General features: G+C 49.0%; 1 protein-coding gene, 1 long non-coding RNA gene and 2 pseudogenes across 7 annotated transcripts; 2 read left to right on the top strand and 2 right to left on the bottom strand.

Annotated features, from left to right (window-relative positions):
• Positions 1–18354: 18354 nt before the first annotated feature.
• On the bottom strand, positions 18355–20156 carry LOC141955043 (uncharacterized). 2 transcript variants are annotated; one of them, XR_012632328.1, is made up of 3 exons: positions 19975–20156; positions 18556–18759; positions 18355–18454 (listed from the first exon to the last, which is right to left on the bottom strand). It is a non-coding gene; the product is annotated as an uncharacterized LOC141955043 (long non-coding RNA). The 2 variants fall into 2 exon arrangements; XR_012632327.1 differs by having other exon boundaries at positions 18359–18431.
• Positions 20157–21859: 1703 nt separating this feature from the next.
• Positions 21860–27118, top strand: LOC141955040 (transcription elongation factor SPT5-like). Of its 5 annotated transcripts, none has more exons than XM_074895102.1 (8): positions 21860–21916; positions 22473–22661; positions 23312–23381; positions 23560–23664; positions 24398–24672; positions 25555–25758; positions 25862–25954; positions 26145–27118. In XM_074895102.1, exons 5-8 carry the CDS (start codon positions 24493–24495, stop codon positions 26163–26165), a joined length of 498 nt encoding a protein of 165 aa, XP_074751203.1. In that variant the 5' UTR covers positions 21860–21916; positions 22473–22661; positions 23312–23381; positions 23560–23664; positions 24398–24492; the 3' UTR covers positions 26166–27118. The 5 variants fall into 5 exon arrangements, with proteins under 5 accessions (XP_074751203.1, XP_074751202.1, XP_074751201.1 ...); XM_074895101.1 differs by having other exon boundaries at positions 23312–23477; XM_074895100.1 differs by lacking the exon at positions 23560–23664 and having other exon boundaries at positions 23312–23477.
• A 300-nt stretch (positions 27119–27418) lies between these two features.
• Positions 27419–34164, bottom strand: LOC141955039 (ADP-ribosylhydrolase ARH1-like; annotated as a pseudogene).
• A 3389-nt stretch (positions 34165–37553) lies between these two features.
• On the top strand, positions 37554–66368 carry LOC141955038 (E3 ubiquitin-protein ligase RBBP6-like; annotated as a pseudogene).
• The last annotated feature ends 4273 nt before the right edge of the window (positions 66369–70641 follow it).

Genomic DNA, 70641 nt, shown 5'->3' with positions numbered 1-70641 from the left:
TCAAATTTAAAACATCTCTCATGGGGTTTGTCTTGTAAATTTATTGTTACTAGGATGGATTTATTTGTATGTTATTTTTCTGCTTTATTGGTTATGAAGTCATTTACGCAGCAGATTTCTCTTGCCCAGCTGTTCTTCCTACTTTGATGCTGCAGAAATAACTAAAACTAAAGAAATAGAATGTTACTTGATCTTCAAAATGACACTATACATTCACAAATAATACAACCCCTTGAATATTTCAAGTTCAACAGTTAACTTTAAGTAGACTCTTTAAAAATGTAGATCTAAAGGACTGTGGGTTAAAAGAAAGACCCCTTACTAGTGATCATAGGCACATGGTATCCATCATCTTACACTGAGAAGTTTGATACCCAGTAGTTTGTACTGTAGCTTTGAGCAAAACTATAAACCCTTTGGATTTCCACCAGGTATACACTACAGTTTTATTCTCTCTTCTGGTAAAGTAACAAGTTACAGTAAACACTTGCTGAATAAACCCCCAAGTAAACAGAGCCAGAATACGACCCACAGTTAGAGCACAAGCAAAATCACACATGCATCTCTGTATTTGCAAAGTATTGACAACTTCTCAAAAAAAACCCCAAAATCTGCAAGAAGTAAGGTGTTTTGCTGAACATCCAAGGAAATAAACAGAAAAGGAAAAACTTAGTGGATTAGGGTAATGTGCAGTGTGTTAACTATAAACCACAGCTTCCTCTTCTAGGTACAGTAATCTCTGCAACCACCCCAGGAGCATTTGGCTTACCTAACAGAGCCTTTAATCAAATCTACAAAATGTGCAAACCTGCAAATTTATTTGATCGGTCATAGTTTATAACTAGTACAAATGCTTCTCCAAAGCTTTTAATATATTAAGACATCTGATGGAGAGGATTCTTTTCTATAGCTGCTTCTTCAAAATTATAATTTTGTACATGTTAGTCATTAGACAGTGTTCCATAAAGAATCCCACAGTTTCAAAGATCACATTTTCATTTCAAGTGTAGTGTATTTGGCTTTTGTGGAGGTTTGAAAAACATATCCAAAGACATCAACTTTGTACAGAAAAAAAAGGTACATATTAATATAGATATGTTTTTCATTAACTTATTTCATGGATTTTTTCCAATCGGTAAGAAATTAAGAGACAGGTTACTAAAGCCATAGAATACTTTCTATTTAATAATATTTCAAGTATAATACCCCAGTTGTGTTACTTGCTCTGATGTTGCTTTGAAAGGAGTTAGGGGCACTGAAGCCTATATTTGAGACTATACTGGAAAAGAGCCTGAATGAAGTCACACACTGCAATATTCCAAGTAAATATTTATTTTTTCCTCTCGTCAACTTTGCTTTCACAGATGCATTGCTTTCACTTTCTTGATGTGGGAAGAACCCACCTCAAAGCAGAGGGGTATGTGGCACCTCCTGATGCTGCCCTGTCCAGCACCAGCAAAGCTTTCAGTAAGTAGGAAGAGCACGAGGTGTAGGGACTGATAACCAGTGAAGTAAGATAACTAACCAGTGTATCTGACTAAGCTATTCTGTATTTGTCCAGCTCCAAAGTCCATATTTAAATGTTGTGTTCCCTCCACATGCTAATATCTATGACAGGCTAAAACTCCAAGAACATTGTCGCTTTAGCTCATTTGAAGACTACAAGCAGAGATGGAGCTTTCACTTAAAATGAGTGGAGAGCTCTGATCAAAAAAATAGTGTTCTCTTTTCCTTTCTCATGGAATGCTGGGTTAGACTAAGTGATGCCAAGTCCTGGCAAATCTTATTTTCAATTAGTCTTGTATCTTTACAGTTGTTGTCATCATTGACAGTAAGTTATGGTATGCTTGGAGTTTTTGTGGAGAATATGTTTAGCGGTTTTGTGGTTTGAACTCGGCTGGTAGCCAATCATCACGTGGCCAGTCATTTACTCCTCCCCCCAGTGAAATAGGGGAGAGACAAAAAAAAAATTCATAGGTTGAATTAAAAAGAAAAATAATTTGGTAGTAGTAACAAAACAACAGTAAGCCCAAATGGGTAAAATACAGCAGTTACCCACCCACCAGCAATCAGTATGCAGCCCACCCCCAGCAGCAACCCCGACTCCACCAGAAATCCCACTGCCAACTGGGAAACTGAAACCAAAAATGAGAAAGCGTGCATCCCCTCATATACTAAGCATGACATCACATGATATGAAATACTCAAATGATTGATCCAGGCCTGGGCCTCTAGCTGTGCTCCCTCTCAGCCCAAGGAAAGTTAACTCTATCCTGGATGAAACCAGGGCAAGTGTCATTCATCACTGTGATTTATGGAGATCCCATAACAGCAATTAAAAGTGGTTATTTAGTCATATGCTGTCACCAGAAGAGGATATAGCCCATAAAGTGGAATGGTTCGGGAGCCTGCAAAGATTTTATTTGATAGTCACACCTAAAATACCAGCCAAACAAATGATTTTTTAGGGTCCTTTACACATTTCAAGAAATCCAAAAGTCTTGGCCAGTAAAGAATCTTCGGTTTAAATGCTTGTTTTGCCTCTAAAATCAAATGAAACACTTTATTAACTCATTCATAGCCAAAATTCAAAATTACAAAATAGATGACTGGTTTTCTTTGTAAATAACTCTGTGCTGCTACTGGTAAGCTTCATTTGGTGTCAAACAGAAGATCTGAGTATAAATGCCATTTGCACAACGCATATCTCGGTGCATAAACTGCAGTAAAATTTGCTGGAAGATTTAGACATAAAGGTGATGAAATAAAAAAGGAAGCATTTCTTTTGCTCCACAGCTTGAAGCTGTTCTTCACATCAGGGTTTCAGAGAGACATACAGAAACACAAAGCTTTGTATCCTGAAGATCCTGTGGTGATATATACAAAGGAGAATTTAAGTTTTGGCATTCCTAAAGTGAAAATAAACAAGGGGGTTAATATAAGACTACCATATCTCACGTAATAAATAATTAAAAATCACTAATAAGTACAAGATACTTTTCATCAATTCTATCCTGTTAGGGCACACTTCAGAGATTTATAAATATCTGCTCAGCAAGCTCTTTGGAGTGGTGAAATAAATTCCAGGGGATATTACTAATCAATAAAAGTACATGCAGAAGTGTCACACTGTGAGCTGTCTGCAGCACAGCAAACAACTGCTTCGCGCTGCAGTGCAACTGCATGGGCATCCACGCCAATATTCAGTGAAACAGCAAATCTACTTTAATAGACTCAACAAATCAAATAAAGGTGATCACTCCTAAGTGCAGCGGGAAGTGATGCATATCCTATAAAAAACATTATTTCACAGAAGCAAGTCTATTGTAAGTCTCCAAAACTATCAGTGAAATAGCTGGTGTGACCTTCAGTTTCTAATCTGCAAGAATTTTTAGCAATCTGTAACTGTCATAGTTGATGAAACTTTCTGCTACCATACCTAAAAGCTTTGTAAAGTTTTCTTCCTGAGTAATCGGTAATGATGTGCTGTTGTTCTAACACGTGCTTACGCGTGACTGCAATATTAAGAACATACGCTCTGATTTAAAGCAGAGGTAGCTTAACAGGAAGTAGCATATTGATTTTCAAATTTTCATAGCTGGTTTACTTTAATAGCATTTCAAAACTTCAAATAATTTCTTCCTTCTGCTGTAGAATATTTTAATAAACACTAAAATCATTACATTTATCTACTTTCCCAGCTAAAAGATTAATTTGTTTAATGAAAACTGTAAGATGGAAGAAAAATCATGATGAAGCTGTTATATGTATATCCTTGCAACACCAAGTTAGGAAATTTAATTGTTGTGAGTTCTTAAGTCAATCCAAAGTTAAATACAATCACATTTTTAAAAGACATTATTATAACCAAAGGAAAATCTAGAACTTTAGCTTAACTAAGTATATCTTACTTGCTAAGGTTACAGGAGATTTGGTGTTTATTCAGAACTGTTCCTCTCTGCATATTTTTCTGTGGCACTTAAAACTAATTTACAGGAATTATTAAACAGTTTCTTTGTGAACCAGGAAAATAACAGACAAATATACTTTGAAAAATTTTCTGGTTTAAGTGCAGATATCAAACATCAGGTCACACAGGTATTCTGCAGTTCACTTTAACTACTCCTCAGGGAATGTATCACAATAGAAAGCAGATAGAGAAACACCTCGTAGTACTCAGTATAAGTTATTAACAAATATTTGTGTTGGGTTCATATGGCAAGGTTATGACTGTGGAGTCACGCAAGGTGGCTTCTGTGAGAAGAGACCAGAAGCTGCTCTCCATGACAGACAGAGCCAGTTCCCACTGGCTTCACTGCTGCCCAAAGCTGAGCCCATCAACAACACTGGTGGGTGCCCCTGTGATAACATATTTAAGAAAAGGTAAAAAGTGCTGCATGTCAGTTGTGAGAGAGAGGAGTGAGAGAAATGTGAGAGAAACAGCCCTGCAGGCACCAGGGTCAGAGAAGGAGCACGAGGTGCCCCTGGTGCCGGAGCACATGGCCTGCAGCACACGGAGAGACCACGGTGAAGCAGGTTGTCCTGCTGCAACCCATGGAGAAGGCCACATCAGAGCAGATATCCACACTGCAGCCAGTGGAGGACACCACATCACAGCAGGTGGATGTGCCCTGAAGGAACCTGCAACATGCAGAGCACCCACACAGGAGGGGGATGCTGTCAGGAACTGCAGTCTGGGTAGAGTGGCACATGCAGGAACAGTCTGTTCCTGATGGACAGTACTCCATGGGAAGGGCCATGCTGGAGCATTTCATGAAGCACTGCATCCCATGAGAGGAATCCCACACTGGAGCAGGGGAACACAGTGAAGAGGAACGCAGCAGAGATGAAGTGTTATGAACCCCCATTCCCCATCCCCCTGTGCTGCTTGGTGGGGGAGGATATAGAAGCATCATGAGTGAATTTGAGCCTGAGAAGGGAGGGATGGGGGGAAAGTGGTTTTAGTTTTGTCTTTGTTTCTCACTATCCTACTCCATTTTTAATTGTCAATTAATCTTCCCCAGTCGTTTGTTTTGCCCATGAGGGTAATTAGAGAGTGGTCTCCCTTTATTTATCTTGACCCATGAGCTTCTTTTCATCTTCTGCCTCTGTCTTGCAGAGGAGGCGGATGGAGAGAACAGCTGGGTGGGGGTCTGGCAGTCAGCCAAGGTTAACCCACCACAATATTGAAAATCTAGGACAAAAATTATGTAGCTCTAAAAGACTCTGGAACAGCCTTCCAGAGTCATCTGAAACCAGAAGTTAATTGTTTTATGAAAAGGCTGATGTGGTATTATTTACTGCAGAGTGACACAGGACATCAACAGCCCCAACATCTTTTGTACTGAGACCTCCAAAAGTCATACCACTAAAAACTGCCAACCAACCCAAAACAAGCTATTGAACTGTTTTGATCTGCACTTAGCACAAGAAAGCCGGTGCTATGCATAAGACCTTTTAATCAGACCCTTAATGCATCTCTTCAGATAAATGCCTTTAGAAGTGTATTCAGTGATGACCATTATCAACATTTTGGAAAACAGCAGCAAGTGAATGTCAGTGACTGATTCCTGAGAGTATTCAAATCTAAATGAAATAAACCTTCATTTTATATTACCCTGACTACAATTTCAAACACTACTAGTGATTTTGGATTCCCGGTCTGAAATCACTTAGAGTGTGATTTCTAGAAGCCAGGTACTCAACATTGTCTGAAAATCCTTTAACCCAACAACATCTTTTAAAAAGACTCACTTTCAGAATTCCCATTCCAGTTTTACTTACAGATAATTCTCAGCACAAAGGCGTAGTTACTTTAGTTTAATGAAAGCAAACAGGAGAGAACAGAAAAAAAAAAAAAAAAAAAAAAGGCTCTGTGAAAGAGTACCAGCTACTGAATTTAACAGCTTTTTGTGCAGGAGCACAAAATGCCCTTACTGAGCTGTAATATAACATTTCTTGCTTATACAGCTAAATTGACAATATTAAAAATTATCCATCTTTAAGGAACTCGAGTATGGTCTGTGTTTCAAATGAATATTGGAGTAAGAAGACCTTCAAATTAAAAAAATATCACTATGAAGATAAATATAAGGTTTATCATGTCAACAGAGAATTTTAGATGTTTTTTTAAAAATACCCACATGAAAGCAGAATGTAAATAAGACCTGACAATATACACAAACATCCTGAGGAATATCAGTCTAAGGGAAGAACTCCGACTTCTACAATAGTTTTTTTCTCACAGTACTATGACATCCAGTGTCTTGCAGATAAAAAAGCAATAAAAAAGGCTATCCTGGTTGTAAGCTCTAAAGTAAAGGATTACTGTGTGTCCTGGTTCAGCTAGGATAGGGTTAAGCTTCCCAACAGAGAGAGAGGGGGAAGGGATCTCCAGCCGGGTTATTCATACCACGCTGGCGTCAGGTCCAGGGGCGGAACCTTTTTTCACCTTGCTCTTTGGCGGGCAGGGTGGCGGGAATCCTTTGTCCGTAAACCAGCTAGCGGTATTTCTCTGTATATCTTTTATCTTGCTCACTGCTATTGCTGTTTCTTGTTGTTATCATTGCTACTGCTGCTGTTCAGATTGTTCTATCACTCTGTTGTATTAAATTCCGTGTTATTTTAGCCCGGGTCTGTGCCTAACTTCCAGCCCGACCGGCCGCGGGTGAGGGAGGGGCAACGGCAACGCACTCTCAGATCCCGGCAGGAATTAAACCTGCACACTGTGATAAAGTCAAGCAGTTGTCTCTGTAGAGCATTTTACATTGTCTACAGCAAAACCAAGATGAGAGTTAGACGTAAGTTCAGGAAGAGACTCTATCTAGTAGCGTTTGACATTAACTAGTGAAAAGGCCCTCAAACTGTGAGGCTGGTGCTCCTTCTTCCTAGAGCTCTTACCATGTTCCTTCAGGCTGCAAGGTGTTGAAAGTTTGGGTTGGGTTGTTGGGGTTTTTTTGTGGCAAAGAGTACATGGTAGGTTCTCCTGATTTTACAGGAGAACTCAGACATCCACATACATAAAGTGCGGAAATCATAATCACAGTATTAAAAAAAAAATGTTGAACCCAACACTTACAATGTAAAAGTACAAAACTCTGGGGAAAAAGATATCACTGTAATTTCCCAGTGGCTTGGAAAGAATTGATTCCAGGTGCTGCAATTAATTCATTGGGAAAGAAATAAATGGATAACAGCAGAGAATACCAAATTCCCAAGGTTGATTTATTCACAATTATTTGTATGCCTGAGCAGGTGTCTTGATGGCAACATCAGCAGCAAATTTTACAATTCACAGGTGTAAGGCCCCTTTCAGAACTCCAGCAAAGACAGCTGCGTTTGAACAACTTCATCCTGCCAGCAAACAGTTTCTCATATTCCTACTTTTCCCAAGATGCTGTCCCTAAAACTGCTGCAAGCTTGTTCCACTCGTTCACTACAAAGAAACTAGTCTCTTTGTGCTTAGGCACAATCGTAAGGTTATTTGATGTATTCTTGTTTTGTGACTACATATATAGCAGGATCAGCAATTCACTAGTATACAGAAGCAAGGTTTGCAGTCTTCAAATTTTCCTCAGTTACAAGTCATGAAAAAGTCCAGTGAAAAGTTTGAAGTTTGCTCCAGAACTTAAAAATCCATTTTAGATATTCATGTCTCTTCCAAAGGCGGGGTAGGTGACTCACAACCAATAATGTATTTATCTTTATGCCATCTCTGTGGAAGATTATTACCTTGATTTACAGGGTGGGACATCTGAAACTAGAATCCTGAATCCACGTTACACAACTGTGACTCAAATGTCTAGTCATTAAACAGAGGAAAAGTCAGTAATTTCATTATAGGATTAAAAGGCACTTCAAGGCTTCATTGATAAAAAATTGTGTCATGGGTGCAAAACTAAAATATGCTTTGTGCTGTGGCTGCTTTATTTTGACATGCAGGAAGAAAAGATAGTTTTATTATTAATTCTCAGTATGGAGATATTAAAATTGCAGTTTACATGTGCTCTGTATATTCTCAGATACAACAGATATATTCTGATTCATTACTGGGGTTTTTTTTCGATGGTGTGAACACAGTTTAAAAAAATTATTTTAATGGGTATTTGAACACAGTAAAGGAAATCAACATGAGGAAAAAGTCTCTTCATAGTACATTTTGTTTATAAAGACTGAAAGCTGTGAGAAACCAAACTTAAGCTATTGGTGGCTATTAAAAGCCACCAAGGCTGAGGTACCAAAGAGCATTAATTCAGTAACGCAGCAGATTTATTGTTCCACCGATTTTCATGGCTTATCCTCCCAAGGTCTCTCTGGTCTACATATGAAAGCTAAATCTTTTTTCCTGTTGGATATGTGGTCTAGCTATCCCAAGGAGTGAAAGCACAAGGCTAGTAGAGAACAAAAGCGACTGCTGCACTGAAGGCAGTGCTTTTAAGAGTGACATTTCAGTTCTAATGAATCCCTTCCTGACATCTGAGATACCAGAAGTACAGCTTTTTTGTACCATTGTGATCTTGGTTCCCTGCTCCTCAGTCAGCAGGGGCTGAGACTGACAGCTCATTTAACTTCATAAGGGGAAGAGACTACCTCTTGCCTCATGTAACTTGAAAGTGAGCCTTCTGGCTGGATAAGAGAGACGGTCTCCAATGGGAGAGACATCTGTTCTTACTCCTACAAGGAAGGTGGTTCTGATGACAGGATTCAAGGACAGAATAATGAAAATAGAGCAGAGTGGAGGAGCCTTTTTACACTGAATGATACTTATGATCGCCTAGTGGATATCTCCTATGTTAAACTTCAAATTTTATTCATATCTACAACATCACGTGTCTTGTTCATTAAAATTGTTATAATCAGACAAAGCCAATTTTTATAAAAATATATAATTTTATTTGGGTTCAATCAATTTAGGGTGGGAAGCAATAGGCAAAGCAGCGCTGGGTGCATGGAGAGCCGCAGCTCTGCCACACGCACCCCGAGTTCCAAACAGCAGCGTTTTTTATACCCTTGTGCCATCGTCTTTAACCGATCTCCTCCCGTCAGATAGTTGTCCTGCTCTTTTCCATTGGTCATTTGGGTTGCTGGGGTGCGTGTCCTCCTCCTGTGGGGTCTTTCGAAAGTCTCGGAGCCTTGGTCTCCTGGCGCGCTTTTCTCCTATTGGATCTTTTAAAAGCCTCATGATCTCATCCTTTTGGCGGCTTTTCTTCCAACAGCGGTTACATGTCAGCTCTAGGTGGGGTTTCTGAGACACGGTTACATTGTTCCAATCCGAATGGCCACTTTACATTTAATTGTTTAACATTTACAGACCATTCAAGTGTACCTACCCGCCTTGCCCAGCCTAGCAAATTAGTTACCATAGTTTATTACAGCACCCGCCTTGCTTAACTTAGCAAATTAGTTACCATAGTTTATTACAAAATAATTCAATATCATTATAAAATGACATTTTACTGTAAAATATGCTCAGTAACTGCAATCAGGTTATAATTGCTTCACAAATATATTTGTAAAACCTAAACAGGCCCTTAGAAACTTACAGCCACCTTCTACCCCCGCCCCCCACCCCCCCAAAAAAAAACCCAAACAACCCACAACCCAACCCAGCTTCACCTTAATGGCATTTGTATGAACCACATATTTCAAAAATCTTCTGTATTATATAAGGTCTTCTACTTCATTATAATGTGTTTCTTTACATAAGAAAAGACTGCCTAACTCCCCAGTGGCTGAGAAGAGTTAAATATGCATTAGCAACTCTCATGTATCAATTAGTCATAGAAAAGAGGAACAAGTCAGAAGGAAAAAGCTACAGTTCCATAGAAATAATTTTTTATTTATATTTCTCATCAGTTGCATGTTGTTATTGCTAAGTTTACAAATAGTCCAAGGATACTTCTAAATAACTTCACTTTAGAAGTGATAACTTCTAAAATGCACGTATTTCATGGCCCCTTTTTTCAGCCAAGGCATACTTTAGTATTTAACCGCAGTACAGCTTCAGAGGCATTTCCGGTAAAGTCCTAAAAGGAAAATACCTGTTAATATTTTAGAGCTGGAGTAACTAGATAAAATTGAAGGGGCAAATAATTATCAAACTTCTGTGTGTGTATATGTGATGGTGTCCACTTAAGCACAACAGACTTGAATAACTCTAGGTTATTTGGGGATTTTGGGGGGGGGGGGGGGGAGAGTGGGGGGGGGGGGAGGTGGTTTTGTTTGGTTTGTTGGGGGGTTTTTTCCACAGCAGGTTCATTTAGCCTTGAATTTCCATTCATTGTTTCTGCAATAGAACATAAGTGCTAAGATATTGCAAATAAATATGGTAATTTCTGCTAATTGATTAATCTAATAAGCTCTTGTGGCATTTCCAGCTAAAGTCATGGAACAAAGAGATTTTGGCTATTCAGAAAGTTGTTATCCCTTGCATATGTTGCAATAAGAATGAAAGGCTATTATTATTTCATGTATTAAATTCTTTATTCTGATCAAGCAAAACAAATGTCAAAATAGTAGCTGAGCAGAATTTGACCCACTAATGATAGCAACCAAACAAATAATTAGTAATAGCTAAAAGAAGTTAGAAAGAAGAAAATTACTGGAATGCAATAGTTCTTAAATCAGTTGAGAGCTTAGTTATTTTGTGAAAAAGTGATCAACATAAACCTGGAGCAAGGAAGAAGCCTGGGAAATGAGATACCTGACGCGGTCTCTAAGATGCACCTTCCTCTTCACCTTCCTTTACTGAAAGAGCTCCGTTCCTTTTCCACACGGGGAAGACAGCTGGGACACAGCCCCCTGGTGCCTGGGTCAGCCCCAGCAGCCTTTGGCCCCCCTGGACCCCAGCGCTGGTGCATACAGAATCACCCTACATGTGCTTTGGCACCTGGAGCGCAGCGTCAGAGCACCACTCACGCAGCGCAGAGCTCAGAAATTCAGGCCCAGCCACGGCGGAAAGGAGCTGCTTGCGATAGCCCTGGTCTCAGGCAAGGCTGCACATGGTTCACATGCAGATGAAACGGGACCAGCAGGATCAGCCCCTCATATTGCTCCTATTCAAAAACCCCTACCCAACTCCACCAAAAACCAGCATTCCATTGTGAAAAGTAACTGGTGCTGACTTTACGCAGAATTGCAGGAATTTGAGAAGTGTGCACGTTTTCAGCGCTGGTAATACCGCCAAGCAACGACACGTTAGTCCTTCAGAAACTGCCAATCTCACGCCGCGCACAAAACCAAATCAATAGGAGGAGGCACACGTGTATTTTGAAGACATGTCGGTTTTACAGAAGGCAGTTCCTGTCATCATCAGTTACCTGCTCCTGTGCAATGTTCATTTCAATAAAGATTCCTTTCCACACCTTCAGCGGAAGGAACACAAACGTTTTCTCCGCCGCCTCCCAAGCTCTGCAGAGACAACTGTGCAGGGTCCCTGCAGGGATGACTGATCACGCGGGATGCTGGAGGCCCTTGTGGGTTGATCCAGGGCGTCATCCCCGTCCTTAGGACAGAACAGAAGTGCCTTGCTGGGTCACAGCCAGGGGACGGGACGTTGCCCTGTGCGGGCTGGGAACACCTTTCTGGAGGAACAGCGCGCTGTGGTTACCCATCTGGGTAAACCTTGCAATTTCAGCAACAGTTCCTCTGTGTGTCAGCAACGTTAATAACCTGATGCCGAAGCTACTGCCTGCCTCCCCCTCCAGAGGGGTTCCAATCAAAAGGGAAGAATAGCACTAAGACTAATCCCTGGGCAGACTGGCTCCTGGGCATAACCAAAATATCGTTACGCAGGACATGAATTCTCACTCCAATGCCGTGAGGGCAGACACCGCTGTTGCCCTTCCTATGTGAAGTGTCATACGTGTCCCACGGATACATCATACAATACACAACACAGCATCTGCCAACAGACGTTTCTCCAGGTTTGCTTCCATTGCTCTTTCCTCGGATTTATTCTAGTCACCACAATACACATTTTCTTCGCTTTCCTGACCATCTTTCCCATGCTTATAAACACACTGTAAAATAACACGCAATCTCTCAGGTTTTTAGAAACACAAATAATACAGCACTCTAACACCTAGGCTGATGCTTTACCCGTATGATACTGCAAGGCATGAGACACATCTGCCAGTCAGATCTTGCCGTGTCACATGCAAACATTTCATTAATGGATCTCGCAGGGGGGTTGTTTAACCTTTAATCCCCTGATTAGCTGACTGACTCCATGGGTAACGATTTGATTCCAGTCCCTCTGCCACAGCAACATGTTCTCCTTTGTCACTCTCCAAAACCACGAAACTTCTATCACAAGTTAAATCAGCTCAGGATATAGCAATAGAGAGAGTATTCTTGCTCTAACAGTAGGTTTAAGATGGAAGCCTTCCACAACACTCTTAGAGAAAAAAATCAGGAAAGTTACCCTAAAAGGGAGGGTCTTGCCTTCCTGAAGCAACACATTTTCTGCACTAGAAAGTCTTTACTGAAAACACTTCAATGTCATTACAATTTTATGTAAAGATACTTGAAGATGTTTGGGGTTTTTTTTTCCAGAAGAGTTTATGGCTCCCTCTGAGCCTTGTTCAGTTCAGCTCGATCCAAATACACCTGAGAATCAAAAAAACCAACTGCAGTGAAGCGAACGCTGAGCTCTGATTCTGCAGGCACGTTTGTCTGTGCTTTCTTTCACCCTGGAACCGATGCAGGGGACAGAGACACTGTGGGGTGGTAATGGGGTGGCAGCCCTCTCGCAGATGCAAGTATTGATTTAGTAAGAAATCTAGATTTATTGATAACTAACAGCAATTTATCAATACAAAATAATTCAGAAAGAAAAGCGACTTATTCACATATTCTAAAATGACAAGATTCACTGTAACTGACCTAACGGTACCTTAATTTATTCATATATATATATATATTTGCACATACACAAACCAGACATGTACATACAGAAACACCCGCCTGTGCTGGTGTAAACAGTGCTCAAGCACTGAAATGCTGCAGCCTGAGCAACAGGCCCCGGGCTGAAGCCTCTACCTTAGCATGTGGTCATTAATAAAGCAGGGAAACTCGCCAGGGAAAGAGGCAGCTTAGACACCAGATATAATCTGTACGGAATGTGTCAGGAGGCAAAGTATCCAACTTTCCTTTCGCATCCTTGTTCAAGGCTGAGGACCCACGTATTCCGGCTTGGTAGAAATTCCTTTGGTCTCAGCTGCCGAGCCCTGGCCAGGCTTTGGGTGGAATCCAACAGGAGAAAACTGGGAAAAAAAAAGTTATTTTGGTTTGTCAATCTCTGGTATACAAGGGCGTGCCCGCTCCCAGCGCCTCTGGAGGCCTCAGCTCCGGGCGGAGGCACCGCGTAGGATTTCCCCCTGCCCGGGCCAGGCTCTGCAAACCCTCGCTGGAACCGGGGCTGCCCGCGGGGCTGGGGGTCGTCATCCATCTGGAGAAGGATCTTTCGTAATCGCCGTTTTCTCTCTCAGGTAGTGATGATTTCATGCATTACACTGTGCTCTCCTGTTTGCTGCTTTAAGTGCACTCTTCTGCCTTTCCTTACTGCACGTTTTCTGTATTACGCTCTTACATTACTTAGTTATCACTAGTAAAATACGCCTGCTCTTTTCACTCTGGTGTCTGGGTTTAATTGGTATCAGAAGTGGGTTTTGGCGAAAAATGCCATTATTTAAGTTCAAAGGTATTTGGTGAAGTCTACCAGATATTCCTGGTTGGGAAAATCCTCCCTATAGTTCGCCGGCCCAGGAGTGGGCTCAGGTCGGAGGACCGTGTGAACAACGGGAGAGCTGGCTGGAAGAAGCCGAACCATTAGATGTTCTAAACTGTATGAAAAGGAAACCTACTGGAAAAGAGGTTACAAATCAAAGTAAACGAGGACGGATTTTGTTAACTGCATATAGAAAACACCACCAGAGTAAAGAGAGGCTGTTGCTGGAGCTCTCCCAGCTGGAGTGACAGATGAGTGATTTGCAGAGTCAAATAGTGATGCTGCAATGCCAAAATAATTTGCTTGCTGATAAGCTGGATACTGATCAGACAGTGGCGGAGAAAGCTGCGGGGTGAGCAGCACGATATAAGAAAAGGAAGGGGCGAGTGAATCGTAACAAGGTGCACGCAGTGATTGCGGGTGCCGGTGCACAGTGGGACTGAGACGTGGGATGGTGATATTTGGGAGTCCACAGATTCTGACGAGGTTGGTTCCACAGATGAATTTGTAGATGCAAAACCTGTGTTGAGGTGAAAGATCAAAGCCGATTCTCACGGGCAAGTTGTAAGGAAGGATACAATAGAGGATTATGCACAGCATGAAGTAAATGATATAATTGAAAGGTCTAAGCAGAGACCAGGGGAAGCCCTGCTTGCTTGGATGGTGCGTTTGCATGGTCAGGGAGCTGCAGGGATAATCCTAGATGCAGGGGGTTCTAAAAAGTTTGTGATTTTATGCTCAGATTCTTTTGTGCAAGATGCATTTCGAAACAATGTTCAGGATACTCATTTGTTAGCACTGGCTGCTCTGGGATGTATACCAAATATCCCACAGACAATAACTGGCCGGCATCTGACCGTCCCTGGTGTACTTTGCGAGACTGTATACAGCGGATGAAAGAGGAAGGGATGCAAGCAGCTATTTTTATAGGAGACGCTGACCTTATGCTGCAGCATCCTTTGTCAGTCACTATGAGAAACAGGGGGATTAAAACTGCTCCACCAGCATATAAGAATGTAATTATGACTCTTCTCCCTAATGAAACGGGGAATCGTCTCAGTGAAGTAATTGACAAAGTGCAACAGTTACGTGACCTTGGAGAGTGGGGCCGCCGGAGAAGTGCAGGGAACCGAGAGAATTCCGACAGATACGATAACAGGATTTCTCGAACAGAAATGTTTACTGCCTTATTAAGGGATGGTATGCCCCGTGATCAAATTGATGGCATTTCAACCCCAGAAATGTGGAAGATATATAAAAAGAGAAAGTTGCATAAACCCAACAAAAAGGTACAAAATTCCCAGGCCAATAAGGCAGGGACAACTCAGTCTACGGCACCACCTCTGGAGCCTTGACGGGACCATCCATCTACTCGCGGGGGGGCCACCGCGAGTGGATCGCCGGTTCCGGGGGGTGAGGAGGATTGGGCACCATTCTCTGACTTGTACCCTTTGCAGGAGGCAAGGGAGGTGAGTCAACATTATGCTCAGCACAAATGAATTAATGGCCAAGCTCCAGTGCAGGGGGTACGGAAGGACCGATGGCCTCACGTGGAGCTCAAAATATTTTGGAATAACCCGTCTCCACAGACTGTAAATGCCCTAATTGACACTGGAGCGGAGGCCTCTCTAATATTTGGAAAGCCAAAGAAGTATAGGGAACAACCTGTAGTTATTACTGGGTTTGGAGGAAAACAAATTGGGGCAGTACAAACACAAATAGAAATGAAAATAGGGAACCTCCCAAAGAAATTGTCCTCCGTAATGATTGTTCCTATTCCTGAATATATAATTGGCATAGACATTTTGAAAGGATTGACTTTAAATCTCCCTGACGGTCAGTATCAGTTTGGAGTCAGACCCTATATTGGTGCCAGACCTGTTACCGTCGGCAAAGTAAAAATGCCTCCTGTGCAGATCCCGGCTGCAGCTGAGTTAGTCACAAGGAAGCAGTATAGAATTCCGCGGGGACATGAAGAGATATCACAGGCAAATAGAGATTTATTAGATGTAGGAGCTTTAAAGCCGACCACGACAGCGTGGAACAACCCGATATGGCCTGTCAAGAAAAGTGATGGCTCCTGGAGAATGACGGTGGATTTCAGAGAAGTAAACAAACATCCTGCACCGCTTGCAGCGGCCGTGCCGGACACTGTCACTTTCATAGAGAGGGTTCAGAGACATCCCGGAACTGGGTACGCTGTCATAGATTTAGCTAGTGCATTTTTTACTGCCCCTATTGCAGAAGAGCATCAGGACCAATTTGCCTTCACATGGCAGGGCCAGCAATACACCTTTACTAGATTACCTCAGGGGTGGCTCACAGCCCCACCATCTGTCATAGAATTGTAGCTGAACACTTAGAGGGAGTACAGCTGCCTCCTCACACACAATTAAGTCAATATATAGATGGTATTTTGATCAAGGAAATAATCAGGGGGAGGTACAACAAGCTCTTGAATTAGTGATAGACCACATGAAACAGAAGGGTTGGGAAGTTAGCCCTGAAAAAATCCAAGGACCGTCTCAGACAGTAAAATTTCTAGGAATTCAGTGGCACTGTGGGCATTGAGAAATACTGCCTAAACCCGAGAAAAAAAAATTGCATTTTGCTGTACCACAAAATAAAAAAGAAGCTCAAAGATTCATTGGGCTATTCAGCTTCTGGAGGCGTCATATTCCCCATTTGGGACAGATTTTAACCCCTTTGCACAAGGTGACAAGGAAAGAATATGAATTTGAATGGGGAAGTGAACAACAAGTTGCTTTTGAGTTAGCTAAGGAAGCCATTCAAAAACTTTAGATTTATGGCCCCTACAGGAAGGGGAGGTAGAGTTAAATGTGTCAGTAAATAAATCATATGCTAACTGGAGCCTGTGGCAGAAACAAGGGAGGAAGAAGGTTCCGTTAGGATTTGGGGGCAGAAAGCTGCCAGAGGCAGGAAACAATTACACTCCTTCTGAGAAACGATTATTAGCATGTTATTGGGCATTAGTTGAAACTGAACAACTCATGACAGGACATGAAGTGGTTCTTTGCCCCGAGACTCCTGTCATGCAATGGGTAAAAAGTTCTCCAAAAACTCATCGCATTGGGCACGCTCAGGAATCAAGTATCATAAAATGGAAATGGTGTATACAAGATAGAGCTAAGGTAGGAGTAGGTGGGGTAGCCACTCTCCGTGAGCAAGTGGTAACTACCCCCACAAAGGATCGAGAAATAAACCCTGATGTTACACCTGAACTGGAATCCCCAGTACAATGGGAAAGGCTTTACATCAACTAGAACCCTCTGCAGAGGAACATGTCTGCTTCACTGAGGGATCAGCGAAGTACACAGGAGGGAAAAGGTTTTGGAAAGCAGTAGCTTATCACCCTCCTTCAGGAAAATTTTTAGAAAGCACAGGAGAAGGACAAAGCAGTCAGTATGCTCAATTGTATATGTTATCATTTTAATCAGATTGCAAATTGGGAAAACAGATTCTTATCCCTTGCAGAAACAATAGCAAACATATTCGATCTCCGCAACTGCTGGGTCTGCGGGAGCCCAGGCGGATTGGAGGATTGGCCTTGGACAGCCCAGCCGGTGTCACCTAAATGGGGGATCAGCACACGAAGTGATGTAAATGAGACAACGGGATTTTGGACTGACGACAGCGACCCTTGGCGATTGCACTTTCCTGGAAAGGGTCTTTACTGTCTCAATCGGACAAGAGAACACGGGGTTCAGATGGGGAAAAGTGTTCGTGAATGGACCTTGTCTCCAGGTTTTGATTGTTGGACTCCTAATTGTCCTCCCTATGATTGTTTCAAATATCGGGGCAGATGGAATCAAACACATGTTAAACTTACTAATGGTAGTTGGGCAAGGTGTTCCTACCACAATTACAAGCAAGCTTTTGAAGGTTGTAAAGCAGTAGGATGGGATGGCTATTTTGACCATCTATTTTTAAGCTGTCCCAGAGATAACTCTACAAGTAAGACTCATGTTGTCCATGATTATCAGTGCAAGTGGCAACATCAAAATGGCACTCGAGCTCACTTCAGCGAGTTCTGGTCCAAAGCTAACAAAACATCTTGGGGATGCGATTGTAAAGGGAAGTCCCATGTGGGAGCTTGGAGCTGCACCTGTTGTGATTCTTACGGTGAAGCAACTGTGGTCGGAGGACCACTAGGCCCGGGAAACACATTATATTTTGACCCACCAATTGATGACGAAACCTGGGAAGGCCCCTTTGCCAATGGAGCTTGGGCTTTAAAGGGACATTATTGGATTTGTGGCCAACCTGCTTATCGGAGGATACTCCCAAATTGGTCAGAATATGCTGTGTGGGATACATCAGACCCCTATTCTTTTTACTATCACAAGATTAGGGAAAGGGGCTTGGGGTCGAAGTATATGAAGATTTGGTTAGGGAAAAACGGTTCATTGACACTTCCCTAACTAAGGGGAGTGTGCAAAAATGGGGACAAGATGAATGGCCACCTGAAAGAATCATAGAATATTATGGACCAGCCTCTTGGGATCCCAACGAAATAGTGGCGGGTGCCGGAGAACCCATCTATAATTTGAATCAGATAATTCGGTTACAAGCTGTCTTAGAAATAATAACTAACCAAACAGATACAGCTCTTGACCTTCTGGCTGACCAATCCACTCAAATGAGGAGTGCAGTCTCTCAGCATCGTATGGTCTTAGATTACCTGTTGGCAGAAGAAGGTGGAGTCTGTGGGAAATTAAATGAATCCAAATGTTGTTTGCAAATTAAGGATAATGGAAAGGTAGTAAAACAAATAACTCTAGAGATGAGAAAATTAGCTCACGTACCGATCCAAAGATGGAAGGGCTGGGACCTGGATCCATTTTCATGGCTGCCGGGGGGCCCTTGGATCAAACGTGTCCTTTTCTTTTTCCTATGTGCTGTTGCTAGCTTAGTGTTTATTGCTTGCTTCATTCCTTGCGGTATACAGTTGATTAGGCACGCAGTAATGGAAATGCAATTTGTAGTTACACCTGATGGGAGATCCTCAACTGATGAACGAAAACTAATGTCACTGACCACAGAAATGGTCTGGGAGCCATGATTCACCTATAGGTCCAAGGGCTGAATGAAGTGCTAAGGCTGGGACAACAAGCCCAAGCCAGAGTTGACCTATAGATGAATCCTGTCTATTTTATAACTGATAACCATTGTGCTAACAGGTATTATACTGAGTTATAGCCACCCGCCTGTGCTGACGTAAAAAGTGCTCAAGTATTGAAATGCTGCAGCCTGAACAACAGGCCCCGAGCTGAAGCTGCTACCTTAGCACGTGGTCATTAATAAAGTACGTAAACTCGCTGGTGAGAGATGCAGCTTAGACAAAATATAATCAGTAGCGAGGAGAGAACGCATCCAACTTTCCTTTCTCAGCCTTGTTCAAGAACCCAGGTATTTGGCCTTGTTAGAAACTCCCTTGGTTTCCCCCACCCCGAGCCCTGGCCAGGCTTTGGGTGGAATCCAACAGGAGAATGAAACCAGAAATTTTCCGCTCAAAACGAAGGTGCCAGCTGTTCTGGCCTGTCAATCTCTGGTCTATAAGGCTGGGCCCGTTGCAGTGACTCTGGAGGCCTCAGCTCCGGGCGGAGGCACCGCGTAGGATTTCCCCCTGCCCGGGCCAGGCTCTGCAAACCCTCGCTGGAACCGGGGCTGCCCGCAGAGGGATGGGGGATGATAATATATGCAAGTGGGGATGTATTTTTCCTAATATCTATTCTCTCTCTCATGTAGTAATGATTCGATGCATTACCCTGTATTTTCCTGTTTGCTGCTTTAAGTGCACTATTCTGCCTTTTCTTACTGCACGTTTTCTGTATTACACTCTTACTTTACTTGGTTATCACCAGTAAAATACGCCTGCTCTTTTCACTCTGGTGTCTGAGTTTAACTGGTATCCTTAATCAGCAAAATAGGGGGGATCTCCTCAAGCATCGCCCATCCCTTCCTGCATCCCCAGGGGCCACGTCAGCATCCCCCTCAAACTCCCCTCGTAGCCCCCCTACAACCCCCAAACCCACCTTGTATCCCCCCTACACCCCCCAACACCACCTTGTCTCTCTCCCCAGGCCAGCCACAGCCCCAGCTCCATGATGCCTGGGGCCTCCTCCCCGGGGGATAACAGCCCCCACACCTCCGGCTCGGGGATCGAGCAGAGCTCCAGCGACTGGGTGACCACCGACATCGAGGTGAAGGTCCGTGACACCTACCCGGACAGTCAGGCGGTGGGACAGATCGGCGTCATCTGCAGCGTCACGGTGAGACCCCCCCGCCCCGGTTCGGGGGGTGTTTTTGGGGCAGGGAGGGGGTAACACACATGGTGAGGCTGATTTCCCCCCCCACCTTTTTCTGTTTTTGTAGGGCGGGATGTGCTCCGTCTGCCTGAAGGACAGCGAGAAGGTGGTGAGCATCTCCAGCGAGCACCTGGAGCCCGTCACCCCCACCACATACGACAAGGTAGGGCCCCCTCCCAGCCCCCCCCTTTACACTGGGCCCCCACCACTCCCCCCCCCGCCCCTGCTCCTTTAGGGACCTTCTAGATCCCCTCAGGTGCTACCCCCGACCCTCTGGCACCTCCCCACTGTGATAGGTGTTAAACCGTCTGTTCATCAAATTCAGCGAACTGTAATATGAACTATTGCATATTGTGTAATACTAACAGCAAATGCTTAATTGAACTAACATGATAGTGTAAAAAAAAAAAAAAAAAGTGACAGGAAAGGGTGGGGGGAACAACAAGAGAGGAAGCATCTGTACGTCAGAAGATGTGGAGAATTGCAGGCACATAATTGACTAAAACAGGAGGGTGTTCACGACCATGAATCTCATTATGCAAAGAGATTACTGGGCCTAGACTGAGAAGAACTCTGCAAACTCAGAGGATCATCACATTCCAAGCCAAAGGTGAAACGTACACTGTGAGGAGGACCTACGGCCTTCCTCCCAGAAGACCACCCCCCACGATTTGAAGACCCCTGACCGTAGTTTTAACAACTTCAGCGCAAGCGTAAAGGACTGATAAGCTAATTACCATACGAAGCGGGAGTAGGCGGGTTCAAGTAATGAATATGTATATGTGTATAATGACTATGTAATACTTTGTAGTATAATGATTGATAAGATTGACACAGAGTGCCCTGGGGGGGGCGGTCCGTTGTTGGAGTACGAGACTCCCCGGCCGCCCAGCGCTGTTTTGCTTGTTGCCGCTTGCTAAATAAAGAAATTGGGAACTCTGACTCAGCCAAATTTAAGAAGTCAGTTTATAACACCCACAACCGCTCTGGGACCCTCCCAGCAGCCCTGGGACCCCCACCAGCCCCCTCAAGGCCCACTCTCCCCCCCATCTGCCCCCCCCCTCAGGTCAAGGTGACCCTGGGGGAGGACCGTGAAGCCACCGGGACCCTGCTCCGCATTGACGGGGAGGACGGGATCGTCCACATGGATTTAGACGACAATATCACGATCTTCAGCCTCCGCCTCCGGCAAACTGATGGAAGATTGAGGGGAGCCCCCTGTGCCCCCCACCCCCTGCTGCCCCCCGCTCTCTTTGTGTCCCCCCGTTCTCTTTCTCCACACCCCTTTCCCCTGCTCAGTGTCGGCGGTTGGAACGAGGTTTAGTTGTCAATAAAGGCCTGTGGGTGCAGCCGGGGGGATGAACCAGGGCCCCGCGCCCCCCAGGGCTGGGGAAAGGGCGGTTAAATGCCCCCCCGGGGCCGAGAGAGGGTTGCAGCGGGACCCCCGGGGGTGGGGGGTGCTGAGCCGGGACCCCACTGCGGGGCGGGGGGAGAGTGAAGCGGCTTCAGCGCCGGCCGCGCTCATGCTCTGCCCTTACACCCCGCCTCCGCTTCCGCCGCCTCCTCCCATTGGCTCTGCCGCCGCCGGGCCCGCCTGCCCACCGTCACCATTGGCCAGTGGCCGCGCCGCCATTGGTGGTCGGCCCTCAGTCCACGCCCCTCCCGCCCCGCCGCCGCTCATTGGCTGGAAGCGGAGGGAGAAGATTGGCTGCGGCGGCCGCGCGTGCGCCCTGTGGCGCGCGGTGCGGGAAGATGGCGGCGGCCTGTGAGTTCCGCGGCGCCCTGGGAGCCCGCCGGGCCGGGCCGGGCCGCCGGCGGTACCGAGGCGGTGCTGCGGGAGCGGCTGCGGCGGCAGCAGGTGGGGCCGCGAGGGGGCTGAACCTGGGCCTGAGGGGACGGGCGGGCGGGAAGGGGGGGCACGGGGCTCCGCGGGTGTCCCCAGCGGTGCCCACCTGTCCCCCGGCTTCTCTGGGCGCCCCGCGCCTGGGCCTGTCTGTCCTCGGGGGTCCCCCGCCCTCCCCGGGAGGCGCCGGCGGTCTCTGACTGGCGCTGGGTGTTCCCAGAGCTCCCCGGCTGTCGCTGGCCATCCTCGGCCACCTCTAGGCCTCCGGGGCTGTTCCCGGGGCCCTCTGGCTGTCCCTGGCCACCCTCGGCCCCGCCAGCACTCCCTGCCTGTCCCCGAGTGTCTCTGGGGCTCTCTGAGCATCCTCAGACATCCCTGGGGGTCCCTAAAGGTCCCTGGGGCTCTCGGGGTGTCCCTGACCATGCCCAGAGCTCCCTGGGGGTCCCCAAGTGTCCCCAGCAATTCTGGACTGTCCCTGGACCATCCCCAAGTATCCCGAAGCGTCCCTGGGTGTCCTCACGCCCCTCCTCCCGGTGTGCGCCCCCCCTCTCTGTGTCCCCTTGCTACACAGGTGACAGAGTGACCCCTGGGACACACCGCGGGCCTGGAGGAGGATGAGGAGGAAGAGCACAGCCCCCTCCAAGTGGGGCAGCTGGAACACCGGCTCCTTGGCTTGAGGGGTGGCCAGCGCCGCCGCGCCGGCGAGGCCGAGCCCCACAGTGACTTTTGGCACTGCCGCCTCCACGGCTGGTAACCGCAGGTCGGTACCTGCCGGCGCTTCGGCGGCCCCGCCAGCGAGCTCTGTTTTCCCTGGTGGCTCCTCCATCGCCTGCGTTTTGGTGGCGGCCGCTTCCTTCACTGTTAAGCGGGACGGCGTTGCGCGTGGCCGTCGGGGCTCCGCCGCTGGCAGCACCGCGGTGGCTGCGGCGCTTGGTGCTGCTTTGGCGGCTCTTCGGCCGCTTGGGGAGCTTGGGAAGGGCAAAGTCCACGGCCGCCGCGCTGCCGGCTGCGGCGCTCACCGGGCCGGGGGCTGCTGGCAGCTCCTTGCAGGGCGTCAGGATGGGGGTGTTCTGGGTGAGGGTGGGGGAGATGGGACCTGGCACCCACTACACTCATCCGTCCATATAGGGACCCCCAAGCGCCCGGGTTCCCCGGTGCTGCATCCCCAGGGCCTCTCAAGCATCCCCCATCCCTGTCCTGCATCCACAGCCCCCCCCTCCCCCCATTCCTGCACCCACAGTCACCTACCAGCCTGGCCACCTTCCGCCGGTGCCGCCGAGGCCTTCGTGGACGTTGCGGTTCTGAGCTCCCTACCCCCCACTGTATTCTGCCACCCCCAAAGGTGTGTGGGGTCTTAGGCCAGTCCTGACTTGCTGGCCCCGGTGCCCCTGAACCCTTTTCCCTCGGCAGGTTTTGGCCGGCGATCGATAACTGGCTGCGGAAAGCCGTCTCTGGGCGCCGGGTCAAGGTGCGCTTGCTGGTGGGTTGTTGGTGACACAGCCGAGTCACCGCGTTTGCCTTCCTCAAACCCCTTGGCGCCATCGCCGATGCCCAGACCCGCTGCAACATGGCCGTAGTGAGTATCATGGCCTGAGCGTGGCGTGCCGGCAGGCGACGGGTCGGTGGGCGCTGGGTGACGGTCTCCTCGCTCCCCGCAGCTCCATCCAGGAGCAGGTGCCGGCGGTTTTGGAGCGGGATTGGAGCTCCCGCTGCAGCGCTGACGTCAGCGGTTCTGAGCGGGGGCAGAGCCTCTGCGGCTCCCGGTAGGCACCGGGGAACGGGCCACTGGTGAGCCACAGGTTCCAGCTGCACCGAATCCAGCCTCCCCGCTCGCGTTTGGGGAGAAAAGTGCGAGTTTTTGTGGAGTTTGCGGGGCTGTTCTCGAGGCAGGGGGCCCTCTGCGCCGCGGCGATGGAGAGCGCCGGGCCTTTGCTGAATGCCGTGCCGGCAGCGGGAGGGAAGCCGGGCGCCCCTCGAGTCCCGGCGGTGCCAAACCCACCCCGGCAAAGAGTCAGAGGAAACGCTTGGCTGTCGGCAAACCATTTACTGGGGGATCACTGCGAAAACCGGTGCCGAGAGCGTGTGGCACAGCACATCCTGGGGCATCCCTGGCTCCGCTCTTCTCTCCCGGCGTGGAGCCGGGTGTTGCTGGTCGGGGTGGCTGAAGGTGAGGAAGAGGAGGGTCTCTGGGCAGCTCTTCTCTGCCAGGGGGTTTGCCAGGGTTGCTGCGGTGGCTCAGCAGGGATGTGGGTGTTCCTGGCTCTGTGCCGGGAGGAGTGTGCCAGGCACAGTGGGGGAGTCCCCGTCTGTCCCCTGGGGCCCATCCTTGGGGACAGGGATGGCGCTTGGCGGCTTGAGGTCGCGCCGTGTCACCGGAGCGTCCTGCATTGAGAACAACGGGGGGGGTGAGCGGCACCGTTACAGAGGCTCCCAGATAAACAACCAACCACCAACAATAAAAAATGATTACCACAACTAGTTCTTTGTAAATCACAGGTTCGAATGTCTGTGAGAGGAGAGCAGATCGACTTTCTAGGGTTTACGGGCAACCCAGGGACCTGGAGCACCCCGGGATTCTGGGCACTCATGACATGGGGCACCAGGGACCCGCAGCACCCATGATCTGGGGGCACCAGGGACCCCGAGCATCCAGGGCCCCAAAGCACCGGGGGGACGCAAAGGCCCCGAGCACCCGGTGTCCCCGAGCACCCACGCCCAGGAGCCCCCCCACGGCTGTACCTCGGCGTGGGACGAGGTGTTCGCTCTGCCAGGCAGGTTCTGCTCCACGCCGCTCCCGGCGACCACGCTGCCATCGGGGCGGCCACGCTGTTCCCGGCTGCCGGGGGCCCCCGGCACCGTGGAGTTACCGGCCGCGCGCGTTGCCCTGGGCTGGCGCTGATGCTGGGAGCGCCCGGTGCCGTGGCGGGTGGGGACGGGGGCTGGGCAGACGTCCCGCGGGCTCGTGCCGCTGCCGTACCCGTGAGACCCTGCGCGTGATCCAAGAGATGAGCAGGGAAACCCCTGAGCTTCTCCCCTGAGCCCTGGCCAGGCTCGGGGGCAATCTCCTGTGAGAGCCAAACCAGATATTCCCGCTCCAAACAAAGGCGCCGGCTCTCCTGCCGGGCTGATTTTGGGGCTAGAAGGCCGGGCCCGCTCCCAGCGCCTCTGGAGGCCTCAGCTCCGGGCGGAGGCACCGCGTAGGATTTCCCCCTGCCCGGGCCAGGCTCTGCAAACCCTCGCTGGAACCGGGGCTGCCCGCGGGGCTGGGGGCTGGCAGCGGGGGCAAGGGCTGAGGGATCTGCCTTAACCCCTGTGCTCTCTCTCGGGCAGGGATGCTCTGAGGCGTTACCCTGTGCTCTCCTGTTTGTTGCTTTAGCTGCACTACTCTGCCTTTTCTTACTGCATGTTTTCTGTATTACGCTGTTATATAATTTGACTATCACCAGTGAAATACGCCTGCTCTTTTCAGTCTGGTGTCTGAGTTTAATTGCTATCCTTAATCAGCAAAACAGGGGGGATCTCCCCGAGCATCCACCATCCCTATCCTGCATCCCCAAGGGCCCCCCCAGCAGCCCCCCTAAACTCCCTATAACCCCCAAACCCACCTTGTAGCCCCCCTACACCCCCCAACACCACCTTGTCTCTCTCCTCAGGACAGCCGCAGCCCAAGCCCTGTGGGCAACAGCTCCATGACCCCTGGGTCCCCCTCCCGGGGGGATAACAGCCCCCACATCCCCAGCTCGGGAATCGAGCAGAGCTCCAGCGACTGGGTGACCACCGACATCGAGGTGAAGGTCCGTGACACCTACCCGGACAGTCAGGCGGTGGGACAGATCGGCGTCATCCGCAGCGTCACGGTGAGAGCCCCCTGCCCCGGTTCGGGGGGTGCTTTTGGGACAGGGAGGGTGTAACACACATGATGATGCTGATTTCCCCCCCCACCTTTTTCTGTTTTTGTAGGGTGGGATGTGCTCCGTCTGCCTGAAGGACAGCGAGAAAGTGGTGAGCATCTCCAGCGAGCACCTGGAGCCTGTCACCCCCACCAAGAACAAGGTAGGGCCCCCCCCCGCAGACCCCCTCTTTATACTAAGCCACCGCCGCCACGTGCTCCTTTGGGGACCTTCTAGATCCCCTCAGGTGCTACCCCAGCCCCTCTGGGACCACCCCACAGCCCCTCTGGGACCCTCCCAGCACCCCTGGGACCCCCCACCAGCCCCCTCAAGGCCCACTCTCCCCCCCTCAGGTCTGGATGATCCTGGGGTAGGACCGCGAAGCCACCGGGATCCTGATCTACAGCGACAGGGAGGACGGGCTCGTCCATATGGATTTAGAAGACAAGATCAAGATCTCCAGCCGCCGCTTCCTCAGCAAACTGCTGGAAGCTTGTGGGGGGGCCTCCTGTACTTCCCAGCCCCTGCTGCCCCCTGTTCTCTTTGTGTCTGATGCAGAGAACTGATGACTTGTTTTGAGACTTACTTAGCTACTTACTAATAGCAAGCTGCTTAGCAACTTATTTACTTAGTTATAGCAACTTACAGTTTTACTTACAGTATTTTTGAATCTTGCTAAGAATCCTGCTTGCCCAGACTGTTCTGTGGAATTTTACCCAGGACTGTGTTCATCAAAATAAAGCAGTTCACTGTGAAAATCTACCAAGAACTACAATGTTCAGCAAAATATCATGGTTTTGTCCTTGGGGAACAGGTGTGCTCTAACTAGTTGGTTCTTGATAATGAGTAAAGATAGCCATGTACAGACGGGAGAAGTTCCATTGCTTCTCTTAGATAAGACAGAATGAGTAAACCGGCTGAAAAACCCTCTTGTTATTCAAGAAATTGGCCAAGAGAATCTGCACGTGCTCTGGGGGAAAAACAAGGTGAGAAAGACTAGAGCCTTCCTCCCAAAGCCCCCCGGAGATGCCCCCAGGAGGCGATGGGCAGGTGCAAAGAGAACATCAACTGCTGGCACCAGGCTCTAGAACTAACCCACCCTCATCCTGCACACGGATGTTTGTGTTGCGGAACCCAACGACTAGCTGTATCCACACTCGATGAGTCTCTGGTAAAATGTGCGGTAGGGGTGCGAGCTTTGTGGAGAAATCCCCTTGCACCCCGGCTGGAGTCAACATCCCCACTGTTGCAGTGGTAGAGTCTGTTCCCACAAATCGGGTGTCTCTGCCTGGTCCTGCGCTTCTCAGGGCACGGGGGTGAAAAGGGACGGGCAGGGCACTGCCTGGCTGGGGGCAGTGGACAGGAGCTGCCACAGCTGAAGCCCGAGAGGGCAGAGAAAGGGAAAGAAGGAGAAAATTAAGGCCATCTGTGCAGCAGCTGCCTCCCGCTGCAGACGAGAGAGCCTGCCTCTCCGGGTGAGGAAGGAGCCCCCTCAGAGACCCCAGCAGGCGCCCAGGGGCTGTGTGTGTCACCCCGAGGGCGGTCCGGCCGCGTAGCGTGCGAGCGAGCGAGGCTGCGTGTGTGGGAAGCCTGGTCTCATAAGAGCCAAGAGACACCGTGTATTCTTTTAGGTGGAGAACAGCCAGGTGACTGGAGCTACAGAGGAGAAAAGGAGAAAGAGGGGTCTGAACTGGGAAATGTCCCTGGCAGCGCTGGGAGCGACAGCTGTGGTTCGGGGCACTTGGGGCCTTGTCGCTTCTCCTGTGATTTTTGGGCCCTCCCCTGTTTCCCCTCTATCCAACGCTGTGACTTTTTTTTTTTTCTTCCCTTTACCTCTGCTCTCCTCTTCTGCTCCCTCTTTGTCTTTTTCTAGCTCTCCCTTTTTCTTTTTCTCTAGGCGCCCTTGTCCTGCTCCCTCTCCTGTTTTTCATCCTCTGTCTCTCTCCTGCAGCCTAGCACTGTTTTTTCCCTTTTCCAGCTCTTTGTCCTGATCGGCACTAGTCTCTTTTCCCCCACAACTTCTCTGGCCTGTTCCCTGGCGTTCTTTCCCTCTCCATGCCTGTGTGTGCCGCTCCCTATCCCTGCCTTCCTATTTCCCTCCCTCCTTCTCTTCCTCCCTCTATCCCATATTCTCGCTCGTGCCCCACCCCTGCTCCTCTATCTCCCTGTCCCCCTCCTCCACCCTGTTCACCTCGCCCTCTCTCAGACCCTCTGTGCTGCTCCTGGTCTCGACTATTGATTGCTTCATCTCTCTGCCTTGGTCTCTGTCGCCGTCTTTTCTAACGCTCCACCTCTCTGTCCTTCTCTCTGTTGCTCCTGTTGGTGCCAGGCCAGCATCCTGTGCCCCGTCCCTCTCCCTTCCGCAGTCGTCTCCTGCTCTCTGGCTCCCTGTCCCTCACTTCTAGATGCCTCTGTGCTGCCTCCTCTCTTTCCTGATCCCTCTGGCCTGCTCCCCATCGCTGCCTTGGCGTCCTTTCTCCCCCTCTCTGCCTCGCTCCCGTCCTTCTCCTTGTCTCTCGGTTTCCTTCTCCACCACCGCCTCGCTGCCTGTCCCTTTTCTCTTCTCTCTGACCTCCAGCCTCGCCTGAACATTTTGCCTCTAGAGCTCCATACCACTCCCTGTCCCATTGTTTCCCAGTATAACCCCGTGCCCAGCTCCCTGTGCCATTATTAGGATTAGACAACCTGTCCTGCTCTGTGCCCTTTTCCCCTTCACCCTCCAGCCCATCACGGTCTTTCCTTTCTCCCTCTCTTTGTCCCGATCCCTCTCTCACCCCCTCAAGCCCTCTGCCTTTTTTACCGTCTCTTGCTCTCCCTCCCTCCCTCCCTCCCCCCCACATTTGGTTTCTCTCTCTCTTCTTTCTACTCTCCACTCATCATTCTCTCTCTCCCTCCCTCTTGCTCCCTGACCCTGTTTCTCTCCACCCCGTCCCTGCAGGACTCCTCATTCCTTTTCTAGTGATTTCTCCAGCTCTACTTCCCCCACGTCCTCCCACCCCTTTTGAAACCGAGAGGCATTAGCCCCTCAGACCTTGCAGCCTTTTCCAGCATCTGCTTTTTTCTGGCCTGCATTTGCCCTCCAGCCTCCAGTTTTTTCTGGCCCACACTTGCAATCCGTCCCTTCCAGCCCTTTTTGGCCTCTGCTTTTTTCTGGCCTCTACTTCCCTCCGGCCTCCCAGCTCTTTTCAGTCTCCCACCCCTTTTTGGCTTCCACATTTTTCTGGCCTCTTTTTCCCTTCCAGCCTTCCTTTTTGACCTCCTGCTGCTTTTCGGCCCCCACTTTTCTCTGGCCTTTATGTGCTCTTTGAACTGCTGACCCTTTTTTGCCCACCCAGCCCTTTTCTGTCTCCCACCCCTTTTTGCACTCCACGATTTTCTGCCCTTTACTTGCCCTTTGGCCTCACACCTGTAGAAGAATTTAAAATATAATCTCTGGTATATTTGAAATAGATTTTAAGGCCTAGTGAAATGTGTCCAGGACTGAGCTATACTGTAATATTACCAAGGCAACCGGAATGCTGCTCAACAGGCCTGAGAAGCATTCTTGGCCTGCTGCTTGTATAGTCCCAGCCCAAGGCTGGTTTAAAACCCCATCAAGCTGATCCTATAGAGACAGGTTTAACAAAGGATGGTTAATTGACTGAACACGGGGGGTTTGCTAGATTAGGAGAATTTAGTATCTAGAAACTGCTTGCTCTACCGAAGCTTTTAATAGAATGTCTTGAAGTCTTAGAATTGTGCGAGGTGAAAACTAGTGGAAGAAAGATGAAGAAGATGATGACCCGAAAGATGACCCTGAAATCAGTTTCAACAAGGATTGGAACCAGAAGAGAATAATTAGACTGAGACAGGGTGTTGTAGTGAACTTCAATAAATGATGAGCATCAAGAACTGAAAGGTTGAGTGGAAACTTATGAAGACTTTGGACTTAGGTGATACATTTAGGAATAGTGTATAAACCGTGTGAGGCCTTCGGACAACCTTGGGGGCCCAGCGGTGAGGGGAGCCCATTGCCCTTGCCGTGGTTAACCTTGGGACCCACCACCCTTGGGGCAATTAAAGCCAGGCCCAACACCCTTCGGACACATCACCCTGGGGGCTGTGAACCCCGGGGGCCCATCACTTTTTACTTCAAAGGACTTTGGGATTGTGGCACCCACTGAAGTGACGACGAAATCTGTCTCCATCCTGGGTGGCGCTCGGAGGGGTGCGGCAGTAGGGTCCTGTGCTCCCGCTCCACTCAGCACTGAGGAGCCCACCCGCTGGCCACTGGGTCTAAGTCCTGGGCTACCAGAGATGGAGTGACTGGGAGAGAGCCCAGTAAAGAACTGTTCAGCCTGGAGAAGGTTTGGGTGTTGGTAGTCCCGCCCAGGTGGGGCCTCAGCAGTGGCAGTGACAGGACAAGGGGCGCAGAGCACAAACCTCGACACAGAGTGACTTGGGGAGACATGTTTTTTACTGGGGGGGGTGTGACTGAGGCTCCTCGGGGAGGTCTCTGATGGTGGAGGGAGAAAAGGCCACCTGGATGTGGCTACGGTGGCCTCCCAGGGGCTTGCCTGAGCCCCCCAGCACCCCTTTAAGGTGCCTGCTGACCCCCAGGGTCTCCCAAGGCACCTTCTGAGCACCCCCGGACCCTATGAAGTTCCCTTAAGCTCCCCCCCCTGCACCCCATGAAGGTCCCTGTTGACCCCCAGGGACCCTCATGAGCCTCCCAGCACCCCATAAAGGGACCTTCTGCCCCCCATCGAACCTCCCAATCCCCTCCAGGACCCCACAAATGTCTCTGCTCCACCCTAGGAACTCACAGGACCTTTTCCAGAAGGAGGGGGACAGCTGGTGACACCGGGGACATGGCGGGGGCTCAGCGTCTCCCCCGGCCAGCGCATGGAGGCGGTGGGCAGCATCCCGCAGCCTCCCACGGTGCTCGAGGCGGCAGTGCAGCCCGGGGGGGGATGGACACCAGCCCCCCCCCGCAATCCCCAGCACCCAGCAGTGATGGTCCCCGTCGAGTCGTTGTCCCCGCCTTGCAGCACCCCATGGCACACAGGTCCCCCCAGCATCTGCCAGCAGGGCCTCCAGGGCCACCATGGGCGCATCGTGGCCACTGCGCCTGGGCCACCCCTCCAGTGCCCAGCCCAGGTATGCTGCGTCCCGCTCGGCCGGTGACAGAAGGGCTGGAACCTGCGGCGGGCCACAACCCTCCAGCAGCCCTCGGGATTCCAGGTACCTGCAGGGACATGGGACACGGGTCATGGGGACACTGGAGTCATTGAGGGCATGGGGGATATTGGGGTCAGTGGGGACACTGGGGTCATGGGAACACTGGGATCACTGGGGATATTGGGGACACTGGAGTCACTGGGAACACTGGAGTCACTGGAGATACTGGGGTCATGGGATATTGGGGTCACTGGGGACACAGGTCAGCAGGGACATGGGGATATTGGGGACACAGGAGACATGGAGATGCTGGAGTCACCAGGGACACGGGTCACTGGGAACATTGGGGTCATTGGTGTCACCAGTGACAGTGGGGTAAGCAGTGACACGGGGGGCACCGGGCTGTGGCTCTCCAGTAGCCCCCGTGGCACGAGGTACTTGTGGAGACATTGGGGACAATTGGGGCATGGTGGCAGTGGGGACACCAGGGACACTGAGGTCACTGGGAGTGGGGGGTGGCCCTGGGCTGAGGGTGGCAGCACTGGCAGGGACACTGGGGACATGGGGACACAGGGTGGGCACTGGGATCAGCAGTGACCAAGGCGTTGCCAGGACGGGGATAGAGCCTGGCGGGCATCAGTGACCCCCCTGATCCCCTCCCAGTGCTCCCAGTGACCCCCTCACCGGTGCCAGGCATCCCCGAAGAAGGGCCAGGCAGCAGCGTTGTCCTCCACGGCCACCCCGGCACCCTCCACGTAGTCCCACGCGAGGGGCAGGACCCACAGCAGCTCAACCCCCCACCGCTCTGGGGACTCCCCCCGAGCCCCCAGCGCCCCAAAGAGGGACACTGCCAGCGCCCCAAGGTACCCTAAAGGTGACGGGTTTCAGGAGGTCTCTGGTGTCCTCTGTCCGTGTCCCCCCCCGCACCCCAGGCCTGGCACCCACCGGTGGGGTGGTGGTGGGTCATGCGCCCGCTCTCGATGCTCACCCGGATCAGCGTCGGCAGCTCCCAGGCGTGGGGGTACCTGTGGTGGGTCAGCCCTGTCCCCGTCCCTCCCCTTGTCCCCTGCCCTGTCCCTGTAGCCCCAGCCTTGTCTCCATCCCCATCCTGGCACTCTTGGCCCCGCTATCCTTGTCTCCATCCCCCTGTCACCAGCCTCCCGGCTCCAGCACCACCATCTCGGCAGTCCCTGGTCTTTGTCCCCTCCAGCTCTGACACCCCCGTGTCCCCATCAACCTCTGTGTCCCCATCCCCCTGCCTCTGACACCCCCATGTCCCTGTCACCCCCATTTCCCCACCCGCCCCAGGCCCCACACCCATGTCCCCATCCCCCCTTGTCCGTCTCCCCACGTCCCCATCCCCCTCCCATCTCTGACACCCCATCTCCCCACCCCTGTCCCCTCCATGTCCCCATTCCTCCACCTCTGACACCCCCATGTCCCAACCCCCCTCTGTGTCCCCATATTCCGGCCTCTGACACCTCCATGTCCCTGTCACCCCCATGTCCCCATCCCCTCATGTGTGTGTCCGTCCCCCCCGTCCGTCCCCCCTACCCAGCTCCGACACCCTCATGTCCCCATCCCGCCCCCCCCAGATCTGACAGCCTGGTGTCCCCATCCCTGTCCCCTCCAGCTCTGACACCCCCTCATTCCCCTCCCCACCTATTCCATGCCCCCCCAGCTCTGATACTCCCACCCCCTGTCCCCATGTGTGTCCCCATGTCCCCCCCCCCCTCCCCCTTGTCCCTGTCCCCACCTGAGGCCGATGGCCAGGCTGCGCATGGCGGCCCCGCAGCCGGTGCCGCTGGGGTTGAAGGGGATGCGGTAGCCCTCGGGCTCCCCCGGCCGCAGCTGCGAGGTGCCTGTAGGGGGTGTGGAGGGGGTGAGACCCTCCCCTGGCACCCCCTGAACCCCCCCAGACTGTCCCCCCTGCCACTCACCCAGGATGCTGGTGGGCCCCGGCTTGCGCCCCTCCATGTCACCCATGGCAGCCACGTACCGGCGAGCCAGCTCCTGTAAGAGGGGTTCCCCCTCTAGGCCTGGGGAGGGGGAGACTAGTGAGAACCCCCCCTTGGGCCACCCGTATAGGAGAGGAAGGTGAGGCCCCATGTACCTCCCTCCCCCATACAGGAGGGGAAGGGGGACAACATCCGTGAACACCCCAGAACTCAAGGAGAAATAGGAACACTCCTGAGCACCCCAAATTGGGTGAGAAAGGAGTAACCCCCTCCCCCTGCACCTCACCCAATTGAGAAGGGGAAATGGGCCCCCTCCAGCACCCAATATGGGAAGGGAACACAAACTCCTACAAACCGGGGGGAAAAATAGGACACCTCCACCCCACCCCTGAGGGGAAATGGGGACCCCTCCAATTATTTTTTTGGGGAAATAGGAAGCCTCCCTGGATCCCCTAAAAGGAGGGGTGTGTGGAACTAGGATGCCCCCAACCCCCCTCCAGGGCCTGTCAGGGACCCCCAAAAGCTCCCCGCAAGGACCCCCCATACAGCCCAGGGTTATAACAGGGACCCCTGAATGCCCTCAGAACCCCCCCTAAGCAACTCAGAGGTATAACAAGGACCCCCCCAACCTCATCAGAGACCCTCCCCATACAGCCCAGGAGTATAATGGGGACCCCCCCACCTCCCCCAGGACTTCCCTATACAGCCCAGGGGTACAACAGGGATCCCAAACCCCCTCAGAAACCCCCCTAAGCAGCTCAGAGGTATAATGGGGTCCCCTCCATACAGCGCAGGGGTATAATGGGGACCCCCCACCTCACCACAGCCCCCTACCATGCAGTCCCAGGGTATAACAGGGACCACCACCACCACCACACTGCTGGGGACCCTCCCCAGTGTTTGTGGGGTACAATGGAGATCGTGTCATCTCCCCCACCCCCTCAAACCTGTGGCCAGGCCCTCGGCAGTCGCGAGGTGGAGGACAGTGTCATCGCCACATCGGGCCACTTGGGGGGCTCAAGGGTGATGGTCTCCAGCCCCCGCTGTTCGGCCAGCTCGGCATGGATCTGGGGGCCCGAGGTACAATATTCCCAGCGGCCCCCCCAGTAACCCAGCGCGTCCCCCACTCCACCCAGCACCATGGCTGCTTCGTAGGCTTTGACTGAGGGCTCCCTGGGGGGAACGGGAGGGTTAGGGGGGTGCCAGCACTGGGGGGAGTGTGGGGAACCCCCGGGGGCACTCACGTCTCCTCCATTGCAGTGGCAGCTGGGGATGCCCATCAGGTTCAGGGCGTGGGGCCAGTGCTGGCCGGGATCCCTTAAGGACACCCCGGGGATTTTTGGGAAGGGGACAGGGCCTGGTCCCATGGTGATGGGGATGAGGGGTGACGGACCCCAGGGCCTCTGTGCCTGGGGGGTGGCAGGGAGGGAGAAGGCTCAGGGGGGGCTCAAAACGCATGGTGGGGGGGGTCTGGGGGGGGCACCCAGAGGGGCATGGATAGGGGGTGTACCCAAAGAGGGCTGGGGTACCCAAAGGGGCACAGAGGAGCTGGGGGGGGGTCACCCAGAGGGGGCTGGGGGGACATTCAAAGGGGCACAGAAGAACATGGGGTCACCCAAAAGGGCTGGGCAGGGCATCTGAAGGGGTACCCAGGCACATCAGGGGTGCCCAAAAGGTCAGGTGGGCACCCGAACACATGGAGAGCACCCAGAAAGGGGGGGGGGGGGCATCTAAAGGGGCACCCAAGTACATGGGGGGGCACCCAAAAGGGCCAGGGGGGCACCCAGTGGGGAGAGAGGCCCCAAAAGGATTTGGGGGAGGGCTGGGGTTTAGCAGCCCTGGGGGAAGGTGGTGTGGGGAGAAAAGGAGCATTCCAAGGAAAAATGTCTCTGCCAAACATTTTCCCTGTTTTTATTTCACTGGGATGGGGCAAAAACTGCCCTGAGCCATATTTTGGGGCACAATCCCCCAAAACTGATATCACTTGGCTTGGGGGAGCGATATGCAGCCCTGCTCTGACAACTGGGGCCTATGCCAACCAAAAACCTCTGGGTTTTGTTATTCAAAAATGGTAAATTTATGTTTGGTGGTGGGCAACGAGTGGTTAAAAGATCGTCCTTAAATTTCAGAGCCCTAATTATGGAGTCAGGCCCAAGGCCTCAGCTCAGGCCCCAGCCAGGCCAGAAAAGTGTAACTCCTGCTTTCCTAGCAGCAGCTTTTAATTTTTTTTTTGTTTGTTTTGCACAAATTGTGCCAAAGGATACAGAAATCTTTGATCTGTTTGGAAAAATCCTGTTGGGGTGAGGGGGTCCGGCAGGTTGTTGGTAGTAAAACAGGTAAATAATGGGGTTTAAAATTCATTGTCAGTTTGGAAAATTACAAAAACCCTGAAACAAAGAGCTTCACTCCCCAGTCAGGACTGCGAAGAACCGCTCACAGGGTTCCTTTTCACAGTGCTGGGGATCACTCCACTACAAGTGCCCGCTTACTAACAAACCTCTCTGACTAATACACACAAAATCACTCATCGGCACCAGATCTCTTGGAAAAGGCAGTCTGATGCTAATGGCTTCTTAGAACTCATTTACATAGTAAAAACAGAGTCAGGGTCTTCTCCCCTCCTTAGGGGTCCCCACAGCCTTTCTCTCACTGTCCCTTAGTGAACCTTAGGTCTCTCGTGTCCATCTCTGGTCACGGAGTTACTTCATCCCTCCTTCAGCTCGTTTGTTCCAGCTCTCAGCACTTGTGACACTGGCGTCTTCTTAGGCCCTTTGTTTGCTTGAGGATCCTGCTACTAGGGATGGACTCGGGGAGTTTCTCAGAGTGTCCCAGGTCTGTCTTATCTTTACTAGGCAAGGAGTTAAAGGTTTCAAACATCTTACAAGTGGGTGACTGGGTAACAACTACAGAGGGTAGTTAAGAAAATGTATAAATGAAATTCCATACATTACAGTAAAATACAGGACAAATACAAGCTGGTAAACCACAAAAGATGTCTGACGTTAAAACTAAAAGTCCTATTTTACAGGTCTCTGTACGTTAGCAATTTCAAGTATATTTGTAGCAGCTTCCCTTCAGGAACTTTGTTAGGAACTTTGTTAGGAACTCAGCAGGCTGCCTTGTTCATCATTGCGATTATTCAGTCAGGAAAGACAGAAAGAAGGCCGGCAGGTTCCAGTTTCTTATCTTCCTTCCAAGGCCTGTTTCTCCTCAAAGCCTTGCTGCTTCCCCAGGCCTGTGCAGAGCTGAGTGGCCGATGTCGATTTGCCTCTTAACATGTTGAATCTCCCACGGCCGCGCAGGGCTGACACTCGCACACCCGCCCAATGAAAACTGGGCTTCTTGGCTGGTCAGGGCTAGCAGCTGCTGATTGCCTTTGTTCTCGGGGCCTCGTGGTGGTTGGGGTTCTGGGGTTATGCAGTGCTGGGGTAATGGTTTTCCAGGGTTATCACACAGTAGTTTTAGGGAGAGCCAGTGTTACTGGGTGCCAGGGTTATGGGGGCGTAGGCTTACAGTGAGCTGGGGTTATGGGGTGTTAGGGTTACGGGATGGCAGAGTGTAGGGGGGATAGCATTAAGGTGTGTTATTTTAGGGACAAAATCTGGGCTTTTTGGTCCTGGATTCCTGGGTTGCTTATGTTCTTGGGCACGGACATGCCTCCAATGTCAACAAAACATTTTGGGTAGCTGCTGTAGAGGATGCTGGGCCTGTGGTGTGACGCTTGTGCCCTGGGACAGGAGGTTTGTGACCCACCCAAGCAGAGAAATGGGCTGTGTCACCAAAGGCACTGGGGGAGTCTAAGAGGTTTGGTGGGACTGTTGAGGTGACACAGGTGTGCTTGCCTGTGACCTTGGCTCACGGGTATTGTGTCTTCCTTAACCCCAGCACCTTGCTGCTGAGGATTGTCCATCCACAGCCTGTTTGGAGCAGGAAATCCAGACTGTTACTCATTTTTCTCCACCCCAGAGTCTCCCCAAGTCTGGCCTGAGCCCTGGGTCCAGTACGGGGGACCAGATGGAAGGACTGGACATCATCATGTGTGGAGAGGTGGAGGTAGTAGGAGCCGAGGTACCTAAGGCTGCCTTTTGGAAGCCTTGGCTCAGCTGGCAGGAGTCAGGCACGAAGTGTCTCTCTTGGCTCCAAGGTCACTCCTGCCAGCAGCTGCCTGCCTTGTTCAGGACCCTTAGCTTGGATGTAGTTCCTTTTGTTTGCAAGGAGCGGCTCTTTGTCCTCTGCCCTGGGCATGACCCCCCCATGCATCACAAAGGGACACCAGTGCCTCCCAGTGTGGCGCTGTGCTGGCATGGGCAGTGCTGGGGAGAGACGGGCTCCGATGGGAGCAGCACTGCCCTGGCACAGGGACATGGCCTGCCAGCCTCAGAAGGCTCTGCGGGGCCTTGCTCTTCCCCTTGCTGAGCACTTCCGCAGCACAGGTGTCTGCCTGGCCGCAGCAGGATGGGCCAGCTGACCTCCTGCTTCTCCCGGTGCGTACCCGCTCTGTCTCTGTGGCACCAGGCATGGCCGGTTCCCGGCAGAGCCCCGTGTCTTATGTCCACACTGTGTCTTTGCTGAGGCAGCTCTGGTGGCAGCCAGCTGGGTGTCCTCGTGACCCAACGGCATTCCAAGCTGCTCCGCTGTGACTGCATGGAGGTGACCTGGCATGGGAGGACGAGAAGGAGACACCTCCTGGTTTTCCAAGACGCCCTTGCTATTGCCAAGCACAGGTAAGAGGAGAAGATGGCAGTACTCTTTCTTCCCAACTCCTGCCTCCAATACCAGCCTTCAGGAAATACCTCACAAAGCCCTCACAGGCTTGCCTTTCGTCCAGTGTCCAAGAACGTCGCAGGGAGGTTTCCTTGGGAGGGTCAGGCGGTCAGAAACCAGGGCTGTAAGAGTCAGGGTGTCTCCCCAGCCAGGATGTTGCCGGTTTGTGCGACCAGCAACTCTGAGCCACCCTTCCCAGGGTTGTCTGGGTGCAGAGGCTCTCCCAAGGAGGATTGCCATAGTTGCCCCCACCGAAGGCAACCTCACCATCAGCCCCTGCTCTTCCTGGCTGCAGGTGTGGCACCAGCTTCTGGCTGCAGCACAGGGTGTGTCTCAGTGAGCTCCGGGTGCTGTGCAGGGAGAAGGCAGCGTGCGGATGTGCAGAGGAAGAGACACCGCTGGGCCTGGACTGCTGCGGGACCCTCATCCTTGCCTGGCCCAGCAGCTTCCGCATGGTCACTTTTGTGTGAGTGGCGGTGACGTGTCACCCAGGTGCTGGGCTCTCTGGCCCAGTGCTTTCCCTCAGAGCCCAGCTGGCTCCTCAGGCTCGCATCACAGGGTGGGGGGGAAGCAGAGGCACTCCTTTGCTTGTGTTCGACTTGTGTGGAGTGTGTGCAACTTGACCTGGCGGGGGGAAATGGGAGGGGCAGCCGTGACAGGGATGTCCCCAAGACCCTCCTCCAGCTTCGTTAGGGCTAATGAAGCACCCCACACCCTGTCTGGTTGTCACCTGTTCCCCTGCGGTCCCCAGTGTCCTCTTGGGTCACCCCAGGGCCTCCCCACAGTCCCCAGTGTCCCTTTGGGTCACTCCAGGATCCCCAAAACGCTCTCTTGGACCTCTGGGATGTCCAGTATCACCCTGAGTCAGCTTAAGGTGTCCTCTGGGGTCTGCCTGGGTAACCCTCGTGTGCCCCATGATCTCCCTCATCCTGATCATTCCCCTCGGGGTCCCCAGTGCCCCCCTGGGTCACCTCATGGCCCCCAATGTCCCCACCAGTCACCCCATGTCCCCAGTGTGTTGCAGGGTCTCCCAGCTCGCCCTGGGATCCCCATGTCTTGCCCTGGTGTGACCCAGTGTCCCCCTGATCCTGTGTGTTCCTTTCCAGGGTCCTCACTGTCCCTCCGAGTCCCCCTGTTGTGTCCCTGCTGGGGTGCCCCCATGTCCCTCTAGTGCTGCTGGGTCGCCCTGGGTCCCCAAAATCTTGCTGGGTTCCCCCTGGTCCTGCCTGATCCCCCAGGACCCCCCGGTTTCTCCCAGTCCCCCTCAGTCAGTCTCCTCCCGGTGTCCCCCTGCTCGCCGCAGCTCCCCGGTGTCCCCTCAGGCCCAGCCCCGCTCCCCAGCTCTGGGCCCCCCCAGAGGAGTGATCCCCCTCCAGGCCTGTGCTCACCCACCCTGGGGCAATAGAGCTGGTTCGGCACTACCGGGTGTCACCCTCCGTGGCCTCCCGGGTCCGATCCACCCGCCGGGGTTGTTCAAGCTCCCCCGGGCCGACCCGCTGCTCCCGGGGCCCACTGCCCGTCCCCGCGGTCTCTCAGACCCGGTTCCACGCGGCGGGAAAAACGAGGCGCCGTGGGGGGGGAGAACAGCCAATGAGAGCGAGAGGCGGCTGCTGCTGGCCCCGCCCCCGACGTGCCCACATCCCACCGAGCATCCCACCGGACCTTGCCCGCGTGCAGGCCCCGCCCCCCCGGCAGCCTCGTCCAACCGGAGCAGCGGCTTGCGTGGGACTGGCCACGCCCCCTGGCGCAGGACACGCCCCACCGCGGGCTGGTGCCAGCGGAGCGCAGGAGAGGTGTGAGGGCGGGATTCCCGGGCCTGGGCCTGGGCCTGGGCCTGGGCCTGCCCCACCCCGGGTTGGGCCTGCTCCACCCGGGCCTGGGCCTGCCCCACCCGGCCTGGGCCTGCCCCACCCGGCCTGGGCCTGCTCCACCCGGACCTGGGCCTGCCCCACCCGGCCTGGGCCTGCTCCACCCGGGCCTGGGCCTGCCCCACCCGGCCTGGGCCTGCCCCACCCGGCCTGGGCCTGCTCCACCCGGCCTGGGCCTGCCCCACCCGGCCTGGGCCTGCCCCACCCGGGTCTGGGCCTGCCCCTCCCGGGTCTGGGCCTGCCCCTCCCGGGCCTGGCCCCCCTCATCCCTGGGCCTGGCCCCCTCAAGGCTCTCAGCCCTCCTCTTGAATTGGGAACCCCCTGGACCTGGAACCCCCTGTGATTTCTGCCCCCACCCCGGGTCTGATCCCTCCTCTCACCCTGGACCCCCGGCAATGTGCCCTCCCCCCTGGTCTGACGCCCCGAGGCCGTTTGACCCCAACATTTGCCCCTCCCCAGCAGATGTCGCAGCAGGGAGGCAGCACCCAAGACCCGAATCAGACTGGCAGCCGCCGGTGAGGGGGAAGGGGAGGCACCACACCCTGCCGCGTGTCAACCCCCACCCCCTTGTCACCCCCTGGTTGTCCCCACAGTGCCCCTCCAGCCGTCCCTCACCCTGCCCTGTGGTGTCACCTCTTCCTCTCCTGGTGCCCCCCGTCTCCCCGCAATGGGACTCGGTGTTGCCATCCTGTGCCCCCCTGTGTCACCTCCCCTCCAGTGTCCCCCCCTTCGGTGTTCCCCTGATGTCCTCCCATGCCCCCCGTGTACTCCCATGGCTCCCCAGTGTCCACACTATGTACCTCCCATCGGTGCAGCCCCCCATGCCCCCCCCCGTTTTCCCCCCATGTGTGCTCCCCCATGTCACCCTTTTTCGTCCCTCCCTGTGGTGTCCCCCCCCAGGCGCCCTCGCCAGAACTGGCGCTTGCTGCTCCTGGACCTGGAACAGATGGTGCCATGGCCCCGTGGTGATGGGGGACCCCACACCGAGGTACAGGGGGGTCACCCTTCATAGTGGGGACACACTGTGGTGTTAGGGGGGAGGGCAGGGTGTCAGGGAGGTCTGTGGGAGGATCCTGAGTGCTGGGGAGGGGTCTCAGAGAGGGCTGATGGGGGGCAGGGCGCCAGGGGGAGACTGGGGTGGGGATCTGCGTGCTGGGGGTCATCTGGGTGCTTGGGAGATCTAGCGGGGGCCCTGGGGGCTGAGGGGAGCTTCACCCCCACACCCATCTGGACCTCCCGGACTCCCCTCCCCAGGTGCAGATACTAGAGAATGTCCTGGGGTACATCCAGTACCTGCAGGGAATCCTGAGTGTCCTCCAGGGTGATGCAGGTAATGGAGATCCCCCCCACATCCAGGGACACACTCCCTGACCCCCCACCCCAAATTTTTGAGTACCCTCCCTGGGACCCTCTACTTGCTGAGACCCCCCCCGACCTCCTCCTTTCCCACCCACCCCCACTTCAAGCTCTACAGGCCACCCCTAAGGCCCTCTGCATTGGGGGACTGCCCCCCCAGTGACAGACCTCCTATGTCCACAGGCAACCCCGGTGACAGTGACAGTGACAGTGAGAGTACGGAGGCGGGACCGAGCACTAGAGGCACATGGAGGTAGGTGATGGGCGGGGGGCAAATGGATGGGGGCACTGCCAGGTGCTGACCCCCTCCTTGCCCCCCTCAGCCCCCCCAAGCAGCAGCTGGTGCCTTACGAGGAGGAAGAAGAAAAGGAGATGAGGGGGGGCAGTGACCCCTGGATGGGCCTTACTGGGCCCTGCTGGGAGGCACTGGACTGGGAAGGGGGGGCTCCCCTGAGCCCCTCTCCGGAGCGGGAGGGGCTGCTGGGGCTCAGCCCCTCCTTGCTGGCCTCGCCACCCCCCCCCGGGGCCCCCTGATGAAGTGCTACAAGGTAGGTTTGCGGGGGCCGGGGGGGGTGTGACAATGTGTCTGTGCCCCCCCAGTTCAGTGTCACCATCCCCCCCCAGATCTCTTCGCAGACGTCTATCTCGGCCCGCAGGTAGGGACTGTCAGCGCACAAGTGTCACCTCTCCTCCTCCGATGTCACCCCTCCCAGTGTCACCCCTAGGGGACACAACTGTCCCCGCAGGCCCCAGCAGTGGCATCGCAGGAGGCAGCGGCCAGTGGCAGCCCGGTGACCCCCAGGGTGGCTGTGGAGATGGGGGGGTCACCGCGCACACAGGGACAGGGTGTCCCCCTCCGCCCCAAGAAGAGATGTATAAATGGGTTCATCATGTTCTGCCGCATCAACCGGAGAAACTACATGAGGTGGAGACACGGGGACCCTGGGGGGGACATGGACACCCTGGGGACAACATGGGGACTCTAGGGACATGGGGACCTGAGAAGAGGGATGTGGGAACAATATGGGTACCCAGGAGGATGGAGACCCCAGGGAGGACATGGGGACCCTGGGGACAACATGGGGGCCCAGGAAGTTGGAGACCTCAGGGGAGGAGGAGTGTGTGGGGACCCCACAGAGGACATGGGGACCCCAGGGAGGACATGGGGACCCCAGGAGGATGGAGACCCCAGGGAGGAGGGGGTATATGGGGACCCTGGGACAACATGGGGACCCCAGGAGGATGGGGACAGCCAAGGGGCATATGAGCTCTGTGGGGGAACACGGGGACTGGCGAAGGGGTGTCCTGAGGTGGTGACACCCCCGACAATGGTGCCAGAGCCTACCCAGGAGTGGCCTCCTCTGCGGTCACGCGGGAGCTGGCGCAGCTCTGGCACAGCCTCAGCCCTGATGAGCGCCACTCATACTGGTACATCCTGGTTCATACTGGGTGCCCAGATGCCTGGGTGTCCACCCCAGACACCTGGGAGTTCCCCCTTCTGGACGCTGGGGTCCCTCACTGTGTCCCCTCTGTCCCCCACAGCCTGTGGGCCCAGCGGTTCAACCGTCTGAACAACCGGGTGACAGAGCTGGATGGGGATGAGGATGATGACGACATCAACCCCCCTGCGCCCCTCCAGCTGCCACTGGCTGCCTGCGCTGGCACGCTTGGGGGGAGCCCTCTGCCACCCTGATGTCCCCTCCTGTCACCATCCTGTCCCTGTCCCCACCCCTGTTCTTGTCCCCATATCCCTGTCCTCATCCCATCCCTGTTCTTGTCCCCATATCCCTGTCCCCGTCCCTGTTCTCATCCCCATATCCCTGTCCTCATCCCCTCCCTGTTCTTGTCCCCATATCCTGTCCCCGTCCCTGTTCTTGTCCCCATATCCCTGTCCCCACCCCTGTTCTTGTCCCCATATCCCTGTCCCCGTCCCTGTTCTTGTCCCCATATCCCTGTCCTCATCCCGTCCCTGTTCTTGTCCCCATATCCCTGTCCCCACCCCTGTTCTTGTCCCCATTCCTTCTGTGTCCTGGTCCCTGTCCCCACCCCTATCCCCATCGCTGTCCTTGTCCCTGTTCCTGGGGGTTTTAACCACATAAAATTTATTCCCGGGAGGGGCTGGTCCTGCCATGCAGCGGACAAGGACACCTGTGGACACCTGTGGCCCCGCCAGGGCAGTGGCTGTCCCAGATGGGGGCTTGCCGAGTTGAACAATAAAATCCTTTCTGTGTCTCTGACCCTTGTCCTTCCATGTGTTTCGTGTGTGTCCCAAGTGTCCCCCCCATGTCCCTGGTGTCCCCAACAAGGCAGACAGCTTCATAGGAGCCTTTTATTGGGGAGCGGGGGTGTCTGGACCCCCTCAATTCTTCCTGGGCCTGGAGACCTGAGCCAACACCCACAGAGAGTAGCAGGTGCCTGCTGGGATAGGGGGGCTCAGGGACACCCTGCCCCCTGGGACCCCTCCTTGCCCCCCACCCCAAGGGACGCAGGTGTCCAGGAGGGACCCAGGCATCCGGGGGGTGTGATGGCGGTGGGTGCAGCCCAGCTGGTGGTGGGGAGGGGACGTGAGAGTTTGCGGAGCCTCATGGAGGTTCTTGCGGTTGGAGGACACATAAAAGGGGGGAGGGGGGGGCAGATACAGATATTTGGGGAGCAGAAGGGGGCTTTCAGGTCCCCTTGGTCACCCCAGGGGGGTGACAGCGGGGAGGGGATGGGGACAGGGCGGTGGGAGCAGTGGCCGAGGAGCCTGAGACCTGGCGCTCTCGTTTCCCAGATGAGCGGCAGGGGCGGGGACAGGGTTGGGGACAGGGACACTTGCTGCTGGACATGAGGAAGACACTGCTGGGGCTGATGGCCAGGCGGCAGGGGACGGCGCCCCAGCGGGCACCATGGAGTGTGTGACTTGACCTGCTGGTGGGAAATGGGGGTGGCAGCGGTGACAGGGATGTCCCCAAGGCCCTCCCCCAGCCTCGTTAGGGCTAACGGAGCGCCCCACAACCTGTCTGGTTGTCACCTGTTCCCCTGTGGTCCCCAGTGTCCTCTTGGGTCACCCCAGGTTTCCCCACTGTGGGAATTAAGAACTAGTGGTTACCAAAAGGTGAACTGACCTTGAGGCTAGAAGAATAATTTTGGGAAACTGCGGCAGTGTTGTGTAACACCGTGTTTTGTGAAAAACAGCAGCAAAAAACACCCCCTGCAGAGTCTGGTGAGCGTGTGAGCAATAAACAGGCACAGCCTGGAGGTCAGTGGGATGCAAAAGTGAAACGGAACCGATGTAAACAGGGGCAATGAACGGAGCTGGCGCACAGGGCGGCGGCGTTTGCTCTTCCCCCTTCAGCAAAGCGGTGTGAGTCAGTCATCAGCTGCTGACAATGTCCTGCAGCCCGTCATGGACCTCCTGGACAGCAAGAGAGTGTGGGGGCAACGGGGACACACCCTCCCCTCCCCAATGCCCCGGGCCCCCCCCAGGAGTCTGGGGGACCTCCAGGGTCAGGGTGACCGCTCAAGGGGTGGCAGCAGGGTGCTGTGCCGGGACTTTCAGCTCCATCCCCTCGCTGCAGCCTGACGCTCCGCCAAGATCTGCGAGCAGATGGTGCTGAAGTGGGTGCTGAAGGGGCTCTGGAAGCTGGTGATGAACACGACGGAGAAGACAATTGTCCTGCTGACTGGCTGGATGGTGAATGATGGGGAGGGGGACTTTTCAAGGCTGTCTTCATGAGTAATTTAGTTTGAGTCTCTCTGCTCTGCAAAAAAATGAATGGAAAAAAATCATGTCCCTTTGGTTAATTCAAACTAGATGATTAGCTTACGAGGGGAAATACCACTTTAGTTTGGGCCAGTTCTGCCCTACTAGTGAAAGCAAGCTCAAACCCCACCTCCGCCCCCTGAAATTTCTGCGATAAAATTTCTAGCACTGACAGTTTCATTTTCATTTAAATGTAAAGCACTGAGCTTGACAAGTGTGGCTGTCGACGGATGAAGCTCCAAGAAACAGAGAGAATGTGGCTCTCTTCTGTTCTGTCAGTCTGCAGCACTTTCAGCACAGGTGAATCATTTTTGGTGAACAGCTCTGAAAGCAACAGCGCAGAGTTTTCATGCTTTAGCCGTGTGCAGTTTTGTTGCAGGGCAAGCTGGTCAGGCTTTAAAATCTGGTTTATGCAGGTGAGACTTTGCTGCGGTTTGTTCCTCTCCAAAGATCTCTTGGGGGGGCAGCCTAACAGAAGCAGAAGCAGCTTAAGCCAGATCAGGACAGAACCTCATGCATTAGCAGACCCTCCTTTAGTGACCTTTGAGACCATTTTGCATTCAAACTATTAAAAAACTGAAAAAGAGTTTGCTACTTGTGTTTGATATTCAAACCTGAAGATTTCTTGAAAGGTCCTGTTAGGGTGTTGAGACAATAAAAGCACGATGTTACACATAAAATTTTGCTTTTATGTCTGTGAGGGGGTTCTCTGAAGTGCCGTGTAATTACATATGAATACACATTCTTACAAATTGACTAATGTTTTCCTCTGTGTTGATGTCATTTTCAGAATACACAGACGATAATGCCCTGATTCCCAAGAACTCCCTGGTAATTGTTAGAAGAATGACTGCTGGAGGAATTAAAGCTGCCAGCAAAACACGTGTTATGTAAGTACCCATAAAGTACTGTAGTCTTTGTGAGGGCTTTCAGTGGGTTAACTTTTTTTATGGAGGTTATTTTACAGAGGCATTGGAATTGTATCTTTCTTGTTAAAGGTGCAGTTCCTTCTGATTGTCATGGGATAGATTTTGATGTGTCTGTCCCACAGTAGAGTCACATTTTTAGCCCTGCTGGGACGCGGGGGCTCAAACTCCACCAATGGTGACTTTTAAGATGATTCTGTTGGGTTTGTTCTTGGGTTGATTTTTCTGAGAGCCAAGTTGTAGATCCTGTTTCCTCTGTGTAGAGAGATTCCTTATTATATGTGTTTGCTTTTATTGCTTTTGTAGTAAAGACAGATGCACGTTATAGTATAAACATAATTTGTTCCCACCTCACAAGAGTCTGATTCTCAGTGTTAACTATTTGTTGCACTTGGGGAAGGAGGGGCAGGATATGGCAGGTATTCTTACACCTCAGATCTGGGTATTTTCCATACTAGCTATAGAGGCAAGATGAAGGAAGGGTTGCCAGCCGGCAAACCATGCAAACTAGATGTATGAATTGTTAACTATATCAGTGGTTGCAGGTACAGATCAATGAGCATGTGGAACCTCAGCAAATTTTCAAATGTAATATATTTTTCCTAAAATATTGCAGCTTTTTCAAGATTATCTTAAAGCAAATTCTGGCAATTAAGACCTTTTTGTTGTTGTTGTTTTTGTGTCACAGGGCTCCTAAATCAGACAAAATCTTAGCAACTGCTTTCAGGTGACATTTCTACTACTATTTTTAGTTGATATAGCCTATGCAACACGTTCAGTATTTTGGCACTTTCATGGCTAAGTATGGTGGATATCTGAACACAGTGCTTGGGCTTCCACAAAGGAACACTGTTCTAAGGACTGTGCTGCTGACTGTCTCGTTATTTCTTTGTCAGATGACTGTTTTCACTTAAGTAAACTTGCACTTTGGACTGTCTAGACTATCACTGTCCTTTCTTAGCAACTAAAGTACTGGTTCCTGGTATTTGGTATACAGATATACAGATTGGCTGAAGTTGCCTTCCTATTTTGATGGTTGATTATTTAAGGACACAAAACTGTAGTACAGATTTCATCTTTTTGATACATACGTAGCAGAGACAAAATATCTGAGGAGTCCCTATTGCACTGTTGTGTTCTACAGCTACAGGTCTCAGAATAATTGGTGCCGAAGTAGAAATGTAATTTTGGGGTTTTTTTTTAGTTGCACTGAATGTACCAAGAGAGGACACTTTATGCAGATGAATGAATTTCCACATTCACTAGACTATCAGAACATAGTATTTTAATGTTCAGGTTTTATAATCTGTTTTCACTGCTTTATGCTCAGTAAAAGTGCTTTAAGTTCTGATCACCTTTATTCTTCTTTATTCTCCTTCTAGAAGTCAAATGGAGCCAGTGAGTGGAGCATCAAAAGCAGTATGTAAAAACACAACCTCACACTTTTTTCTACATTCTGCACTTATTTCTAAATAATGTAGCCTTGTATTATTTTTCCAAGCATTAACTTAATATATTTTCCAGTAAAACATAGTATACAGTGTAAAGACAGTGTATTTGATTCAATATAGCAAAGACCGAGTAACGCCATCATTTGCACTGTTCTGATGCAAATCTTGGTATTTGTGCCTAGTGATGCATTGTATTTCATATTGAATATGCTAGAATATTTCCTGAATGACTTCATGTTAGATCAAGTAGGTTCAGGGCTTGCACAACTGAACTTGGTTCCATGTTCTACATCTGCCTGTCTATAGGTTGTAATATGTACGTTTGTATACGCGGTTGTGTGCTTTTGCTTTCTTGCAATTAAAATTGTTTGAAATGTATTTTTTGCCGTTTTCACTTTGTGTCACTTGGCTTTTGTTTTTAAACAGTTTCTTTGCCTAATGGTTCTGGAAAATGTTATCAAAACCCACTGAGAAACCGTTGTTGTTTAACTTGGTACTGTTTATTACTTTTGACTTGGGTGTTCAAACAAATACCAAACCCAACACATCCCCTGTGTTTTGGGGACAGTTCTGTGCAGCTCAGTGATTCCTTTCCGTGCTCTGAAGTACTTGGGTATTCGTTCCTAAAACTGTATAACTGAAGTGATATTGTTTGGGCCCCTGAGTCCATCACTGTCTCTAATACAGTGTACAAACTTTGGCACAAGGTTAGAGCCTGGTGCATTTGTGGGTAATACCTGTTCTTTTTCTTAACTTCTGCCTGCAGTACATTTTGTAATCTGGGTGACTTGGGGGTTAACTGCTGCTTTAGTTTTGCAAAAGTTAAAGCTTTTCTTTAGTATACCACCACTTGGAATTTACATTTGGGAAAGAGGCAGCATTTTTATTTGCGTTTGAAAACATTCAGCCGCTAAAATGTAAACAGGTAACACAAGGAAATACTTGACTGCTAGTGGTCTAGATCCTGATTTGCCACTTGGGTCAAATACTGTGTGTAACTACACATTTCAAAGGAGTCCTTATAGTATAAAAATTACTATGTACTGTTTTTTATTTTCCCTCTTCATTTCAACTATAACTGCTTTTTCCTCATGAGAATGATGTGAGGCATCACACTAACCCTGGATCATTGGATCTGATCACTGATAAGCTGTTAGGATAACTTAATCTAGAAATCTATGAGCTCTGTCTGTGTGTTCTGTGAAGAATACAGCCTCTGATTCTTGTGGAATTGTATACAATCAACTGTAATTTGAAAACTTTTTGAATGTAGGTCTAAAACCACTAATCTGAGATCTGCAATTCTATCCCTGATTGGTTAGAGTTCCTTTTTGGACATGAATGCCTTTCGCTGTGAGGTTCAGTTAGTTTAACTGGCCCAGTGACCCTAGTAGTGAATGTAACAGATTTACACGAACCATGTTGATAGTATTTGATTTAATTCAAAGGGGGTTTTATTGCTTGAAAAGAGTTCTTTTCCCTTTTGCTTACTAGCATGTGTATAAACACAAATCACGTGTTCATAAATAGGGTTGACATTCTTTTAGCTTCACGTGTTCTCTGGCATCTTACCGTAAGCTAACAGAGATGCCTCAAAAAAAATTAATGTTTGTAAAAGCATAACCATGTGTTTTATTATCATTTATAAATGATGAAACATTAACTGATCAATTTATGAACTACACTGAAAATAAGTTTCCTGTAGTGATGCTTCGTCCTCAAATAAATATTTTTAAAAATCCTTTTAACTGAAAATTGACAGCGTCGTTACACCTTTGAGTTTTAAGCAGTTGTGAGCATTTGACAAGGGTCTGTCTCAGATATTCTGGAGCAATACATTGATCTCAAGCAGGTTTGGTTATTTTTGTTTCTTCTCATTAACCACATTGGCACTCTTAATTTGTCATAGGTTTGGACTTTGTTTTGAACAAATACAGTTACACTAGGCTGGAAATGCCTCTTTCAGTGACATTCAGATGATATAGTGCAGACTTTCAGACTACAGTAGAGGTTAACTCTTGCTATGTTTTGGCTGTAGAACTTGAGTATGTGTTTACTTTTTTGTGAACAGATTGATGACTCCTCTGCATCTATTTCTCTGGCCCAGCTTACTAAGGTGTATATATATTCTTGTCAAACACTTAAAGAAGAATGTTTGCTTCATATTTTTAGACCTTTTACTGTGATCTATATCTGGATAACTGTTGTAATGTGAACAAAACTTTAATTTAGTTTGAAATAATTCAGAGGATTAATTTTAACTTTAAAAAGTGTGTCTATTTTGATACTACCCTGTAAAGAGCAGTTCCCAGTTTGGGAAGATTGAAGGTGGGAGTACCTTACCAGGCTCAACATTATGTTGCAGATTACTCATCTTCAAGACACAAAGAAGCAGCACTTCAGAAGCTGCTCACCATTTTTCATATGGCTTGTTAATTTTGCATTGGGAAGTAACACAATTTTTATGGAAGAATTTAATTGGCTGCAAGCGATGGACATTTCGGGAGTGTTTGCAAGAGCCAAAATCGGAGCCTTGCTGTAACATGGACAATTGCGTGGCTATTTTTGAGTTTCTAGTCACTATAGTTAGAGACTGTTACACAGTTTCATAAATTGCAGTATATATACAGTGGACAACACAATCTAATCTATTTGAATTCAGACTGTGCAAATCGGGCAATGGTACCTGTTTGCAGGAATGTGGATGTGTGGCATATTAGCAGAGGTGACCATCTGAGACTGCTGTAATGCCATGGTTTGCTATGGAACTGCTTGCTTTTTTGCTCAGTAATGTGTAACTTTGTCTGGGCAAGCACTAGTGATTGCACTTTGTGGAAAGGACTAGTGCTAGCCAATTAAGTTACTAGTCTTTAAATCTGTGAAGATTAGAGAAGGCAGGTCCTGACGCAGAGGAGCTAGTTCTTTCTTCTGAAAATAAAGGCTGGAGTGAATTTCTAAGAAAGACAAGTCTCGTCCCACTGGACGAGATTTCTTCTTCTCTCTCTCACTGTAGAAATTAAATTGTGTATGTTTGACCAAAAAAACCCCTCACAAAGTTTGGAAGGTAGCCACCAAAAGAAATTGGTCTCCATTAGTGCTGTCCCTAAACATGTCCTTGGTTTTGTAAACTCATGTGAAGTTTTACTCTAAAATGTGAAAAACTGCCCAAGCGGTGTACACACTTAAGCTTTTGAGAAAATCCAAGTGCTTCAGAAAAATGCAGGGACATAAGTCAGCTCAAAGCAGTTACTTACTCTAAGCCCTTCTGTTCAGGCTGGCTTAGCATGGAGGCAATGTGCTGAGCACTTTCTGTTTGGTTATTACTGTGTGTTGAATACCATGGTTGAATTGTGGTCTATTCCTTTGTGGGTTCTGGATGTGTTTTGTAAACTGCTTGGGTTCAGACAAATCAGTCAAGTATCTGTAAAGTTTTCTGTAAATGTCAATAGGAATGATTTCATAGGATGTTGAAACCACTTGGTTGCTTTTGTGAATGAATGCACATAAAACCAAAACCTGACGGAATGATAGCTGCTTGAAGGTCCAAGTAAATCCTTCACAGTCACTCCCTTAGGCCTTGCCTGTATCTGCACTACTGTGTAATAATGAAGACGTCTGAGCAAATACTGCTTTAAAAAAAGCAGATGGCTTCCATAATTTGAAGATCTAGTTCTGCATAAGGTTTCCGTTACAATTTATATGCTAAAAGGACAGAGTCAGCTGGAAAAAAAAGCAGGTAGTGCTGACTGTAGTTGAATCACATAATATGAAGAAGTCAGTAGGCAGGGGACATGCAGTTTGGGCTGCCTACAGCACCTGATGGTCAAAATTGTACTGACAAGAATCTTCTGCCTTGCTGAGGCATTATGAAAGCTTGATTGCTTTTAATGCTTCTGTGTCTGAAGCCGAATTTCAGCAAGCTAAAACAACTTCCCTGACTCTGAAGTCGTGTGTCCTTTTAAGGCTGCAAAATGTAAATCATACTTGCATACATCTCTCTCAGGTAAATGCACAGTGGAGATCTCCTCCTTCAAATAGTCAGCAGCTTAAAAATCAGCTTAAAAATACTGGATAGTATAATGTTTTCTACACATAGCTTCAGTCCACTTGGAGGAAAACTGGATTGGTTACACAGGTCTTTGTGTAAGGGACAAACAGAGCCTAAGGTTTTGAGTGCCCAAGAATGCTCTTCTCAAGTAGGTTAACAGGCACATCAACACCATGTAAGGGCTCCCCAGAACATCTTCAGGACAACTCTGTTTCATGTAAGCAGCTGTTTTCATGCAACCTCAGCTAGCGTGGTGCTGCTCTTTACAGGACGGGGTGGGCAGTGTTGTCTTTGGCTGTGTGGACTTAAATGTGTTTCTAATGTGTGTGTCAAATAATTAATTACCCGTTAAACAGACTTCCAATCTGGCTGAAGCCAATGCTTCTGAAGAAGATAAAATAAAAGCTATGATGATATAGTCTTGTCATCAGTATGATCCAGTCATGTAAGTGTTGATAAGGTCAAATCTGTTCTTTGAAGATTATGGAAAAATTGTAGAGATGGTTGTTTGAACAAGAGAGACACATGCATACCTCTTTCTTTTTTCCCAAAAAACTTGTAGTTACGTGAAGAAACCTGTGGGTCCACCTCCGCCATCATATGTTTGCTTTCATTGTGGAAAACCTGGCCACTATAGAAAGGACTGCCCAACAAATGAGGTAAGATCATGGGGGACTTCTGGTGTTACTTAATTTTTAATTTATTTACCTTGGCAGTTACATAACAAATACATGAATATTCACGTTAAGAATTGTTTCTCTTGGGGTGAAACACAGAGGTTATATGCCAACGGTGCAAAGCCCTTCAAAATTTAAGGGAAATCTGGAATTACAAATGTGACATTTTCTTTGTTCTAGGTCATGGACATTAAATATGTCCAGAGATCTTTCTCTGTGCACTTTCATGCATATTTTTATCTCTTTCAGTATTATTGGAAATATTTCTGGTTTTAACTCCTTTTAATGACAGTTCAGAGGTTTTAGTACTTTGCATAAAAAGGTGTTTCTCTTGACCCTATCTATTGAATATTTGTATGTTTTAATTACACAAGTCTCTGGTTGAATATTCATGCCATTTAATCACTTAATTCATGTCATTTAACGTTACTCACTAAATGTATATGCATGAGGAAGGAATTCAGTCTTCACCTGTAGATGATGAATATCAGGTTCCCCAGTGGCCAGTTCAGAGCCTTGCATTAAGCCCTCCCTCTGGACTGCACTTTGGAGGACGAGGGGGCTTGTGTCTCTTCTCTGTGTGGATGGTGAGCTGAGGGATATTTCATCCTTCAGGAACCTGAAGTTAAGCCGAAGAATGTTGAATGGTTTCAAAACACTACTCGAGCCTTTGGAGCATCCTGGCTATATATTCATTTAGGAAAATAACTATTTTAGTTGAGCAAGCCTTAGGCTAGGTAAAGGGAGAGAGTTAGAGGCTTGTCCTGCTTAAAAAATAATTGAAATTCATTTAGCATCTTAAGATGAGATATGTCTGCAATTCTTTTCTTAACAGGACAGAAATTGTGGGTCTGTTCCCAGAGTTAAACAGAGCACAGGAACAAGTAGTTTCTTGACTGAGGTGAAAGATCACCATACAAAGGGCGCAATGCTGACAAAGACTGGAAAATATGCAATACCAGTTGTTAATGCGTGAGTATGGAGTTAGTTGGTCTGACCAAAAAGTGAAGGAGAGAAGCCACGTGTCAGTGTCTGAGTGGCAATGCAACCAAGCAGGCCAGCATCTGTAATTACAGGGGAAGAAGCACTGTCATTGTATCTTAACCTTAAAATATGTGATACTTTCTAATATTAAAATAGGGTGGTCCCGCTGTTCATGCCCCTGGAAGTTGGTTAAACCTGTGGTATGCTCAGAATCTGTATTTCTACAAAACATTTCAGTTGTGTTTACAGTGGAGTCGTTCTATTTGAAAGCTCCTTTTGCTTCTGTTTTCTGTTTCAAAGACTTCTTGAAAAATGTAACAAATAGCTGTTAGAGTGAGATTTCCTCTCCCTGACATTTATCAAATCCCGTGTGTGAAACAGAGTGATGTTTTCCTGTTGCTGTAACCTAAGAAAATACTACTGACTGCTGACAAGAGTGGCTGTTTTAAAATGCACTTGGTAGCACCTGGTTTTCTGCCATGGATCTCCTTCTGTAGAAGCCGTAACATAGACTTTCATTCATAAAATGTAATTACTTGAAGCCTAACTTTATACCGAGCCTGCAATTTACATTTACCCTCTGGCAAAGGAGAGGTGGGATTCATTACATCTGATTTCTAGCTGTCAAAAAATGACTTTTCTAGTCTGAGCTAATTTCTTAGTTGATCCAAAGAATGGGAGAGTTCTTGGAAGGAAAATTGTTCACCCCTCTCTCTTCTGGTTTTATGGGTATAGAAAAGTAGTTTAAACTAAATGTCTATGTTTTTGAAGGCCAATGAGGAGTGAGAAGAATTATCTTCCTTTGATAAAATCCAAAGCTTGAAAAAGTTTTCCTTTATCCATCTAACTTTTTTCTTTTTCCTTCCCCCCCCCCCCCCCCCTCCAGGGAAGCTTATGCTAGAGAAAAGATGGAAAAGCCTCCCTTTTTACCAGAGGAGCTGTCCTCCTTCTCAGATGATGGTAATCCTATTCCAGATGTGTTGTTATGTCTTCTTTGTAAAGATATAATGACTGATGCAGTTGATATTGCCTGCTATGGAAACAGTTATTGTGATGAATGTGTTAATCCAAAACATCATATCTGATCTTCTGAAAGTAGAAATAGGAGATAATGAAATTACTTTGTGACCAGCTCCATTTAATACTTAAGTATATCCTGAACAGGAAAGGACTGTTCTCTTAAAAAGGAAAAAAAAAGTCAGAAAGCTTTTTTCCCTTTTTATGTCAATCAGTCAATCTTCTTTTCCCTTTTTATGCCAGTCAGTCACTCTGCTGTTGTTGTCTCTGGCCTCCCTCCAGCAGTGTCCCCATCTTTCTGTGCTGAAAAGCCAGGTGGACCTTTCCGGTAAGTAAATCTATAGATCAACGTGAGCATAAAAGACACCAGAATACTGAAGTGAGTTAGATTCTTCTTCTTGGGCTTCTCTGCTAGCAAGCTGTGTATCATTAGTGACGGTTCCAGACAATTGTGTAAGTTCTGGGTTGTTTTTTTTCCCTTTGAACGAGGACAGTTCCATAAGTTGAAAGTGTGCCTCAGGCAAGCATTTTCTCAGAAGTATGTTTTGGTTTTTGTTTATAAGTCATTCAGTACAAGTTCACCCTGAAAGAGGAACTTTTTTTCCCCAGGAGCCCTTTGATTTTAAGTAACTAGCAATTCCTAAAGTAAACAGTTAGTTATGTCAAACCTTCTGGAGTGCATTAATTTCTCCTTAGTACTGAGGAAATGATCTTTTCATCAAAAGTGTAAAGCTAAAATGGACTATGTGTTTTCACATTACTATTTTCTCCAGTATTTCTATCATCAATATTACAATGTCAGAGTCATCCTTGGCAATACACAGTGTAGTCAGTGATGGATAATAAACACTGAAACGCTGTAAATTTGTAAACCAGTTTGGGATAATAAACATTGAAACACTGTAAATTTGAAGTATTTACAAACATGACAGTCTAAGTTTGCAAGCCAGTGAAGTCATGAAAAAACGTTAAGAGTCTGTACTTTTGTTTAGGGCTTATGTCCTTCCAGCTTTATGCCTTGAATGCAAACAGCCGCTCTGCCCAGAAGACTGTCAGGCTCAGCTGTACCGTTGAATACAAAGGATCCCAATTGACAAGAGCCTTCAAGGGCTGAACTAGCACATAAATATTTCTTCAGAGAGTTTCAGTTCTTGGATCTTCCAAAGCTGAGATTCGGTGTGTGGGTTACATGTACTTGTGGGACAGGACTTGAAAGAAGCAGACAGGACGGCGCGCCCTGCTTCACTGTTGTTGTGAGAAGGGGATGTACTGGACCTTGTAGGCCATAAGCCTTGGGCAGCCTGATAAGGGGAATAAAGACGTGCTGATGTGGGGGAGAGTTACTGCCCCTATGAGTCATGTGGCGCCGGAGAAGAAGAAAATATAAAGTCTCTGAAAAACAACTCAGTGTCTGCAAAAACAACTTAGTCGTAAACAGTCCTGTTGTTAGAGTTTTAATTAACTACCAATCAACGAGCGTTGATAAAGAATGTTGAAGTATAGCAACCAATCAATGTAAGACGCGTGTCTTCTAATTTCTTCTAATTTTCTATATAAATGAATGATTTCTGCAATAAACTCTCTGACTCTGCTTGCATCAAGCTGTGTCCCATCTCTCAATCGCGGCAAATTGATGACCCCAACGTGATCCGAGTGAGCGACGTGATCCGAGCGAGCGGCGTGATCTGAGTGAGCAATGCGCTCTGAGCGAGCAATGCGCTCTGAGCGACGCGACCCGACCAGTCGTCGTGATCACTGGACTGAGAAACCGCCTGCCTGCGCGGCTTGCTGCGAGTCCTGCAGAACGTTGAATGAGCTGCTGAAAAGAAGCAGGAGCTGGCCAGCAATAAATCCCTCCGGGGTAGAGAGGTGAGCTGTGGGAAACGAAACATGGGGAATCAAGCGTCTTCCCCAGAAAGAGACGTATATGAGCTTATGAAAGCTCTTCTTAAAAAGCACGGGAAAGTTATTTCTGGGCATGACCTTAAAACTGTGCTTAAATGGGTGCAGATGAAGATGCCCGATGTAACTGCTTCTAGTATTTTGACATGGGAACTTCGGGACGACGTGGGGGTGAAGTTGTGGGACTCTGCCACATCGGGGAACGTAGAAGCACAGCGTATGCTTCCGTGGTGGAGGATCATTTTTGAAATCGTAAAAGCTCAAGAAAAGAGTGATGATGGTGATGTAAAAGCAAAAGGGAATTCCCCCACGGTCCCTTCTCTGCCTTCTGAAAGTCAAAGCTGCCAAGGACCTCCAGAGGTCGGTGCCGTAAATTATCCTCTGGAGGATGACCCCTTTGATCCAGAGCTAATAAATCTCGAGAAGGAGCCAGATTTATATCCCCCTAACTCACGCAATGTGTGGGCTAAGATAAAACGTCAAGCTTTAAAGGAGGGGAATCTCGAGATTGCTAAAATGATAGTTGCTCCTGTAATATATCAGGGCCGAGGGGTACAATGGGAGGCTTTGTCTTTTTCTGTAATTAAGGAGCTGCGCCGTACCGTTACCGAGCATGGGCTTTTCTCTCCTTATTTCGCGAGCCTGTTATCCTCTATTTTTGACACTTACGTTATGACTCCTCATGATTTAAAGTCTCCAGCTGAATTACTGTTAACTCCGACTCAGTTTTCACTGTGGGAAGTCGCATTGGAGAAGAGGGCTCCAGGCACCACTTCTCACATTTGTGGGTCACGAAAATCAGGCTGTGGCTGCTTTAACTATAGAACATCTTACAGGTACGGGTCAGCACACTGATCTGGTAGCTCAGGCACGGGATATCCCTCGGGAGGTTCTGGAAGCGGTCCACGAGGAAGCGAAAAAGGCTTTTTTCAAAGTCCCTGACACACAAAAGCTGCAGAAAGCTTTTACAAATATTACTCAAGAACCCCGAGAGCCTTATGTGCAATTTATTGATAGATTAAAAGAGGCTCTGGAGCGTCAGATAGATAATGCGGAAGCACGGAAGATTTTGTTGTTGAAATGGGCTGTAGAAAATGCTAATGCGGATTATAAGAAGCTCTTAAAATCCCTTCCTAACCAGAATCCTACACTGGTTGAAATGGTGGAAGCTTGTAATAAAGTTGGCACTATAGATCATAAATTTGAGGCCATGGCTGCTGCCTTTGCAGCCGTGCGTGGTCTGTCAGGCATGGGGAATTGCTACGGCTGTAGCAAACCAGGGCATTTAAAAAAGAACTGCCTGGCTATGAATGCGGGGGCTAAGCATCAAAACCCTGGAATTTGCCCTAGATGCCGAAAAGGGCGTCATTATGCTAATCGATGTTGGTCTAAGTATGATTTTCAGGGCAAACTGATACAGGGAAACTGGTCGCGGAGCATGGGGCGGCAACGCGTGCAGATACAAGTTCTGCAGCTGGCATTCCAACCCCCCCGGAGGGAAGCAGCAACGTCACAAGTCTGCGTCCAGCAACAGCCGGGAGTGCTGGATTGGACCTGACAACCGCTCACACAGTAAGGATACTTGATTGCTCAGTTCACTTGCTGTCTGTAGCAGGAACCCCCTTAGCTGCAGGACGAGGCTGTGAGACAAGACACACACCAATATGGTTAGCAGTCAAGCTCCGATGTTTATTAGAAAAACAAGTCCTTATCTATTCTTGTGACAGCAAATCCGTGCGTTGCTCTGGCGCATGCTCATTTCAAAAACTCGTTCCTCTCAGCACTTTCAACAAGCGCTACTAAGCGTGCACAACCGGTAGATAAATTTCTGCTTTCTTATTCTACAGGTTCCTTTATTATCTGTTTCTTCCCTAATGAGCAAAAATACTTTCGCTTTTAGCCATCGTTAATCTAGACGCCGTTAGTCTTCTAACACAAGTGCGTCATTAATTTAGACATCGTTAATCTAACTTGAATGCTGATGACACTTTTACATTGTCAGTGACGCAGACAGTTCGCGACCCGGCATATGCGCCCACAGCTGTCAACAAATGTTTCAGGACCCTCACCCTCTAATACACAGGCGCTGTTATTAGGAAGATCATCTACCACATTATCAGGGCTTTTTGTACTACCAGGTGTCGTTGATTCTGATAGTACCGATGAAATTAAAATTATGGCATGGACTCCATTTCCTCCCTGCACAGTACCTAAAGGTAGTCGTATAGCGCAATTAATATTGATTCCAGCAGGGATGGACTCCCTCATTCCTAATCCCTCTCCTAAAAGGCAAGGAGGATTTGGGTCTACAGAAAACCCACAAATCCTATGGGTGCAATCTATTTCTCAGAAATGACTCATATATCAATGTACTCTTATCTGCAGGGGACAGCAAGTAGTACTAAGTGGAATTATTGATACTGGAGCGGATGGCACAATAATATCTCAGGCCAAGTGGCCTCCACAATGGCCTCTGACTAATGTGTCCCATGCACTGGCTGGAATTGGAGTAACTAGTAACAGCCGCCAAAGTGCAGAATTAATCCAGATCCAGGGTCCAGAGGGGCATGTAGCCTCTGTTAAACCTTTCGTGTTACCTGTTCCTTTGATTCTATGGGGGCATGATGTGCTGTCTCAGTGGGGAATGTCCATCCAAACTCATTTTTAGAAGGGGTCATTGAAGCGCACAACACCCTTAAATTAACATGGAAAACCAATACTCCTATTTGGGTAGATCAGTGGCCCCTAGCACTCGAAAAGCTTCGCGCCCTCCAAGAATTAGTTATGGAGCAGTTAACAAAAGGGCATATTGTGCCTTCTACTAGTCCTTGGAACTAGCCTATTTTTGTGATTAAAAACCAAACCAGCAGGTGGCGTTTGCTCCACGACCTCAGAAAAATTAATGACGCTATGGAAGACATGGGAGCCCTCCAACCAGGACTCCCGTCCCCCACTATGATTCCTTGGAATTGGTATTTGACTGTCATTGATCTTAAAGATTGCTTTTTTAATATCCCACTACATTCTGATGATACTCCTAAATTTGCTTTTTCAGTTCCAAGCGTCAACATGCAAGCTCCATTGCAAAGATACTAGTGGGTTGTGCTGCCACAATGAAGAATAGTCCTACAATTTGTCCGTGGTGTGTAGCTAAGGTACTTAGTCCTGTTAGGACTGCAATGCCTAGTGTCTTGTTATATCATTATACAGATGACATCTTAGTGGCAGCACAACATCACGAGGTCATGGAGGAAGCTGTAGCCCTTGTCACTACTGCTGTCAATTCAGCAGGCCTCTGTATCGTGCCAGAAAAAAATCAGAAAATACCACCATTTAAGTACTTAGGTTGGCGCATCAGGATTCGAACTGTAATTCCTCAACCTTTACAGATACAGACAAACATTAGAAATCTGCATGATGTACAGAAACTGTTGGGAACAATTAATTGGGTCCGACCACTGCTGGGAATTTCTAATGCAGACTTAAATCCTTTATTTGAACTGCTCAGAGGAGATACTGACTTACTTTCTCCTCACAGTCTTGACTCTGAGGCTGTTAACCCTTTGCAAAAGGTTGCCACAGCGATCACAAACAGGCAAGCTCATCGATGGGCCCCTGAACTACCATTTCACCTAATTATTTTAAATCCCGTTTGACAACTTCATGCGCTGATTTTTCAGTGGGATTCTCAGAAACCAGATCCACTGTTAATTATTGAATGGATTTTCTTGCCGAATCAATCTACAAAAATAATTTTGACACAGCATGAGATGTTTGCTTCTCTGATAATTAAAGCCAGACAACGCTTACTAACATTATCAGGGAAAGACTTTGTTTATGTCTGCTTACCTGTGACAAACATATATTTACAATGGCTTTATCAGCAATCAGACTCTTTTAGTATGGCACTAGCAGACTATATGGGTCAACTTACATCCCATCCACCTCTGCATAAACTGCTCAACGCCAGCATTCATTTGATATCCAGACCAAAAAAGAGTGATCGACCGTTACAAGCACTTACTGTATTTACGGACGGGTCTGGAAAATCACCCAAATCAGTCATGTAGTAGTTAGGGCTTGGCGGTCGGAAGATGTCGCGCTGTACGGAAAGGTAGGACCCCTCTCCAGATAGCAAATAGCGTTATAGCGCGTAGTTATGATGTAAGCGGACGGAAGTGACGTTGTAAACCTAGGCTATATAATGCTGTGTTAGTCAACGATAAACACCAGAATGCTGAAGGTCTCGAACGACAGTTTGGACTTACCTTTCAACAAGCATCTAATATTGCTGTGTGTCCTGACTGCCAAAGGCATTCTTTTCCATCAATAGCAAGAGGAGTTAATCCTAGAGGTCTACAGAGCTTACAGCTATGGCAAACAGATGTTACGCATTATCCAGAATTTGGTAATCTGAAATATATTAATTCTTCTATTGATACCTTTTCAGGTGCTTTGTTTTCTTCTTGTCACACAGGAGAAAAGGCGTGTGATGTTCATAAACATTTAACGCGTGCCTTTGCCACTTTGGGCATACCCTCTCAGATAAAAACAGACAATGGTCCTGCATGTTTCAACTACAACAAAAGCCTTTCTCGACTCCTGGGGTGTAACTCACATTACTGGCATCCCTCATTCCCCTACAGGTCAATCTCTGATTGAACGTTCTCATCAGTCTTTAAAGCGTTTATTACAACAACAAAAGGGGGGAGCAGGGATTGCCACCCCTGAGGAACGACTACAGAAGGCTTTGTATGTTTTTAACTTTTTGAATTGTTCCTTGTTAGAGAATAATCCTCCAATAGTTCAACATTTCAATGCGAATGCCTCGTTTGAGACACGAGTTAAAGCTCCAGTGTTGGTTCATGACCCAGAAACAGGTAAAATAATAGGACCATATCCCCTTGTCATGTGGGGAAGAGGTTATGCTTGTGTTTCCACAGAAAAAGGCCCCAGGTGGATTCCAGCAAAGAACGTGCGTCCTTTCCGTGAATCCCTACCTCGAGCACTTGACGAGCCCAGCGAGGGTTCTGCTCAATCTGCAGATCATCCTCCCGAACAGCAACTCCCTGATCCTTTTGAGGCTGCAGAGGATATTCACCAAACTTCATAAACTGAGGATTGTTACACGAGTCAAGACAAAGGAGTACCTATAATAGATACTGTCTGTACTCGATGTGGGTATTGCAAACCTTGGGTTTTTTGTGTATGTTGTGGTTGTCCTAGGAAGGGATCAAAGAAAAATGCAAGAAGTAATTTGCATGGAAGAAAAAAGGGGGCAAAAAGAAATCTTTAAAATAGTTTCTGCTTTTTTAACACTGATGACAATAGTGAGAGGCTATTCATTTCCCCCTGCACTTCCTAAGGTCAACGTTTGGGTCACGCTAGCAAATGTAACTGGGCAAGACACTTTGTGCCTTGCTACCGCTTCACCTAATTACCCCTCCTCTACATGTCTCGTAGGCCTGCCATTAGATAAGTGGCCAATACCTGAAAGTATAAAACACGTCTTTCCAGCGCTGATGCAAAATTTGACAGATAAGTGGGATGTACGGCTCTCTTTTCTCCCACAAGCTACTCTGGAACCACAAGAAATTGAACTTCTTGGATCGATAAAAATGGGGTTTTGTGTTAAGTTTAACTATACAGGAAAAGATCAATCTGAGGCCTGGGATGTTTCCCCTACCCATCCCATTTTTTAAAATGCCAGCGTTTGGTGTAATTATACAGCAACAAACCTCTCTAAGTCTAGCAATAATCCACTTCTGTTACCATCGGGAATATTCTTTATTTGTGCAGATAGAGCATGGCCCATTATCCCTTCTCACATAAAGGGAGGCCCATGTAGCCTTGGTCATCTTTCTGTTTTGACTCCTAATACATCTATGATTTTGCAGCATCGTTTATCCCACAGAGTGAAGCGTGACATTCATGCATATACTCCTGATTGTGACGAAAATGCAGAATTTTGGTCCTTGGGTAAACGCTTTGCTGCTTCTTTTCTGCTACCAGGAGCCGCTGCTGGAAAAGCATTAGCAACATTAGATAAACTTGGCTGCTGGCTTGCTAAACAAACAAATGCCACTAGCAAAGCTTTGTCTGGTCTTTTATTAGATGTAAATAGTATCCACCATGCCACATTACAAAATAGAGCTGCTATAGATATTTTGCTTTTAGCACAAGGCCATGGTTGTGAAGATTTTGAAGGCATGTGTTGCATGAATCTCTCTGACCACTCGGAATCGATTCATGCCAGTATCCAACAGCTTAAAAAAGGAGTCTCTAAACTCCAACAAGATGATAGTTAGGATTGGTTAGACAAGCTTTTTGGAGGATGGGGGTTATCAGGGTGGCTTAGAAGCTTAGTAAAGACTATTGTTTATGCTCTGGCTGTTTTTATTCTCTTATTGCTTTTTCTGCCTTGCTTGTTACAATGTTTGCAACAATTGATGGAACGCTCTATGAAAAAGATTCTTTCTGTACAACAGGAAGGGGGAGGTGTGGGGCTGGACTTGAAAGAAGCAGACAGGACGGCGCGCCCTGCTTCACTGTTGTTGTGAGAAGGGGATGTACTGGACCTTGTAGGCCATAAGCCTTGGGCAGCCTGATAAGGGGAATAAAGACGTGCTGATGTGGGGGAGAGTTACTGCCCCTATGAGTCATGTGGCGCCGGAGAAGAAGAAAATATAAAGTCTCTGAAAAACAACTCAGTGTCTGCAAAAACAACTTAGTCGTAAACAGTCCTGTTGTTAGAGTTTTAATTAACTACCAATCAACGAGCGTTGATAAAGAATGTTGAAGTATGGCAACCAATCAATGTAAGACGCGTGTCTTCTAATTTCTTCTAATTTTCTATATAAATGAATGATTTCTGCAATAAACTCTCTGACTCTGCTTGCATCAAGCTGTGTCCTGTCTCTCAATCGTGGCATGTACTCTAATCCTTTCATGTGCAGCTAGCTTAATAAAATATCTTTCCAGTGAGCTTTCTCTTTAAATGCCAGTAGTTCAAACAGACTTGTCGTCAGTGCTTCACATTTGTAAATCTGGCGAAGATTTTTTTTTTTTCCCCAATTACAGCAGCCAGCCTTTTCTCACCTTGAACTTAATATTGCAAGTAGCACTTCAAAACATTGTTTGAATAATAAAAATCTGGGGGTTTTTTGTAGTGATGCTGATGTAGTTCTACCTCTTACTGCTCTGGTGACTGCTGCTGAACTTCCTAAATCTTCCTCTCTGCCAATCCGCAGTTTGTTGGAACAGGAGGTAAATTTTATTTCAACATCTGCAGTGATTCTTGTATTTTAGTATCTTGTTTTCTATTAGTGTTTTATCGTAAGAGCTATCACGTGCCTTCACTAAGATAGCCAGCATCACCAAGTCTTCTTGGCCCCCAAGGAAAATCAATACCCACAATTGGTAAGTAACTGTAACTTCAGAATTTATTTTAAAAACTTATCTTCAGCTAAACTGAATGTTGGCTCTGTTTTTTCTCTTTTCTCTCCCCACTCGAAAAGGTCATTGAAGGAGAGCCAATCCAGTTCACTCAGCATGTGGCAGACCAGGCTGGGAACTGTAGGGATTCTACAGAAATGCAACATACTGCTACTTACAACTTGTTAAATGAGGCTGTAACACATAACGTACAACAGGTGATTTATCATTAAATAAGCACGCACGGGTAGTTGTGGAGAATACTGGTGGTTCCAATTTTTAAATGGCTTAATTGCAACTGGCCTTAACAAAGGGATCTGTGCTTGCAGTAAGATTATTTAAACTCCAGTACATGACTGAAAAGAGGACTCTGAAAAATGAACAGTTTTTGAGGAAACCATAATTACATATAAAAATGAAATATAAGTAAAGGATCAGGTGGAAAGCCACTCTTTTGATTACTGGCAGAATAGGGCTGAAGAAATTCATTTCCCAATAGAAATCAACCTCCAGCTTTCTTTTTTTTTCACAACACAGTTGATACTGATTGAGCAAATTATTGGAAAAGTCAAGGCTGTCATTTTATGACAATTCTGAATTTCCTCAATGTAGCCATCTCAAATAGCCAAGCTGCTTTCTCTCAGTTGGAGAGAGTCTCTTTTGTCTCTTATTGCAGCGTCAAGTTACTCCTTCCTTTTGCTATGTATTAGTTATAGATAGATTGTAAGGGTGCATGGTGCTTATAAAATATTAAAGATGAGTCAAAACAAAAATCAGGATCCACCCCACATATTGTCTAAAACCTCAGATTCAGAAAGCAAGACAATAATGCTTCAGAGCCAAGAACGGGCCAAAGACATCATCATGAGGCAACAACATAGGAAGTGTATGCAGAAGAAGTTAAAAGAAATTCGAGAGAAGATGAGTTGAGATCTATGCATTGCTTTGAAGATCAGCAGTGTGAAGTGTTAAGCATACCAAGGAGTGGCAGAGGAATGGTGGGCACTTGGCACATGGGAGGTGCGAGTCTCTTAGACACGGGCAGCCTCCATCCACAGTTGCAAAGCTGAGTATAAGGAGAGAAGATGGGGGGAACTGTTGGGGGTGAGGGTGTGGAAGGCAAGTATGAGGATCGAGAAATGAGCATAGTCTCAAATGAACAGAAAACGGGGAGAAAAATGCGTAAGTTGAGAACAAGAAGTGCTTGCCGCCACGCTCCTCCTTCATTGGCTTTCCTCTAAAATCAGAGTGGAGTGTGACAAATAGTGACATGTGGGTTTGGGTTTCTTTAGAAGTTCAAGTCGAGGACGCCTGCACAGTGAATGTACCCAAAGGACTCAGGCCCCATCACTACCAACATCAACAGCGGTCTTTGTGCCTGTGCCTCCACCTCCCTGGTATCTTCTGCCACCACAGGCACTTCCTCTTCCACAGGTGGCACCACCACCACTGCTTCCTCCTCAGTTCCCACCTGGGCAGCCTCCTTCTGCTGGGTGCACTGCCCCGCCGCCCCCGCCCCAGGATATCCCCCAGCTCCTGCAAACACATCAGCAGCTTGGGGACCAACAGCTCATCCAAATACCACCCCAACAACACAAGCACCCCCTTCACCTAGGGAGTTGTTTTACAGAGAGAAACAGGCTTAAAGAGGAGTAAGTATTTGGCTCAATGAAGTTCTGTTGTTTTTGATGTATGTATTTCCATAGCATATTGGACTGCAGTTACACACAAATGCATCTGACATAAGCAAAAGTGACATAGTTTTGTCCAACATACTTTTTCGTTGCAGATGGTAAACATGCAGAACTGAAACAAGATGAATTCATTCTAAAACTTTCCCTAAAACTTGTAGGAATTCTAAACTGGTTTTGCTTAAATAAGATGTTCACCTTCTGCATTTGCATGCAGTATACATTTTCTCATGTTGGTCATGTTTTGTTTGTTGGTGTCTTTATGTAATAAAGGTCAAACTATAATTGTAATAGAAGTCAAACTTATTTTAATAGGGGTAAGAAAAGTCCAGACTTGATGAGTTTACAAATGATTTTGTTAAGAAACAGATGGAATATGAGAAGATTCAAAAGGAGCGTAGGCGTTCGTTTTCCAGGTAACTGCTTTACATATTGTAATGGAGAAGCAGATTGTCTAGAAGAATCAGGAGGAGTTCCACTCAAACTCGCTATTGTTAGATGGGTTGGATGATTCAAGGGAAAAGCAGTGAGAGGTGTTTCAGTGTTTCACATGAAGGTTACTAGCGCAGCTATGGCAGAGATTACAGTTGACTGACAGTTTCTTTCCTAGAGTAATGGTATTGAGTCAAGTTACTAGAGGCTGAGTTTAGAAGCTTTTAGATATGATATTTCTTGACATGTCGACACTATCCTTGGTTAGAGCTAGAGGTATGTGCAAGATTTTGCTAGGACATCTGCCTAGAAGTGTGGATTAAATGGGCTTGTATGTAAGGTTGCAGTACAAGTATTTTGCATCCCGTACCTATTGCCAAATAAGTAGTGAAGTTAAATAGACTAAGGCGGCATTGTAAAATTGAGCTTTGCTGTCTTTTCCTGATGTTTGATACTGTGCTGTAGCCATTAAGACTTGCTCTTTTTGCACCTTACTGCCACAAAAAGGATTTGCACTGCATGTAGTTGTGCAGCGAGAAATGTTCAGGTACCAGTAGAGGCCAGTCAATACCTGTGGTAGTTCCTGCAATACAAGGGAGTGGAAATAGAGGTTCCCTTCCTGTATATTCTAAACTAACAAAGCAGCAGCTGTTTGTCTTGTAAGCAGAAACGTGCTCAAGTTCTTCAGCCTGCAGTACCATTCTGTCAGCAGTGAAAGAAGCTTTGACATAAGCATATGGAGAGGAAAAAACAAACTAAACCCAGTTATGTAGAAATAACTGTTCTGAATTAAATTCCTCTGTGTGTGTGCGAGTGTGCTCTCTGGTTTCTTTAAGGTCCCAGTCTCTCTCTAGTGCTTCTTCTTACTCTAGAAGTTCATATACCTACTCCAAGTCAAGACTGGGTTCTTCTCACGCTTGCTCCTACCATCAATCATCTAGTCATTCCCATTCTTGTTTCAACTTGCGATTGCCGCCATATCCCAGAAGAGGCAAAGGGAAGAATCATCACAATCATTCCAGGTTAAGGTCACATGGTTATCACCGTTCAAGGTCACGATCACCCCCGTACAGAAGCCACCATTCACATTCAAGGTCTTCAGTAGGTAGAGGCCAGTCTCCCACTAAACACAAAAAAAAACCAGAAGAGAAGAAGAGGGGATGAGAATGAAGGAGTTCCCAATGCTGAATTGTTAGAATCTATGAGAAAACAAAGAGAGGCAGTTAGAGCAGAAGATGTTAAAATGGACTCTCTGTTCATGCTCCCAAGCAGAGCTGATGCCACCCCTGTGAGAGATGAGCCTATGGGAGCAGATTCTATTGCTGTCTGACTTGCTACTCCACGGAAAGTTCACCCAAAAGTGGCAAAAGATCCCCCAGAAACCAGACCAGCCAAGGAGAAAAGGGTAAAGAAAGACCATCCAAAAGAAACCAAGTCAGAGAAGCCCTCCAACAAAAAGGACAAGTCAAAAAAACCTATGGAGAAAAGCAAACCTTCTAAGGCAAAACCTGAAAAAAGAGGAGTAGATGAAAAGGTTGATAAAGAAAATGAAGCCACTTCCATAAAGACATCTAAACCAGAAACTGATGTATCAAAAACATCACCAAAGGGGAAGACTGAGAAAGAGAACGCGACTGGACAAAACGTCAAGCCCAAGCCTCAGGTAAGCAGCTCCTGGTGGCTCTCTTCTGATCTAATTCAAGAGACTGATGAAGCTACACTTGTACCAGATTACGGTGAAAGTGACAGTGAGAGTAATGTGTCTGCAAAAGATGAGGAAACTGCAGGAGAAAATCCTACAGAGCCGGAAGAAAAAGCTGTTGATAAGGTCAAAGAGGATATGGCAGCACCTGCTGCAGCTGACCTGCCTGAAGCAAGCAGAAGTCAAAGTCAAAGCAGTCCAGGTGTTAGTCAAGGCCCTTCTGAGAGTCAGACTCGAAGCCACAGCAGCATTGTGTTCTCCTCCATCCCTTCGGTTGGGGGGATGGATGAGGAAGATCACAGGAGAATTCAGCAGATGAATGGGTGGCTCCAAGACTGGTGTTACCATCAGGGCTTTGGATTCGTCAGTCATGGGTTGGTATACAGGGCACCTGATCTTTTGACATTTGACGGGATGCACCTGTCCTGGAGAGGGAAGGGGATTTTGGGGCAGGAGTTAGCTGGGCTCATTGACAGAGCTTTGAACTAGATTTGAAGGGGGCAAAATATCGGCCCATCTGAAGTGCATGTATACCAAAGCGCACAGCATGGGTAACAAACAGGAGGAGCTTGTAGCTGTGATAAAACAGGAAAATTACGATGTTGTTGCTATTACAGAAACATGGCCTCAAGTTGTGTCAGGAAAGGTTTAGACTAGATGTCAGGAAGTATTTCTTTGCAGAAGGGGTTGTTGGGCTTTGGAATGGGCTGCCCGGGGAGGTGGTGGAGTCCCCATCCCTGGAGGGGTTGAAGAGTCGGGTCGATTTAGCGCTCAAGGATCTGCTGTAGTTGGGAACTGTCAGTGCTGGGTGAACGGTTGGACTAGATGATCTTCAAGATCATTTCCAACCTAGATGATTCTGTGATTGCCAATGCAGGAGAGAGCCAAGACAGCAAGAAAAAGAGAAGCAGCAGCGTAAGAAGCACAAGAAGCAGAAGAAACAAATTTTGTTAAAATGTAAATGAATTCAAGCGTTGCAAATAATAACATGACATGACATACCCTGAGCTGTACTATCGCTGCTTATTTGACTTTTACATTGGAGTGTTATAAAAGTGAACAGTTTGTACAGGATTGTGAGTTGTGGCCATGTAACATGAAAGTCTTTGCAGGGGCATCTTATTTTTAATCACTGTTAATTAGTTTGGGTGGAGTTTACTGTATTGTGAAAATTTTCACAGTTGAATATTTTTTTAATTGCCTGGCAGAGGAAGCTGGTATCAGATTTAAAAGATCGGCAGAATGACTTGCAGGCCCAGTTATGTCACTTTTTGTTTACAATAAAAAGTTTTCAGTGAACTATCCAGTGTGATGGGATTTTGAGTGACAGCTGAACACTAGCGGAGAAAAGGCTCGTGACAGAAAATAGCTACCAGTAGAAGCTTGCTGATAGCTAACGTGTATGAAAAATAACTGTCCTGGTTCAGCTAGGATAGGGTTAAATTTCCCCAGCAGAGAAGGGGGAAGGGATCTCCAGCTGGGTTATTCATACCATGCTGACGTCAGGTCCGGGCACGGGAGCACAGGAAGCTTTTTCCTTTGTGGCTTTGGTCGCGGGGAGCATGTGAGCGAGCTGTCTGTAACCATTGCGGTATTTCTCTGTATATCTTCTTCTTGTTTACCGTTATGACTGTTTATTGTTGTTATCATTGATATTTTGTTGTTCAGATTGCTTATACACTGTTGTATTAAATTTCTCCTTATTTTAACCCGGAGTTTGTGCCCTACTTGCGTCCAAGGGTTGGGGAGGGACAACGGCAACGTGGTCTCCGGTCCCGGCAGGGCCTAAACCACCACAGCCTTTTTGGCGCACCAACGTAGAGCACAACAGGGTTGAAATAAGAATCAAAAAGGGACAGACCCTGACCAGAGTGTGTTAGAGCAATCTGTTAGTTGTAATTTTTCTGTTTGTATTTGTTTGATAAGAAAATGTTTGCAATGCTGGCCCACTTGCTTGCGTGGTGGGGTTGGATTAATCCTTATATCCAGTATATGATCCCAGTGCTGGTGGTTGTTATCGGTGGAAAATGTGTCAAGGGTCTTACTGTACTCTATCGGCACTGGACTGCTTATAATGTGCTGGTATCGCTGGGGGGGGCGGGTGGTACCTGTTTGCTGCCTGGGCTTTTGTGAGGGGTCTCACCCCCTCTGTGGGTGAGCCAGGGGAAGAGATCCTCTCGGGTTTTGAGAGTTTCAGTTATTCTTGGAGCATTCAGGCCAGTGTATTTGCAGCACAATGTTTGGGGGCGTCTGCCAGATCTTGTTTTGGGCCATGCAGCATTTCTCTAACAATAGCAGTGCCCGGAAACCTGCCCCGAGGTCAGGTAACAGTGAGTGGCAAGGGCTGTGGGAAGAGATGGGCAAGCACCTGAGTCAGTGGGCACGCCCAAGGCTTTGGAATTGCACCCCCGAACAAATGCAGAGCCCTGATAAACTGGCGGAGTGCTTAGAAAAGGTGTGTCGGCAACCTGGCAAAACCCGGGAGACACAGCTCGCTGCGACGTGCTGGGGACTTGCCCATGCCTGCCGTGTCCTTTTGAAGGCCACTCACTGCCCTCAAGGGGGAGGAAGGGCTGCAGGGTCTGAGAGTGAACTTACTGGGACAGCAGCTGGGCCGGGGGCACAGGCAGAGCCAGGCTCGGTCGCCTCCACCAGCACAGCAGCTGAGCCAGAGAGACAGCCAGGGCCGGGATCAGTCGCCCCGATACAGAAAGCCAAATACACCAGAAAGTCAGCTCGCAAAGGGGGGGATGGGGATGAGCCAGGCCCAGCACGGGAACAGGAGGAAGGGCCAGAGGTGATCGTCCGATCTCTGTCCCCGACTGAGCTGCGAGATATGCGGAGAGATTTCGGCCGCCTGGGAGGCGAGCAGATTTGCACCTGGCTGCTCCGATGCTGGGACAATGGAGCCAGTGCTTTTGAGATGGAGGGGAGAGAGGCCAGGCAGCTGGGGTCTTTGGCCAAGGAGGCTGGCACTGATAGGGAAATAGGGAAACAGGCTCAAACCCTCAGCCTTTGGAGGCGACGCCTGCTCAGTGTAAGGGAGAGGCACCCCTACAAGGGTGATCTCCTATGTCAGCTGAGCAAACGGACCAGCACTGAGAAAGGCATCCAGAACCTCAGGGAGCTGGCTGTGTTTGAGATGATCTGTGGTGATCTGAATGAGGAGCAGTCACCCATGGACCCAGATCAGGCCCCTTGCACACACCTGATGTGGCGAAAGTTCCTGAAGAGCACACCAGAAGCGCACTCGAAAGCTCTGGCAATAGTGTCCTGGGGGACAGACACACAGACTCTGACAGTGGATGGAGTGGTTGGCCAGCTCCAGCAGTATGAGGGAAATCTCCCTTCATCTCAGCATTCCCTGGTCTCAGCTGTGGAGGAACTGTCTCAGAGGGTCCAGAGAGTGGAAGAGGACGTGTCCTACGTTCCACCTGCACGGGCTGATGTCTCAGCCATTAGAAGTAAACGTTTCCCCACCCAAGAGAAGGGCAGCAGCAGGCACACACCACGAGGCACCCTGTGGTTTTTCCTCCGTGACCATGGAGAAAACATGAGGAGGTGGGATGGACAGCCCACTGCCGCCCTGGCTGCATGAGTAGAGCAGCTGAAAGGGAAGACCATCACCAAAGGGGAGTCCTCCAAGAGGAGCGCAGCTCCAGTGTCCAGTCAGAAATCCCCCAGGCAGAACAGAATGGTGAACGTTATGTCTGACCCTCTTGAGGGGACCAGTAA

Source organism: Athene noctua, unplaced genomic scaffold (genome assembly GCF_965140245.1).
Source record: "Athene noctua unplaced genomic scaffold, bAthNoc1.hap1.1 HAP1_HAP1_scaffold_84, whole genome shotgun sequence".
Classification (NCBI taxonomy): Eukaryota; Metazoa; Chordata; class Aves; order Strigiformes; family Strigidae; genus Athene; species Athene noctua.
This window is presented reverse-complemented; position numbering and strand designations above follow the sequence as displayed.

Excerpts from the sequence above, each read along its gene's own strand:
- LOC141955040 (XM_074895099.1), top strand. The coding sequence starts at position 23,813 with ATGGAGAGCGCCGGGCCTTTGCTGAATGCCGTGCCGGCAGCGGGAGGG. Across the intron at positions 24,673-25,554 it reads CGAGGTGTTCGCTCTGCCAG|GACAGCCGCAGCCCAAGCCC; the intron begins GCAGGTTCTGCT and ends CTCTCTCCTCAG. Across the intron at positions 25,759-25,861 it reads GCGTCATCCGCAGCGTCACG|GGTGGGATGTGCTCCGTCTG; the intron begins GTGAGAGCCCCC and ends CTGTTTTTGTAG.